The sequence below is a fragment of the Lepidochelys kempii genome, chromosome 19 (assembly GCF_965140265.1).
Source record: "Lepidochelys kempii isolate rLepKem1 chromosome 19, rLepKem1.hap2, whole genome shotgun sequence".
Taxonomy (NCBI): Eukaryota; Metazoa; Chordata; order Testudines; family Cheloniidae; genus Lepidochelys; species Lepidochelys kempii.
This window is the reverse complement of record NC_133274.1, coordinates 6,386,355-6,447,302: the sequence shown is the minus strand read 5'-3', so window position 1 is coordinate 6,447,302 and position 60,948 is coordinate 6,386,355. Positions and strand designations below refer to the sequence as shown.

Sequence of the window (60,948 nt, the reverse complement as noted above, 5' to 3'; positions counted from 1 at the left end):
TTAACCAGTACAAGGTGTCGTCAGAAAGTGAAGTCAGAGTATCTAGAGAGGGTTCATCATACTGCAGAAGCCCTTATGTCAGAGAAATAAAAGCAAAGGAAACAGATTTTAGAGAAAAGCTGATTGTGTCTGGTGGGCCTTCTGAAAGTCCTAAGCAAAATTGTGACAATGACAAGACGGGAAGCAGAACAATTCTAATTAAACCCTGTTCTGTAGTCTTGAAAGACCTCAGGGACGAGTTAAAAGAAAAATGTGAAGATTCTTTAATAAGCGTAGATATTGAAACAGAGTCACTAAAAATGCAAAATGAGAGGCAGGCCAGTTTTTCTGACCTTCTGGAAGTTCCTTTACATGATGTTTTAGATAACAACGATGTTAAAAACCAAAATAAAATCATAAAAATTCAAAACATTAATGCACTGTTGGAAAATGAGAAATTGAACAACACAGAAAAGAAAGAGATCAAAAGTCCTGAAGAAGTAGTCACTTCAAGAGGACCAAATAGTATGGATACAAAGATTCACCATAACTCTGAAGAAACCCAAGGAGAAGGGTCATTTACTCAAATGGACTCTCCAGATCTTTCAGATATGATTGAGGAGGGCATTTTCTCTAGGCTGTCTCTTGTGGAAAAAGAGTATAAGAGTTCTGCCATAAATCTCTTTAATGTGGAAGAGGAAGGCTCAAGGGCAAAGAGGTTACAGTCAGATTCTTGCCCTCTGTCCAACATGACTCCCGAGGTACAGAAGGAAAAAAATAGAGAGGTAATAACACCTGTTCCAAAGTTTAGGAAACTCTGGAACAATCCAGTTAAGCAATTAGAAAGGGAAGAAATATCTTATCGCTATTTAGTGATGAATCCAAATAGAAAAGGATTTAATTCTAGACTTTCAAGAAGACTTTTTACCAGTAATATTAGTCAGTCCAGCAGGATTATTCTGGCACCTGGGAACACTATGCCGACTGAGGATCTTCAAGGAATTCCAGTAGAAGGTACCTCCACATATTTGTCAGTCAACAAGACAGAAAATGTGTTTGGTGAAGGAAAGTCCCATAATAGATCTCTCCTGCCTGATGAGAGTGATAGTAGTGAACACATACACGTCACAATCTGTGAACCCAGCTGCATTTCACCACCTGTTGTGGAAAAGTTTGAGGCTAATCAGAAGGGTGAACTTCTTAGTGCAATGAAGAATCACGTGCCCAGAGTGGAAAGTTTGGTTCAGTATTTCTTAGACGAATCAGCTGAAGAAGTTTCCCAGGGACAGTTCAATGTGGAAGAACAGATATCCTTAAACCAAGGAAACTTCAAATCCAATAATGAAAGTGATGATAGTTCTTGGTTTCTGATGGAAATTGCAGAGGACTTAGATAATGTAGATGTTACGAATGTCCCTGATGGGCAAAATAAGGCTGTGCAAGAGGAGACTAGAGGAGAGGATTTGAATCCTAGTAAGGTCACCTTGCAGTCACAAAGCATGGAGGTTCCAGTGTCAGAGAGACACAAGGCAGAAAGTCATTCTCGCTCCGATGACATAAGCAAAATCAAGCACAATGGTATTAAAAAAAGCACAGCTCTTTGTTGTCTTGAATCAGACAGAGATGGACAAATTAGTTGTGTAGAAAAAAAAGTGGCTCTGGATTCAGCCAAAGAAACCTGTCTCACAGGGGTATGTACAAATACTGGTTTTAGGGATCAGGATCATGAATATATGCATACAAGAGAGCAAATTTCAGACTTGGCTTTAATTTAGGGTATGTCTTCACTGCAGAATTAGCCTGAATGACTGGCCCCCAGGTTGGCTTAGCCTGGGTCTGAACAGCCATACTGCAAAGCCAGACCCAAGTTACTGTGTCCTCGCTGGTTCTGCATGTGTGTTGCCAGGACTTCTGGGGCCATCCCATGCAGGGCCGACTCCAGGCACCAGCTTTCCAAGCAGGTGCTTGGGGTGGCATTTAAAGTGGGGCGGCAGTCCGTGTCCCGCAGTGGCAATTCAGCGGCAGCAATTCGGCAGCAACTGCTTGGGGCAGCAAAATTGGTAGAGCCGCCCCTGATCCCATGATTCTTTGTGCTGCAGTAAGCAGAGCCACTCTATGTGAATGGGAAGAGGGGTCCCTAGGGGCAACATCTGGGTAAGAGCCTGGGCTAACAGCAGTGAAAACCTATCCACCCTGGGACATCTTGCAAAGACCACGTGTCCTACTCTGTAATCCTGCATCATGATTGGAGCAGCTTTTTGCTCTGCTCTAGTTGAAGTATTGTGTGCTGGGACCTGAAGTCTGCATAGCTGCATCAGTTACAATAAAGATGAAAAGAAAAGGAGGACTTGTGGCACCTTAGAGACTAACCAATTTATTAGAGCATAAGCTTTTGTGAGCTACAGATGCATCTGATGAAGTGAGCTGTAGCTCACGAAAGCTTATGCTCTAATAAATTGGTTAGTCTCTAAGGTGCCACAAGTCCTCCTTTTCTTTTTGCGAATACAGACTAACACGGCTGTTACTCTGAAACCTGTCAATAAAGATGAAGGTAACCATGCTGTAGAACTCCAGAGGTCATGACTGGCTTACAGGCCTCAGTAGAAAATTTTCTCCAGGAAACAATACCAACACTAAAGAAAGAGGTGATCTGCATCCTTTGCTGATGGTAATTTCAAAGTCTAAATAGGCACTTCGAAATGTTAATATTATTGAAGTATGTCAGTTTAAAACCAGTCACTCAGCTAGAGTCAAGATATTTAAAAATATGGGTCCAAATTCACCTGTTACGTTACTCCATTTATATCAGGGGAATTACACCAAGGATGCATTTGTTGTTTCTCACATTTATGCAGGGACCTGCTAAAATGGTTGAGACAGGCGCTGCTGTCATCCTTAGCTGGTGTTGGTGTTAGTGATTCAGTGGGTGGCACTGTTCTTGTTGAATCAATACAGGACCAATGCACCAGCATAGTTAGGGGTAGTTTGGCTGGTAAAGGTGCCATCCTTTGATTGAAATACAAAATTAGTGTCCTGACTACTTGTGTTCTTAAGATATATATGGAAAGAATAGGTCTGTTAGCCCTGGTGTTTTCATATTCCAGTTAGGATAATTATATTTTGACTTCTTAAAATTTCCTCGTCAGTTTCATTTGGCTATAGTCTTCTTATTTTCTTATGTTAGACTGTTGTCCTGTGCCTAGGTAGACAGCTGCTGTGGTCCACCCCAGGAGGTGATGGCATTTCTGTGGCAGTTGATTTGAATCCTCTGTATATAGCTTGGATAGATCTTTAGGAGGAAATGTAAGGTATTTTTATGATGTTCTCACTGCTTGTTTTTCTGGGATGGACTCTGCCTGAATATTCTCCAAAGCAGATCTTTCTCAGATGGAATAAGATGGGGATTTTCATTCTTGTAATTCTTCCTGTTTATTTTCCAAGTGGTTGCAATTACAGCATGATTCTTTTATTTCTAGTCTATGGACACCTGGCTCTTTTGTTTGATTGCTGTTATCAAGCTGCTCAGCATAGCTTTACGTGCACCTTACTTCCATTGAAATCATCGGTCTTTTACAGACCAGAGTCAGGGAAAACTTATTCCAGAATTGACCTTGGGTCTTCTGTTTTCCTGCATTGTGCATATTCTGTGTGCTCATATTAATACAAATAATAAACGATACTATATTACTACGATAGATCTTCAGAGTTTCACATATGTTACACCATCATTTTCAAGCTGCAGAATAAGTTGAAAAGTGTTTCATTGTGTAAAGCTTGTGATGAAAAGTTAATCTGGTGAATTATGTGTTTATTTGGTGAAAGGAGAATTTGGCCCCAAGTACGTAGTGGTCCTGACAATATTCCTCTAAATTAAACCCCCCCTGCAATTTTAACCGTTTCCTACACAGTTTTCTCACGTTCTTGGAAGTGACTCATAAAACCTGATGCTCTGCATTTCTGATGTTCAGCTTGAGGGCCTAATCATACAAAGTGCTGAACATCTCCTTGGGAGGTGCTGAATCCCCTCAACGCTCGTTGATGATGTGGCTCAGCACCTCATAGGACGGTCCTCAGCATGCTGCAGAATTAGTTCCTGAGAGTTCTTGTCAACACTAGAATTTTTTACCTTGACTTCACTGATTGTTGGTTAACATGTTTGTAAAAGCTAGGCTGGACACTTCCTAAATATTTGTTCCAGGATACAAACGTTTGTGGTGTACTCTAGGCTGTGCCCTAGGGCAGTGTTTCTCAACTACTGATCTGTGGACTGGCGCTGGTCCCTGAGGTCTCCCTGACACAGTTTAGGAAGGCAGCCAGCCAGTCCCAGGTATGAAAAAGGTTGAGAAACACTACCCTAGGGTGCAGGTAGTTACTGGAAATTCAAAAAACATCCCAGCCAGGTTGACTGATGCTTGGGGTGGTGGAGTTTCTACAACAATGGAAAAATCCCTTCTGTCGCTGTAGTCTGTGTCTGCGCTATGGGGTTAGAGCGGCATAGCCACGGTGCTGTAGCTCTGCTGTTGTAGCTCGTGTAGTGTAGACGTGGCCTTAGTGCAGTGCAAGCAGAAAATGCTGCTTTGAGACCGCTTGCGCGGCCAGTCTGCAAATGTTATCGTAGCTTCAGCAGGATCAGAGACAGCTTCATGGCACTTTGCACCAGTCTGGGGGGAAATGAACTTCATTCAGGGTTTGGATTAATAAAAAGTCTGATAAGAAGTCTTGCCTCCCCAAAACAACCCATTCCTATAGCAGCCAGTGTGACATGCCAGTGTACAGGGATAAGTGTGCAAGCACCAACATGAATGGGACTATTTCAGTGTGCATGGTAGGATTAAATAGGGGTCTGGCAAGGTTAAGAAGTTATAAGCAAGGGGCATGTTTATGGCTCTCAGTCATGCTGGGACATGTTCGGGGGTTAGCAGAGGAAAGAGGTCCAGGGAATACTAATTTAGATTAAAGGCAGAAATGCTCTCCTGGAGCAAGACAAAGGTGATTGGGCCAACAGTGTAGCAGTAGATTGGTTCTTCCTACCCCAGTAGGTGTCAGTGCGCTTGAAATACAGTGGGTTCCATATTGTTGAAAAACTGCACGCAGCTTTGATGAAACGTTTTATACTGTAATGGCACATATAGAAAAAAATGACACCTCAATCTCGTTGCTGAAAGATAAATCTTAGTGAACCGGTTTCAGGATTGCTTTTGCTATAATCTAGAATATCCTTTACTACCCACAGCACCTCTCATCTGAGCTGGGCTGTGTGATTTTATGTCTAGAGTTGTATCCTGAAATATTATTTAAGTATTCAGCAAGAGATTGGTTTATAGGATGAAACAACTAACAACAAATTAGAGTATATTAAAATACCGATTATAATCTCTCTGTTCTCTTTCTGTCCAAGGAGGAAGAGGGCCCTTTGGTTCATCAGTCACATGGTGTGCAAATTGTGTATTACGTATGTTTTATGTTTTCCTTTCTTCTGTTGTTTTTTTCTCCTTTGTGTTATGTTCCTCAGGCATAGAAGACAATGGTGAAGAGTGAATCTTTAGGCCTAGTTTCAAATGGGAATTTGGACTTCCCAGATTCTTCTTTGTCCCCCATTGTCCTCAGGTTGCAGTTCCATAGCCATCACCTTAGCTTGGTGGATGCAGTTGGGAATGAATAGAAATCACCAGCAGGCAATCTGTGGGAGGTGAATCCCTCTACCTTCCCCTTTTGAAGATGAGGGGAATAGTGGAATGAGGGGAATAGTTCTTCTCAATCTGCAGAAACTTTTGCTGATCAGTCGAGGAATAAATAGATACAGCAGCAACTAACCCGTTGTTCCCACTTCTCTTGTTTATGCTGCTATTGGGTTAGTCAATGGTCATTTCTTGCTTCGGCAGGATTAAGGAAGACCTGATCAAGAGTGTATCTGTGGGGAAATAGAACAATGCAACTTCATCTGGGCAAAGGATAGGGCAGTTTTCTTTCCTGCATTGCAATTCTCTATCCAGTGATCTAAGTGTGTAGAAAGTATCAGGAGAGGATATGACTGTGGAGAAGGGAAGACAGTGTAGACTAGTTATCATTGCTCATTTCCTTTGTTCGGTTGGGTTAAAAAGGTGCCCTTCAACTGGCTTAGTACCTAGCTGTGTGTGAACTATACTGATGTTTGGGAGACTTGTTGCTTACACCCTTGCACTGTCAGGAGCTGGGAGTGTTGTGGATGCATCATGCTCAGGTCCTGAAGAGATCAAGGTATTCTTTCTGTTCAACAACGACCACTCTGGCCAGTTCAAAAGCTGCTTTGTCAGGGAATCCTGTCCAACACTTGTTGGCTAAAAGGATAGTGACAATCCAGGAGTATGTCAATGTTGAAAAACTGGATGGATGCCTTGAGGTTCCAGAAGGAACGTAGAGGTCCTATTGTGGCAGAAGGAAGGTTCTCTCAAGGACTTATTTTACAGCTATTTTTTCTGTTTTAAAATGTTTTGCTTTCTCCTCCAGAAAATGTCTGGGCCAGTAGTTGGACTCCTTGGAGTCCCCAGCAAGGCCTGTAAGCCAAGGAGACTGCAGAGACTGGTAGAATTGGAGGATTCTTCAGATGATGAGACATGTGTTTGTTGCCAGCCCCCTAAGGTATTTTACCTCACTCCCCCTCCCCCCCGAAAAAGTAGCCCAATGAAATGGAGAGCAGCAATTAGGCAAGATTGTGATTTTTTTAGAAGGAAACTTGAACGTGAAGTATAGATGGCAAAAGGAATCATAGTAGATTAGTGTTGGAAGAGACCTCAGGAGGTCATCTAGTCCAACCCCTTGCTCAAAGCAGGACCAGCCTCAACTAAATTGACCCAGCCAGGGCTTTGAATTCCGACCAGGTTGTTAGTGACCAGAAGTCATTAATTTCCTGAGTGTTTATTGACTTGTGTGGCAAAAGTTGATGGTAATTATCCATTTCCTAGCAGACAGAAGTCCACATGACAAAAATTGACACCACATTGGTACCCTTGCAGATAATCTCAGGAGACAAAGAGTCTGGAGTCAATTTGTAATCTCCAGTATGTGCTAGGAAAAAGTTTTTCCAGAGAGGAATAGCAGTAGTTAATTTTCTCGTGCATAAGCAGCCTCTTGCCAAAGAGTCACTAGGGAGAGCAGGTGGTCACTCCCCCCCCCCAGTGAGAGACTGATGTTGGGAAGCCACTGTTGAAGTGAGGATGAAGGAAAGAGACTGATTATCAGTTAAGATTGGCTGAACAAGAAGCAGGACTGAGTGGACTTGTAGCCTCTGAAGTTTTACGTTGTTTTGGTTTTGAGTGCAGTTATGTAACAACAACAAAAATTTACATTTGTAATTTGCACTTTCACAACAAAGAGATTGCACTACAGTACTTGTATGAGGTGAACTGAAAAATGCTATTTCTTTTGTTTATCATTTTACTGTGCAAATATTTGTAATAAAAAATAATATACACTTTGATTTCAGTTACAACACAGAATACAATATATATGAAAATGTAGAAAAACATCCAAAATATTTAATACATTTCAATTGGTATTCTGTTGTTTAACAGTGCAATTAAAACTGCAATTTATTGCGATAAATTTTTTTAAATCGCGATTAATTTTTTTGAGTTAATCGTGTGAATTAACTGTGATTAATCAACAGCCCTAATTTAAACTATGATGCATGAGGTTTATTCCCCTAGCCAAATTCTTTTGTTGCATTAACTGTTATAACCCTGGGTATTTTTATTATCCATACAAACATCTAGTCTCCTCTTCAATCTTACTAATTTCTTGATCTCAACAGTATCCTGTGGCAATGAGTCCACAGTCTAATTACATGCTGAGTGAAAAAGTGTGCCTAAGGGCTAGCAATTTGTGCCCTGAGTTATTATATGGGACACCTGGGCAGTTCCCAGCCCCTGCTGCTCTCAGTGCTGGGCCACCAATGTGCCTAGATTCTGAAGGGAGAGAAGCCTCGTACTGTTTAGCAGTTGTTCCTCTAGCCTAAAGACTAGTGATCACAATTCAGTGAAGTAACAATGGAGTAGGAAAATTGGATAGATCCTTGTGGTTGCAACAGGGGCGTGGAGGACTAGGAAATGGAGAATGTTTCTATTACTTCAATTTAAAGCAGACACTCTGTTTTGAAAATGTCTTTATTACTGGCAATGTTTTCCTCCTTCAGAAAATGTCTAGGCCAGTCCTGGGAGTCTCCAGCAGCAAGGCTTGTAAGCCATGTAAGATGCGGAGAGTGGAGGAATTGGAGGATTTATCAGATGATGTATATGCTGATTTCCAGGTTACTCAGGTATTTCATCTCTCCATGTGCCATCCTTACATAACACAGTGGAGAAGAAAATGTGGAGCAGCAAGAAGGGTGGGATTACTGTGCTTTTCAAGAGGGAAATTTAAAATAAAGCATGGGTAGAGGACTGGTAATGGGCTATAGGCCTTTTACAGCAAGATCATGAGTCTGAATCTGCCCTAGTAAACCAAAACTGTTACCACTTCTTGGATGTTCAGTGGGCTGTGTGAAATGAGGTGATTTTGGTCCAGTTTCTGGTGGACTGTGGAATTTCCCCTATTTGCAGCCTCAGGAGCAGATGGACAAGGGAGGAGATGATTTTACATTGACTCTCGGGTCTTATTGCCAGGGAACCCAACTGAATTGCTACACGTGCAATTGCAGGTCTGCTTGAACTGGTCTTGATAGTGGACAGGTGTCTATAAAATGAGGATATTAGTCCACTGTTCAGATATTTGAAAGGTATTAATGGGAAGTAGAAATTATTTTCAGTAGCAGAGAAGCAGTAAAACAAGCAGTAATAGCCTGAAACTAAACACAAGCTCTCAAGATATTATAAGCAAAGGTCTGAGCAGTGTAAGACTTGAAAGCAGTAACTAATTCCATTCCCAAAGCTATCTGCAGGTGGGTATTTAGTATATGGTGTCACTGAATTTTGTGCTAGCAAGGTTGGTTGTCTGCATGAGTTCTTCCATATTCCATTCTCTTTTCATCCAATTTTTCCTCCCTCTTCCTTTAATCTTTATTATGATTGATGCACCACCAGGAAATTAAAGACAGCGATTACCATCCAACACTATATAAAAAAGAAATGAAGCAGCTCCTGAAACCATATGCAGCACATGTGCTTTGGCAAAAGCCTTTGAACTCACGTAAGTTGTTAAACACTGAAACCAAGGACAGGTGGCCTAGAAACTGAGTCATCTTATTCTCACTATTGTTAGCTGTGTATGTTCATGTTCTTCATTGTATTATGTGCTGTGTCAGATCACCCTAAGCTTTCTGCAGTGGAAATTTGCCTAGAGGAGTTTCTTTCATATGACAGTTCCCTCTTCACAAGGACAGCTGATGCAGAAAGGATCTAGTGGTGTAACCTCTCTTATAGAGGCAAGGTAATACAGATGGTGAAGCATTAGCTTTTCTCAGGGGTTGAATTGGGCCAGTTTATGGCATCTTGACTCACCATTACTTTTTCTTGGAAGCTGGCCTTCACAAAATTCAAGTAATTAAGAAAGTAATTAAGTCTCTAGCCCTTGTGGTTGAAAAGTGAACCTTTAGAATGTGAACTGAATGTAAATCAATTCAGTGGTATCGTTCTATGAGTGTACAGACATCACGAAACAATAGATCTGAGAGATGAGAACTGCCCCTAATCTTCTCAAGGAGGTATTGAACCTGAAGCATTATAATGATATTCTAAATGTCAAGATTCTTGACTAGTTCACATTGATCAGCACATCCAAGAAATAAGAGGGCAGATCAGTTTATTAAGATCTGCGCAATCTACATATGGGCATTATACTGGGACAGAACTCGGGTTATGGATGGAGTTTGGAAGAGTACCACACTTTATTTGGTTCCAGTTCAGCCCTTGTCTTTTCCCTCCTAGGGATTTAAATCCTGGTGTAGGCCAAGTGAAAATGAATTTGGTGGGCATTTGTTCACAGCCCTTAGCGTCTAAACAGTTCGGCATGATACAGTCTATGCTAAAAAGATGCCTAGTATTTGAACAGCAGATCTTATTACAGGTCATGGCTAAGGTGCATCAACCAAAGTTATATAGAGAAACTTGCAAAGCCCATGCTCACATGGTGACTGGCTTTGCTGGTACAGTGACTCCCAGACTGAGACTTGTGTCTAGAGCTGTTATGTAACTACTGCAGCTAACACACTGGTATGTTGTTCAAGCAGCCTTCTGCCCCTTCAGTCCTGCTACCCCTCTAAGTTAACAGGAATCTGTTAGCAGTGTTCCTGGGGAAGGAACTTCAAGAGGAATTAAAACACCGCCTCCTGAAGGGCAAGATCTTTATAGTGTGAACTGATCACTCTACTTCTAGCAGTATGGTAATGCTGAGAAAGGTCATCAAATGTTATGAAACTGTTCAAGTGGCATTATGCACGAAAAATGACTGTCAGGTCACCCTGAGGGCTTTTCTTCTCAGTCTCACAGTTCCAAAGCAAATGTGCTCAGTTTACAAGTTAAGAGATGATTTTTCTAATGGATGGACTCTCAACTTAGAGTCTGAAAACCAGCTGGGTTCCTTCTGCCTCTCAGTTTCCCTCCAATATTAAAGATTCTGCAATCAAAATTGATCGTGTTGATGATACTCGAGGTGGCCGAGAACCCAGCTTGCTCTCCGGCTGCATGGGCTGTTCAGAGGAAATGTGAATAAAAATGGGTTTGGGGTCTAGTTGTGCAGCCCTTACTCACAATGAGAAGTACTCAGGCCAGAAGTCCCACTGAGCTCGGTGTGACTACTGGGTTATAAGGACTATGTAAAGTGAGTGGGATTTGCAGAACCAGGCCCTTTGTGAATAAAGGCAGCAGACTTGACTCAGACACTTGCTGTCTTATCAGCATGCAGCACAAAAATAAAGTTTCAGAGTAACAGCCGTGTTAGTCTGTATTCGCAAAAAGAAAAGGAGTACTTGTGGCACCTTAGAGACTAACCAATTTATTTGAGCATGAGCTTTCGTGAGCAGCTCACGAAAGCTCATGCTCAAATAAATTGGTTAGTCTCTAAGGTGCCAAAAATAAAGTTGTTCCCTTTGTTGGATCTTCAGTAGGAAAGCAGTTACCACAGGGAGATATGGTGTCCCTGTAATGTCCCACCTTTGTTGGTAGCATTTCTGCCATTAGCAGGAAGGACCTTGCTTTTACACTGACTGATGTGTAGGTGATCATTGTTTTATTTATAAATATGGCCCAGGCAGCAGATGAGCATCAGTGTTGTCCTAGCACACACAGCCTTGGCTCGCTATAAATAGATTAGACCTTAATCCTAAAAAGATAAAGCCGTGCTGCTACTTGGTCAGATTAAATAATGTCGTGGAGGATTTTCCAATGTATACAAAGGACAGAACGAAGCAGGGAAGATGTAACTTAATTCCAGTGGCCAAAGCTTTGCAGTAATCTGTCAATTCAGTTGTCACGCAAATAGGGTAAATTCTTCACTCCAGACACATGGCCTTCACCCCTTGCATTTTGATTTGTTAGTGTATTTATGACACACAAAGTATTGTGGCAGTGCAGAATATTTCTAACAGTGCAAAGGTACCCTATTACAAGATATATTTGTTGCTGGGTTTAATAAGTTACAAAAATCTGCCCCGGTTGTAGTGATTTGTATGATAAGTAGATTGGCTTTTCTTAAAGGGCTGGAGGAATATTAAAGGGTCTGTATTCAGCTGTAAATCCATTCTGTGTTTTGGCACAACCCTCTTTGAACTAAATGGGTGTAATGTGGGAATTCCTTTTTGGATGGAATTTTAGTTTAGCATCATTATAATTTAGGAATGTGAATATTTTCTGCCTCTCACCAAGCCCTCTTCTCCTTTGAGTGAAAGTCATTAGTTTAAACAGTAAACCAAATTAACCACTTCACCTCTGGTACCTGTGCCTTTACTTGCCAGACACATCAAGAGAAAAATATCTCCAGAGCAGTGGTTCTCAACCTGTTTACCATTGTTGGCTGCATCCAATATTACCTGTATGGCCCTGTGGATGTCACATGGGCTGCAGCTGTGTGCTGATTGGGCTGCAAGTGGCCAACGGGCCGCAGGTTGAGAACCACTGCTCCAGGGTAACCCCATTCTGTTCTGATTTTAATATCTCATCAGTAGGCTTTGGAAGCCAAGTTGCAGGAGTGGAGATGGGCTATGGAAGCCAAGATGCAAGAAGTGAAACAGTTAAAACAATAATTTAGTATAAATAGCAATTAGAAGAAAAATTAACAAGTAATATGGTTTAATTATACAAGTGATGATGCTAAATCCTTTTATGTTTGTGGAAAATGCATATACTAAATAGCTTTCATACTCAATGCCAAAATATCTTCTTACATTAGATTATGTGCTGCTAGCTAGAAGGCAGTATTGTTTGCATTGGCATTATTTAGCAATTTGAAATTCAGAGCCACCACATTCATGGAAGTGGTTTCAGACAAAAACCTGGAATTCTGCCATTGTGTTCGATAGATACAATTTAAAAAAAAAAAGAATTGGACTTTTTATTGGCTGCTGAAATTCAAAAAATTGCTTCACAAATCTGTCAAAACAAATGCTTAACCCCCTACTCTCCACCCAAAGGGGGTTCAGCATTAATCTTTATGGATTCTCCTGTCTGAGATTTTAGGACTTCTCTTTTGTTTTAAGATTACAGTAATGAAAAGAGGAGGAGGGGTAGGAGACCAACCTCTAAAGAAGCTTCAGCTTCTGTTCATAGTTTGCAGCTGTCCGAAGAACAAAGTCGAATTAAGGTCGTTGACTCATTGCGTGGGATGCTACAGAAAAGGTAAAGTGGATTATGAATGATAGTGGCGGGGAAAAGGCTGGGGATATCTTATATGAAAGTCACATGGAATTATTGAGTAAAGTCTTGTGTCTGATGCTGTTTCTCATAAATGCCAGGGCAGTGGAAACTTCCTTGTAGATTTGATTATTGTTATGCAGTAGCAGAACATCTCTTAAACATGCAGCTCTGAGATGTAATAGTCTTGTTTCCGGTAGGGAATGGATCCATTTTAAAAGGAGGGCCACAGCTTTCTCAGCTTAAACTCCTATGGAGCCCTGCATCACAGCCACCATTCTGCTCTGTGGAAAAATGGGTGGAACTCCCTTCAGAGTCCATCTGTGCAATTCCTTAATCAGTCAGAGGGGCGGCTGTGGAGTTATGTGAAAGTCTTCCTATCACCTGTGGTGAATGCTACTTCTATAGCACAACCAGCCCTTGCGGATTTTAGGAGCAAGGGAGCTAGTTTTTAAAAGGTTTCAACTTATTGTTTACCTAGAACATTCCATGTCATGTATGATATCGACAGTCATTTGCAGACCAGAATTATTTATTGCAATAGATTGCTCCATTTGTTATCTCACTCTTTGCTACTGTTTGTGTTTAATTCATTTGGCAGGCTTAGCCCTTTGTCAGGTAATCATGTAAGAAGGTTTTTCTAGTACATAGAAAATTGGATCAAGGTGGTGAGGTTAATTCAGTACAGTTCAACAACTGGAGAGCCAGCTTCAAATCCTTATTAGGTCAGAAGTGGAAATGAAACTGTAGGGTTTCATCCTAGGGCCCAATTCTCCACTGTCTTGCGTAGTCACTTGCAGTCACTTTGCCTAGATGTAAAGGCCTACATAAGGTGAAGGCACTGGAGACTCAGGCCCTTCGTCCTTATTTCTCCACATTACAAAACGATCACATGATTCTCAGCCTTTGTTAAGTGGTTTGGTCCAAAACTCATTGAAGTCAATGGAAAGTCTCCCATTGAGTTTAGCAGGCTTTGTCTGAGGTCCAAGAATTCTAGGTCTGGAATAGCAGGCAGTACTGCTGGTATGAAGACAGGGGTACACTGGCAGAGTGACAGGTATATGCCAGCCAGAGGAAGAGAATAGCAGGGATGCTGCACAGGAGAATTGCAGAGCTGTGTAGGGGAAGCTTGCACGGTGTACCTGCTCTAGGCACTGCTATTTATCCTTCTCTTTTATGAGCACTATATTTATCCATGAAGTTTAAAGCCAGAATATGATCTAGTAAATGCCTGATGTTTTACCCGCCTGTTACTTAGGTTAGATGCAATCATGCTGGAATTCAAGTTATAATGATGTATTTGAAGAAGTGAGAAGCTCAGCTAAGTGTACAGAAGTTAGGAAGGGCCCCAAGTTTAAATGCAATTTACTGTATGGGGACAGGGAAGCATTCCCTTAGGATGTGGGCTGGAGCACATCTCTGTGTCTCTCCCCCCCTGCCCCACTTCTGGCAACTCCTCTGAAGGTGATGTGAGCATAAACAAGACATGCTACAGGCTTTCTGACATAGCAGCACAGTTGGAACAAGCTATTTCACAATACAAGGGGTTTCTCTTTGAGATCCTGGGAAGGTTAAGTTTCTAAAAGACTCTGGTTTCTGACTGCTTCCTGTTTGGTGGAGGATTCTCAGGCTCATTTATTTGGGATTTTAATTGAAAAGAGCTTGTACATTTATAAATTGGCTCCCGTTTAGCAGGCAGATCTGACACATCCATCTGTGGTTCTTGCTTGCTATGTTCCAGGTTGGAGGAGTCTCCTCATCTGGATGTCCATGAAGATATGATACTGAGATTAGCAAACAATGTGGAGAAGGAAATATTCAACCTCTTTCTTTGTGTTGACCAACGATACAAAAACAAGTACCGCAGTCTCCTCTTTAACCTGAAAGCTCCAAAAAATAAGGTGAGACTGAGAAAATCTGCCTAACTTTCTCCATTAGCTTGGTAAGAGGGTATCTCTTTAAACTTGTGGCTATATAGAGAACCAGCATAGAAAGAGACTGTCCAATGTTACAGTCTCATTCTGTTCACTGATGGAGGAAGCCTATGCAATTGCACATCCAGGCATCCCCTTCTTTGGCCACACGTGATCATTTGGGGTCTTATCCAGGGTTCTAATACACTACTTAAGCTTTCATTACTGGTGGCACTTGCCATGCCTACCATTCATCACCTGTCATCCTTTGTAAGTGTGCAGAGACATTTGGTCAGCGCCAAACACCTGAGTATCTTTATCTTCTTTGTAGCACATAACATCAGGCCTGCATTGGTACACATATCTGGCCTGTGAACCTGATGGATGGATGGAGATGTCCAAATTCCCACATAAATGTTGTTGCAAAACCTAGGCTCTCCAGGCATGGCACAAGCAATCCAGTCCAGACCTGCTGAGAGTTAACATTAATTGTCTGAGTACTGTGATAAAGTCTTTGAAATATACATTTAGTAGGAGAAGGAAAGAGAGAGATCTTTGGAAGCAGACTGGCTATGCATGTCCCTTGTGGTCATTGTTCTTCCAAGGGCTGCTTATCCTTCTTTTGTTCTTTCAGCTCCTCTTCCACCAGGTGGTTCTTGGAGAGGTTTCCCCGCAGTGTCTTGTTCAAATGAATTCACTGGAGATGGCACCCAAGGAGTTGGCAGAGTGGAGAGCTAAGGAGAGCAAACATGTAAGTCATCCCAGTGCAGCTGAGAGAGGGATAAATGCAGTGTCATCCCCTTTTCCCAACGGCCTCTTTGTGATGCCTTTGCTGTACCTTGTTCTTCTGTTGGTGATCTAAACCAAAGTAATTACAGTATGAAAATGGCACCCTTTATTGCTTAAGGGGTCTGAGTATGATTTAGATTTTTTAAAAATAGGGAGAAGGATAGCTAACAGGCTTGGTGCTTTAATTGCACTTTTGCTTTGCCTCGTCTTGATTGGTTTATATTTTGGAGTCTTCTAAAGCTTTTATAAAACAAAACTTAGAAAAGGGTGCAACGCTCTTTCCTTACCAATACAATAGAAAGGAGAGGCAATAGGCTTCCTTGCTTCCCTCTTTCTATGACACTCTGGGGCTTATGTTTACAAAGCAATGATTTTCCCCTCTTAATAGAGGAGGAGTAGTTAACAGTGTCACGCTTTTGCGTTTCCTGATGCAGATTAGATGGATGACTGTATTGAGAATGGGATGGCCCAGGGGATAGGCAATGGGGCCCAGAGCTTTTTGCCTCTATGTCACTAGTTCAAATGCAGCTCAGGCTGGTATTGATTGAAAGTTGTTAAATCAGACAGCTGGTTGGTTACCTGCAGGAGATGAATCTGATGGTCTCTGTCCTGTTCCTAATGGGAAGGGGACCACATCACAAAAACTAGCACCCTTATTGATACTAAATAGCAGCCTTGTTGACCAGTCTTTTCATGGAAGCCAAGATCTGAACTGTCCATGGATACTGAGTTTCCTTCTCAGCCTTGGGATGGTCTCCAAGTCAGGTTTGATACACATTATTGGTGGAGGCATGTACTGCTGCTGTATTTATCTTGTGGATAGCTAGAATTCCTTGCTGTTGTTTCACTAAGAGAAGGACTTTATCTTTAAAACCCCTTCTCTTTAAATCCACGGTTTGCTTTTCCATTTTGGCTTTTGCCTGTGTTGATTCCTTATGATGTTTGTTTTCTTGAGCAAGTCCTTGTCCAAGAGATGTCTGCTTGGGTCTCTGTGTACTACAATGTGATTTTTTCCAGGTGCTGGAGATGATAGAGAAACAGGAGCGAGAACCACCAAGGCGTTGCCCCACAAAACTGACCCACAAAGGAGAAATAGAGATACACAGAGAGGTGGATGAGGACTTTACTTTGGAAGACCTATATGTGAGTAGGTGTCCATGTTTGACCAAACAGACTCAACAAGGGTCTTTTATGTGAAGGTATGAGGAAAGATTCAAGGGAAATATGTAGGTGCTTAAAACCAGCTGGTGTCTGAATCTTAGTGCAGATGAGTTTCTGAGGAGTGGGTTGATGGGAGTGGTGGGCCAGCTGGTGTAGTGGATTAATGTCAGGCTTCCATCTCTGCAGTGTTCAGTTCAACTCTTGATAAAGTCACAATGAAAACAAGTTTGATGATTTTGTTCTAGGCCATAGTGGACATTTTCCTGCTGAAAATGTACTGTGCAGTCTATGGGGAGGGATCAAGAGAAGCTCTGGAGTAGAATACAGGGGGCCTTCAGGTCATTGCTGAGATAAGGAAATTTGCATACTGCTTTTCTGCACTATGATGTGTTCTGGTGTAGTATTATAATTATTATTTGTATTATTGTAGTGCCTAGGAGCCCTAGTCATGAACCCCATTGTGCTAGGCACTGTACAAACATAGAACAAAAAGAAGGGTCCCTGATATCAGTCCTTCATTAGTATAAGGGTAAGAATTCATCAAAAGTTTGGCTTTTCTAGAGGGTTTCAATAGCTCTATGAGCCATCTTGAGATCAGAGGCTCTTTTTGTATTAGTGTGTTGTGCTGTTCTGGTTTATTATAAAGGCGATGGATGTTGTGTGTTGACACTGTGTCTCCATCACTTCAGCAAGAGGTTATGGTTAACTGATAGTTGACTACTAACAGAAGGGGGAGCCACCCCCGATTGCTGTTTGATGACCATAGGCCTCTTTGAAAGATGGAATCTGGAAAACAGCATTTACCTGGGGGAGAGTGGGAACTCCCCCATGTCTTTCTTCTAGGGAGCGTGGGTGACACCAGCAGGTGAATGAGGAGGGTGTGAATAGATACTCAGCCACCACTTCCTATAAGGCTGATTCGGGAGCGCAGGTTGCCTCCGTGTGAATGAAGTTCAACGTGTATGCTACTAACTGTCATACATTCCATGTAGGGATCAGTTCTATGTATGGACAAGAAACGTATTTCCCAGCCCGCTGCAGAGTCCAAAAGAGACACCACAGACCAGCACAGGAGTCACTTACTGGACCTAGACTGCCTTATCTGTACAGGTAAGTAAGCTGGGAGAAGGGATTTGGTTGGTTAGCCTTAGACATATGAGTTCAAATTCTGTCCCACATAACCTTTCTCCATGTCACAAATCCATCATACAACTTGATAGAATTGTTCAAGAGGCCCAGGACCGAATTAGCAATTGTTGAGGAATGAGGTGTATTGGTGGTTTGTACATTACCAGCCTCAGATGATGCCTGGTTCAAGCTAGTGTTATTAATCTGTCACTCTCATGATCCATAAATTGTAAAAATGTTGATATACACAGGCAAAGAAAGTGGGGAGAGCTTGAGAGAAGTCAGCAGGACTCATGCTTGGGCTGGAGACCAAGGAAAGAGCTTTATTCCTCACGGCTAGTCCCAGCCCTTTTCAAGCCAGATCTAGGCAGCATGGATGAGTTTATGGTATGTAAACAAGGGCAGTATAGCTAGGACCTGATACTTGCTGGCAGCCGGGTCAAATGTTATCTTTGGCCATAACACAGTGAAAAGTGTCAATTCTGAGATTATTTCTGTTTTTATATTTCAGAACTTCTCATAGAAATGGAAATCCACCTTGTATTAGAGCAGTGTTCTTTCTTTGTGATCAGAATGTACAGAAACATCAGTGTTTTTTCTGACTTTACAGGAAGGATGGCTCCTGATGGTGAGAGAGGTTTTAACCCACTGCAGAGCAAATCAACCTCAAAGAAGAAGGCAGAAGACAGCTCCAGAAGATTACATTCAAGCAGTGTCTATTCAGACAAAGAGAGAAAACATTTGGAGAAAGACAGGTCTTTGTGGGAATGTATTTTATCTTACTGTTGTGCTTTTTGTTTTAACATGTGGCCTGTATATTCTCCACTGTCCACACATGGTTTTTAAAAAGGACTGAGAACTTCTGTAATTCTGCAGTCTAAGAGGAGTCGAAACCAAAGCTCCTTGGCATAAACTGGCGAGTTGCATTACAGGAGTGGGGTGATTTGGTGGACAGATCCCCACCTCAGTCATAGAAGAGGGTAAAGAGCTCCTCTGGGCATAATCAGACCCAACTAGAAGACTTGTCAAGCCTATGGATGGGTGGTTTCTTAAAAGGGAGGATCCCAGCTCAGTTTGGGAGTTCATTTTGAAGGAATAGGGCTGGAACTCAGAGTTCAGCCAGGGTTACTGACTGGGGAAACTGCTTGAGAGCCTTGGGTGCCCAGGTCCTCTCAGAAGGGAGACAGGCTGGTTCTTCTCTCTCTTTCCCCTTCTCCTCCCCTCTCCCTTTTGCTTTCTGAAGGCCCTGGACTCTGCCTTTTGTGGGCTGTGGAAGTTTACTGCCTTTTTTGTTTGGACTACCTTAAATCCTCCCCCGCCCACACACACACACAAGCCCCCAATAATGGCACAGATGCCCTGAGCAGCACAGCTGGGGGGCTGTGCTCCAGACCTCAGGACAACCCCACAGCAAAACTATAGTCCAGGAAGGGAGCTCTGAGACAAGACTGGTGCCCAGCCTCACCCCAGGGAGATACAACATACTACAGGTGGGGTTTATCTTACTTAGAAGCCCCAGGTATTGATCTGTGCCAGAAGCAGGATGCTGGACTAGATGGACCAGTTGTCTGATCTAGTACAGCAAATGTTATGCCCCTACATGACTGTTTTGCATCATGTGGTGATGGAAAGGGGTGGGGGGGAGAGAGGTCTGGAAAATGGAATTAATATCTGTTACCCATCCTCACTGTTATCCCCAAGTCCTGCCCTTTGGGTTTCCATGTGTGGCCCCTTCTAAAAGGAGATGGGCTGGAGCAGGAGCCATTGTCAATCCCTTATACAGGGAGGAGAGATGGATGTTCTGTACCCCCGGCTTACATGTTACAAGGTACAACAAAGGTAACAAATCAGACCAGGTGGCAACCTCCTTTCCCCTCCTTTAAAGTGCAAAATGTGCAGGAAAAGAGGTGGAGTTACTCAAGAAATAAAAGAATGGCACAATCAAAGCATATGGAATATCCAGACCTATAGGAATGACTCCACTATATAATACTTATTATGTTTTAGGCCTGCCTCAACTGGCGTCCTCAAGAAGAATCTAAGGCTACAGAAGCAAGTCAAGGACACTGTGCTGTGGGAAGGATTCATTCAGATGTTCAGCATTAAACAGTTTGTGGCAAAAGCATATCCTGTTTCAGGCTATGGCACTTACCTCATTCAAGTATGACCCTTGTTTTCTTTTACATTACAGGAGGGACTGTCTATATCAACAAGACTGTGTATTTAATAAAACACCACACGTTTCATGTGGTATTCCACAGACAAGGCATCAAAGCTCAGATTCTTACATCAAGTTATATCATGTGTTTTCATATGATAGACCCAAGTCCTGTGGCCCTTATGAAGTTACTACTCATTTGTTCCTCATACCAACTCTCACTGAAACCAATTGGAATTTGCCTGAGTAAGAACTGATTAATAAGGACCTCAGCATTTGGCCTGTGGATGGGACAATAGGAAAGGGGAAACATTTCTGAGATGTCATAGGATTAGCTAGGTGCCTAGAGGACTTACAGTGATTTGTGGGTTTTTATGCTCAACTCCAGTTGAACTCCCATGGATATGAGACTATGGACTTTGAACTGAGTTTTCACATGTACAAGCAGGAACTGCTATAGAATGGCAGAATCATAGGAACTAAAAGTGGAGAAGACCAGCTATAGCAACTAGTCCATTGCTCAGGGCACCAGTGCAGGACTGTTCCTTATATTTTCTGAGATTAAAAGGAATCTCTCAGAAAGCACAAATTGGGTTAAAACGGTTCACTTTCCGTTATTTGTTTCTGTTCTAAACCATGCAAAGTGTGCCCAGATACTTGGGTGATGGCCTTTATAAAGGTGAAAAAGATTACTACTAACAAATAATGATCTCAGTAGGGGATTGCCTGAGTAGGTCTTAAGTAAGTCTGTAGAATATTAAATAATAAGTAATAATTCTTCTTTGAGTGCTTGCTCATGTCAATTCCATTCTAGGTGTGTGCGCACCCATGTGCACAGTCATCGGAGACTTTTGCCGTAGCGGTATCCGTAGGGTCGGCTGTAGCACCCTCTGGAGTGCCACGCTTATGTGTTGGTATATCAGGCGGCACCATCCCTACGCCCTCTCAGTTCCTTCTTGCTGCTCGTGGTGGTCAGTTGGAGTGCCTCTCTCCCTTGCTTCGCAAATGGTCAGCAGCAGAATCTTCTCATCTCACCATGAGAGGTCTCTCCACCCTGAGATGGTGGACAATATCTTCCAGAAGTGGGGATCTCCCCAGGTGGATCTGTTCACGACTCACCAGAACAGGAAGTGCCACCATTTCTGCTTGTTCTAGGGGTTCGACAGGGACTCCCTGTTGGACGCCTTTCTGCTTCCATGGTCGGAGGCTCTGATCATAGAATCATAGAATATCAGGGTTCGAAGGGACCTCAGGAGGTCATCAAGTCCAACCCCCTGCTCAAAGCAGGGCCAATCCCCAATTAAATCATCCCAGCCAGGGCTTTGTCAAGCCTGACCTTAAAAACTTCTAAGGAAGGAGATTCCACCACCTCCCTAGGTAACGCATTCCAGTATTTCACCACCCTCCTAGTGAAAAAGTTTTTCCTAATATCCAACCTAAATCTCCCCCACTGCAACTTGAGTCCATTACTCCTTGTTCTGTCATCTGCTACCACTGAGAACAGTCTAGAGCCATCCTCTTTGGAACCCCCTTTCAGGTATTTGAAAGCAGCTATCAAATCCCCGCTCATTCTTCTCTTCTGTAGATTAAACATCCCCAGTTCCCTCAGCCTCTCCTCATAACTCATGTGTTCCAGTCCCCTAATCATTTCTGTTGCCCTCCGCTGGACTCTTTCTAATTTTTCCACATCCTTCTTGTAGTGTGGGGCCCAAAACTGGACACAGTACTCCAGATGAGGCCTCACCAGTGTTGAATAGAGGGGAACGATCACGTCCCTCGATCTGCTGGCAGTGCCCCTACTTATACATCCCAAAATGCCTTTGGCCTTCTTGGCAACAAGGGCACACTGTTGACTCATATCCAGCTTCTCGTCCACTGTAACCCCTAGGTCCTTTTCTGCAGAACTGCTGCCGAGCCATTCGGTCCCTAGTCTGTAGTGGTGCATTGGATTCTTCCATCCTAAGTGCAGGACTCTGCACTTGTCCTTGTTGAACCTCATCAGATTTCTTTTGGCCCAATCCTCCAATTTGTCTAGGTCCCTCTGTATCCTATCCCTACCCTCCAGTGTATCTACCTCTCCTCCCAGTTTAGTGTCATCTGCAAACTTGCTGAGGGTGCAATCCACACCATCTTCCAGATCACTTATGAAGATATTGAACAAAACTGGCCCCAGGACCGACCCTTGGGGCACTCCACTTGATACCGGCTGCCAACTAGACATGGAGCCATTGATCACTACCCGTTGAGCCCGACAATCTAGCCAGCTTTCTGTCCACCTTATAGTCTATTCATCCAGCCCATACTTCTTTAACTTGCTGGCAAGAATACTGTGGGAGACAGTGTCAAAAGCTTTGCTAAAGTCAAGGAACAACACGTCCACTGCTTTCCCTTCATCCACAGAACCAGTTATCTTGTCATAGAAGGCAATTAGATTAGTCAGGCATGACATGCCCTTGGTGAATCCATGCTGACTGTTCCTGATCACTTTCCTCTCTAAGTGCTTCAGAATTGATTCCTTGAGGACCTGCTCCATGATTTTTCCAGGGACTGAGGTGAGGCTCACTGGCCTGTAGTTCCCCGGATCCTCCTTCTTCCCTTTTTTAAAGATGGGCACTACATTAGCCTTTTTCCAGTCGTCCGGGACTTCCCCCGATCGCCATGAGTTTTCAAAGATAATGGCCAATGGCTCTGCAATCACACTGATGTACGCTTTCCCCCCAGTTGCTCCACAGGGTCCTCATAAAGGTCAGGCAGGACAGGGCCGAGGTCATACTAAATGTCCCGGGTTGGCCTCGCCAGCATTGGTTCAGCGTGCTCCTGGACGTGTTGGCCCCGATGCTGCTGCCCCACTGGCCGGATCTCCTGTCACAGAATCACAGCAGGCTCTTGCACCTGAACCTGGCAGCGCTGCACCTGGCAGCGCTGCACCTGACAGCTTGGTTGCTCCATGACTGAGTTCTGTGGAGCAGGAGTGCTCGGCCCAAGTCCAGCAGGTCCTGCTGGGAAGCAGGAAGCCCTTCAGTAGGGCCACCTATCTGGTCGAATGGAAACATTTTAAGTGCGGCCTTCAACCTGCGGGGTTAGGCCTGTGCAGGCCTCACTGCAGCTGATCCTGGACTACCTCTAGCATCTTACACTTCAGGGGTTGTCCCTTTCATCTGTTAAGGTCCACTTGACCACTATATCAGCCTTTCACCCTCAGTTCCAGGGCAGGTCAGTCTTCGTGCATGGCATGACGGGCCAGTTCCTGAAGGGTCTGGAACAACTCTACCCTTAAGCCCGGGATCCTGTCCCTCCATGGGACCTTAACTTGGTGCTTACGTAGCTCATGGAAACCCCCTTCGAGCCCTTGGCGTCCTGCTCTCTTCTTCTTCTCTCCTGAAAGGTATCGTTCTTGGTGGCAATAACTTCTGCATGGAGGGTTTCCGAGATTAGGGTGCTCATCTTGGAACCACCATATACCATATTCTTCAAGGACAAGGTCCAGCTGTGGCCACACCTGGCCTTTGGCTCATGTGTAATTGGGAAACCACCTGGGCAGGGACATATTCTTGCCAGTCTTCTGTCCAAAACCTCATAAGTCTGAGGAGGAGCATAGGTTGCACTTCCTGGACATCAGGAGAGCACTAGCCTTCTACATCGAGAGGACCAAGCCATTTCACAAGTCGATGCAGTTGTTTGTCGCAGTGGCAGGTAGGATGAAAGGTTGTCCGGTGTCAGCCCAGAGAATTTCGCCTTGGATCACATCTTGCATCCATTTCTGCTATGATCAGGCGAAGGTGCCAGTGATTATCACGGCTCACTTAACTAGAGCGTAAGCCTCGGCAGCAGCCTTCCTAGCCCAAGTACCCATTCAGGATATCTGCAAGGCCACTACCTGGTCATGTCTCACTATGCGCTTACCCAACAAGCTCGAGATGACGCTGGCTTTGGTAGAGCAGTGCTGCAAGCTTCATGACTGTGAACTCTGATCCCACCTCCAGGGATATTGCTTGTGAGTCACCTAGAATGGGATTGACATGAGCAAGCACCCGAAGAAGAAAAAACGGTTACTCACCTTTTCGTAACTCTTGTTCTTCGAGATGTATTGCTCATGTCCATTCCATTACCGGCCCTCCTGCCCCTCTGACGGAGTTGCTGGCAAGAAGGAACTGAGAGGGCATAGGGCCGGCAGGGCCTGATATACCGACGCATGAGCGCTGCACTCCAGAGGGTGCCACAGCCAACCTTATGGGTTCCGCTAAGGCAAAAGTCTCTGCCGACTGTGCAGGTGGGTGAGCGCACACCTAGAATGGAATGCACACGAGCAACACATCTCGAAGAACACCAGTTATGAAAAGGTGGGTAATCTATATTTTTGTCCTTCTGGTTTGTACAGGTGTTACCGGAGCTGATTCAGTCGAGGGGCTGTATTCTCCCGGAGGACGTCTGGGATTATTTAGAGAGCATATGGCCAGCTGAAGCCAAGGTAGCCTTTCAAAAGGTTCTTGTTTTCAAGCGCTGAGGATGATTTGTCATGTACTAAGCTGACTTTTAAGCATATCCTAGTTCCTTCAGCCTGTGGTCCAAGATGTCAGAAGAACTGAGTTAGTGCAATAATAACCCTTAAACCTTTTATCACAGGAGAACTCAGCTGCTGGACACCAGAAGCAGCCTGCATTCATGCAGCTAAAATGGCTGTCACCTTTACATGTTTGAAAGCATGCCAACAAAGGGTTGCACTTTCCCACATAGTTATGATACCAGCAGGGACAATTTTAATGGTTGCATAGAATGATATTTTGGATCAACTGAAACATTCTGTCCTTTTAAGTGGCAAGTAAAAGTGAATAGTATGTAGGCCCTAATCTTGAGAGGTTCAGTGGACTGGCAACAACCACTGGGTTCAAGGATTGTGGCTATGCATAAATGTGTGACATGGATGGAAGACTTCTAAAGGCTTACTCCAGAGTCCATTGAAGTGATTGGAAGTCTTTCCACTGACTTCATTGAGCTTTGGATCAGGCCCAATGGTGTCAACTGACCTGATACAGTTCAGGGACGTACCATGTGCAGGTAAAAATTGTCTTTACCATATTGTAGGCAAGATCTCTGTCTGTGTTTTTCTCTCTCTCTCTCTCTCCTGAATTTGTTCATACTCTTGTGATCTCCATATAGAATGTAGAGTCCACCAGATTGTTTACGTGCACCAAAGTGTGTTTGTAGGTTGTGTGTGAGGTGAACGCTCTTCATCTTGCCAAAATGCAGTGAGTGAAGCACATAAAGAATGGGAGCGCCCCCTCCCCACAATTGGGATTAAGCTTGAGCCCTTCTGACATGCAAACAAGTTCCTAGATGCCTTCCGTTTTTCAGTACTTCTTTCCGGTTAGGTGAACATTGTTAGCAGCACTGTGTTTTCAGACAATCCACACAGTCTCCTTCTCCCTGTGTTTGTTTAGGAGATGAGCATGATACAATTCTGCCCTGCCATGACCAAAGACTTCAGAATTTACAACATGCTGTATTCGTATTTGAACAACAAACAGAGATACGGCATTGTGGACAGCAACCAGATGGAAATGTTCATGGTACCGCTGCCAGCCTTCCAGCCAGTACCTGCCAAATTCCATCCACTTGGTGGCCCAGGTATGGATTTTAAACAAGCTGGCTTCCTTTTCTGGTGTGTACCCCAGAGAGGCTCAGTGAAATAACTTGCTGCCTTCAGATTGAGGATCACAGGTTCCAGTGCTATAAATAATTCAGTATAATATAATCCACAGCTTTACCGGGTGTCAGAAAGCAAGGGGCTCTATTTATTTCTCAGTGAAAGGCAGATTTGAAAAATAGGGTTGGGCACTCGCATGCCCTTTACTAAAAGGCACTTAAAATATGGGTAGTTGCATCTTGTGATGCATGGACATCTATAACCCTCTGTTACCACAGATGAAACGGCAGAGAGCCAGTGGATCTGCTTCTCCTTGTGACAGTGTAAATCGGGAGTAACTCCTTTGAGGTAAATGGATTGACAGCAGTATAAAATGAGAGTAAATGAAAGGCAAATCAAGCCCAGTAATCCCACATTGTCCTAATTCCTACGACATTTTCTTTCCCTGCCCAGCTTCGTGTCACATGACCTGAAGTAACTGCCACATATAACTAATGAAATGGCTGGTGCTTGCCTGCAGCACATCAGGATGTAAACTCATGTAACCCCTTGTCACATAATAGTGTGTTCCCACCCAGCTACTCATCATGTGAAATGTCATTTGTCAGAGCTGCAGCTAATCCCTGTCCTACCTCCATCACATGATGTAACATCACATCATCTCCATATCAGGTAATTGCACTCAGTGCACACTTGAACCCAGCCTGGAAGCTGATTACATTTTCCAGTAATCATTGGCAGAATCACCTCTGAGATGCAGCACAATCCATCGGTGATTGACCTGGCATCTGTCTCACCTCCCAGACAAGTGGATACTCAGTCATCACGGGGAAGCAGATAGTTTTAATTATAAATCGTGTTATCTTTGTGTTCCTAATCTGGGACAGTCCAGAGCTCTGCCATCAAGATAGGACAAGACCAAGAGACTGTAATGTCTCCTGGGCCATTTGAAACGGGCTGTACCTTTTTCAGCCATCGCACAATGCAGGGAGAATCAGATACCCAGCTACAAACCATGATGGTTGAAAATTGCAGGTCATCCTTAGTAAAATTGCCTTGGTGTTTAGCTGTGGTCAGTCACCCGTCACAGAATGGTCAGACTGACTTATTTGCAAACAGAACTGAAGTATACCCACTGATTTCAAGTGCGTTTATGTGATTCGTGTCAGTGTGTCGTTTGAGAAAGAAATATATAATTCACCTTTGAGAGCAATATATATTTTAAACTCTTTTAATTCTCCTTTCAACCTAGATGGGCAAAAAAATAAGGGCAGATTTTTCTACAGCGGTCTCTAAAGTTGGGCCTGCAGCTTTGTGCACAAAAGTGTTTGCACATGCGTGTTATTGTGTGCGTGCAAAAACTTGGATTTGCATTGCTCGACTGCAGATTGTGAACTACGTGATCTGGGCATGTAACTGTAGTGCCGCATGCACAAATCCACTCTGTTGCAGGCCCGAGACGTTAGTGTGAAAAATCTGTGTGTAAAAACAAGCCTGCCCAAAATTGCAGGCACAATTTCAGAGGCCAAGTTAACGTCCCTTTTAAAATTTGGCTCTAACCCTTGAATACAATTGCTGAGCTGTGGGTGAAGAATAAAAATTAAATCTCAGTGTAATGCAGAAAATGTGAATGGGGTTAAAAAAATTACATGAAAACCTGTGATCCTTATTTATTTTTTTACTCAGTCCTTACTCAGGGAAATCTTCCATAGGAACATAAGAACGGCCAGACTGGATCAGACCAATGGTCCATCTAGCCCTGTATCCTGTCTTTCGGCAGTGGCAAATGACTATCAGAGGAAGAAATTTAGGATTTGTCTCAGGGAGAGTTTTGCCTCAATAAGTATTCAATAAAGAGTGAGACAGTACCGAAGGATTTGGCCCAAAGTTAGGAAGATTCCAGCATAAATTGTGGAAAAATCTTCCTTTAACACCACCTTTTTTGTTTGTTTTAATAGGTCTTGATGCAAATCACTCTTGCTTGTTGCTGGGACTGATTCTCCCAAAGAAAGTCTCAGGCGATCCCTCTACAAGTAGCACGGGGCCCAGCCTCTTAAGGGAAACAAAAAGAAAGACAGTGACTTTTAAAAATAACCTTGTGACCAAATGCTTTTCCCCTCCTTTGGACAGTTCTGGGAGCACCAAACTGGCTGAACCATTTCAACAGGTACCGTCCAGGGCATTCACAGGTAAGCGGCTGTCTAGGAACGAGTATCCTCCAGCAGTTTCTCACAGCCAGGAACCCCTTACAAACAATAATATGTTCGCTCTCAATACGGCAGTGGGTGAAGTCGTAAATGGAGGGATATGCCATGCAGTATCTTCTTCACACTGCCAAAACAGAAAGGAGGAAACTGACCAATCTATGCAGGATTGTGCTTTCCATTCACTTAGCAACTTCCCCTGGATGGTAGGGCAGTCCTACAGCATGGCTCAGGAATCATTGGGAAGGCAGCACAATATGACTGGGGGACATACGGAGACATACCTCGCTGATGCAGGACCAGCCGCATCACAGAACTGGAATCACGGACCATTGTCTTCATGCTCCTTATGCTCCCATGAATGTGGTGGCAATGTGGCCCTCGATGCCAACATGTTAGGTATTCAGCAGTTATCAGGTATATTTTATCCTGGAGTTACATCTTCTGGTGGAGTTTCTCAGGTGCCATCTGTGCCCCATCTTGTTTCCCATGAACCTTCTGCTACCTCTGACCTCCAAAATCATGCTGCAACTGGAGACTCCAGTCCAGCTGTTCCTGTGGAGGAAACATTGTCTCTGATCCAGCATCTGGAGGCACTGGTGCAGTTGAATTCACAAATTCAGAACCAGACTCTATTTTCACTTTCTTCGTTAGATCTTTCTGCAGTCCTACAGGCAGCCGCACCCGGGGAAACTCAGATTGTTGGAGGATCCGCATTTCCACCCGTCCAGCAGGAAAGTGGTGTGTATCCCCAGTCTCAGTTGACCCTTCCTCCCTTTGGTGGACCAGTATATCCCCCTTCTGATTGTTAATTACTCCATGCCCTCTAGGGAGCTCCACAGAGAATCATTTGTACAGTTGTCTACTCCCAACATGAAAGCAGAATAATCATAAAGAGTTTGCAACTCATCTTAAAAGCATCAACCTCTGGAATTTAAAAGGGCCTCCCACTAACTTTTGAGAGTTGTGGATAGGTTGAAACATGCCCATATGGAAAGAAGGCTTACAGAATTATTTCACGTACACTGGGAACAGATGGAATAATGAGCAGTGCTCTAAATACGTCAGCAGCCACATGCAGACGCCAGATATTGATCAGAATGGGAGAAGTAGGGCAAGTGTTACAATGACTCAATGTAAACTGTTTTCTGGTCACTCTGCTTTGTGTGGCCTTTGAAAAGGAACTTTTGGCCATTTCCCTGTGCACTTGGGGCTGGGGGGGAGGAGGGGGAGCGACAAGGAAGTACTGTGCGCAAGGAAAGGTGTGTGTGTGTGAGGGGGCAGATCTGAGGCTCACTGAGAAATAACGTGCTACTGAAAGAAGTTGGGTTTTTTTTTTTAATTCCACCCAGTCCTGGTGGTGCTTGGAGCTTTTCCGTGTTCTAAAGGTTTTAAGGTGACTGTTTTACAATTACACCGAGCATAAGTAGTTTCTCCCACTGGTGGAAAGGGAGCTGCTGTTGAGGTGTTACTGGTGTTACCTTCACCAGAAATGGCAAAAAATGTTTTGTCTATTTACAATACTTATGGTATTTTTAGAAAAGTTTGGTGCATGATGTAAGAATCCAGATTTTCCAAAAAAATGGGTGCTGGTTGTGAGAGGCACGTGTGATGTAGGTGCTGTTATTTTACACCACACCATGACAGGTTTTTTAAAATATTGTATTTGTTCTTTGACCAGGAACCAGCACTCAACAGTAACACTTGAGACTTGAGTTCAAATGGAGGCTGGATGCATGTGTGACTTGCAATCTGAAGCGTAGCAACCATGGTCGGTTGTTCTATTTTTATGTTATGGAACTTGCACTGTTTAAAAATGTTCAGAGTAAGAAAAATAAATATTCTTTAGCAGTTACTTTTTAAAAGAGTTGCAGAGCACTGTCATTGAGAGGTTCTGGGCAAATTCGGAGCAGAGCTGGTTACAACTAGGTTTGAAAACAATTGTCAGGATGGATTTCTGACAGATGGCCGTTTCCCAGCACAGTTTGTAGATAGCATTGTTTTAGCATGGTTTTATTGTCCCATATAGACAAAGATTTTTGTTTAGATAACTGTGCTAACAGAAACAGATGAAGCCCAGGGTTAGACAGAAGAATAAAGAGCTTTGCATGTCAGTGCAGGGTGCTAGCACCTGATCCAGGGTCAGAAAGCAGGACTCAGCAGCTATCCTCATGCCTGACATTGTTCTTTGCAGTCATATTGGTCCCATTATATTAGAGAGACAAGGTGGGTGAAAGCTTGTCACTTTCTCCAGCAGAAGTTGGTCCAGTAAAAGATATTACCTCACCCACCTCGTCTCTCCCATACCTGGCACACTCTTACTGTTTGACTTGAAGCATGGGCGGCAGGTATCACAGGCCAGGGGAGGCTAAGCCTCCCCTAACCCAGGCCATGGCTCCGCCCCAAGGCCCTGCCCTCACTCCCCCTCTTGCCTGAAGCCGGCAGGCGCTCAGCTCCAGCCAGCGGCCTAGGGCTCAGGCCAGCTGGTGGCCCAGGTGTCGGGCTGGCGGCCAGGGGCTGGGACGGCCAGGGGTAGCTCGGGCTGGCCGGCGCGGCTGGGGCCTGGCAGCTCAGGGCAGCTGGGCTGGGGCTCCTCTGCCTGTGGAGGGGAGGGGCTCAGGGCTCCGGCCACAGGGCAGCAGGGGGGAGTCTGGCCATGCGGGGCTGGGAGGGCGGACTTGCCTCTCTGAAGTGAGGGGGGAGGTTTCACCCCGTCCATGACTTGGAGGAATTTTTCCCCTGATATTTAGCCTCAGTTTATCCTCCTTTTTCTTCCCAGTCATCCTCCTCCATTCCATATTAACTAACCTCTTGCCCTGTGGTGTTTAGACTCTCAAACACTTGTAGACTGTTATCACCTCTCCCCTTAGTCATTGTGCAGACAAGCTACTCAGTTCTTTTTTTAGTCTTTCCTAAACCCCTCTGATAATGTCTCCAGGCCTTTGTCACTGCTATTCCCTCTCTCTGTTTGCTTCTGAATCATCTCCATGACATCAAGGTCGGATATTAAGATAAAAAAACAAAAGAACAAGCAACAGCTGTAAACAGAACAACACAACTGCTGTTGGGATAGTTGCAGGCAGCAGGTCCCAATAGAAAGCTCCGCCGTGAACACTGGGTCTGGGCTGAGAATTCAGCTGTTAGTAATTGCCCCAGCTGGATAGCATAAGCACCTACAGTCAGCAGTGGGTCCAGGTTAGCTTTGTTGTTTCTATGGCATTAGTACCCCGTAGTCACACTTGCATTGTGTGGGCCTAATGCAAAGCTCATTTTGGTGAATGGAAAGACTCTCATTGGCTTAAGTAGGCTTTGAATCAGGCCCTCTTCCACCCTGGGCCCCACAGTTCCCTGAAGCACTGGAGTATGCATGGATTTGAAGGGTCTTCTGGGACCCCACCTTTCCCTGCAGTGTTGGAAACCAAAACGTAAGTGCATGGTGGTAGTGGATGAGAAATTGACAAGAAACTGCTCTGGTTGCTTTTACTCTTCCAGTTCAGTGAGACAAATAAAGAGAAATACATTCCCATGTTTTAAATCCCCCCCCACCCCTTTTCCCAATCCCTGTTAGTTACAAAAGGGGGAGGCAGAAGCTATGTACTGTATGATTTCTAACCTGGCAAGGTCGGTTCAGTCCCAAAATGTGGAAGCATGTGCCTTTAACTGCTGTCATTAAAACTAGTCAAACTATCCCCAGTTATAAATTTGATAATGAACAACATCCCTAATATACCGTTTAAAGGGGTTAGACAATTGCTCTTTAAAATGAAGCTAGTTTGTGTTATGGCTTTTAAATCAAGTTTTCATTTTGTTTTACTTATGTGGGGCCAGAGCCTCTATTGTGTAAATTGGCATAACTGGGGGTTACGACAGCTTATGGGATTATGCCAGTGGAGGATTTGGCCTTTTAAGATGGCTCATCCCAGATGTAACTCCAATGGGACAAATTCTGCCTTAATAATGGTGTAATTCCTGAAGTAATTTCATTGTCATCACTGGGGTTACCCCACGCCTACTGGTGTAACTGAAAACAGAATTGGACCCAGTGCTTTTAAGAACCTTCTCTTGCCTTATGTCTCTGTTACTTAGCCCTCTCCTAGATTGCGAATCAAATTCTAGTCCCGTTGAAATTCATGGCAAAACTCTCAAAATGTCACCTACGGCTCCCCCTCAGCTGGTGTGACTCTACACACCTCTCTGGGCCTGGCCGTAGAGCCACAATAAAGCCTTGTCCCATGTCTAGATGTGTACACATGCGCAGCGTTTTACTGCCCTTCCAACACAAACATGGTCTCCTTGCTTCTGCACCCTTAGACCGGAAGGCACATGCAGCATGGCTGTTTTTTATGCATTGATACTCTTACCCATCGTTTCCTCGTCACATTTTAATTTTGTCTGCATCAGATCTTCAGTCCCGCTTCCTTCAAACCCCATCTGCCTCCCACTAATATTTGCCTGCTCTTGCTTTCTCATTTTGCAGCTTTGCAGAGCTGGACTGATCAGCCAGTATTTTTTTTGCCAACAGAGGTTGACTTTGGATTTGTTTACAAGATGTTTCCTGTAATTGACTTAAGGATTTTGCTGCTGAGTTTAGAACCAGGCAGTACCCAGAAGATATGCAGAAGCTCCTTGCTTACAGAAGGAGGTGGTGTGTAGACATGTTAAAAGTGAACTCCCTCTTGAAATGAGCCAGCAAGGACGCGGTATCTTTGCTGAGAACTCCCAACTGCTTCAGAATGCGTTAGAGAAATTCTGCTCTCCTCCCTGCGTACAAACTTATCTCACTTCCTTGTACAGTATCCAGATGGCACTGAGCTCTGTGTCATGAGATAGTAAACAAAGCAGGCTGCCCTGCTGATACCAGGAAATGCTCCGATTAAGCAGTAAGTGTTTCTCAGCCCAAATGTCTGGGGTCAATTCCTGCCTGCTCCACCTCCTACTTGCTAGAGCAAAGGCTACCTGAGAGAAGCAAAACAATCTGACTCTCAGGCTTGCTGTCATAAGATGGGAATCGCACTGTGGCTGAGCCAATGGGCCCCTCAGGAGAGAGATCACACTCCATGAACAGTAATACTCAGTATTTATTACATAGTACCTTTCACCCAAGAATCTCCAGGCATTTTATGGAGTGGGTGAGGTTGCTAGGCCCGTTTACAGAGAGAAGAAGTGTGGCATTTTAAGGGCCACATTTCCAAATGTGGCCTTCGGTTTTGGTTTCCCATTTTCAGCCAGCCGTGGGCCCTATTTTCAGAGGTGCGGAGCATCGAGTTCAGTAGGAATCGTGGTGTTATAGGCCAGTTCTGAAAGTATGAGGCTGTGGCAGAGCAGGGATTAGAATGCAGGAGTCCTGAGCCCTAGACCCCTGCTCTGACGACCACCCCACAAACTGCTCCTCTGGTTGTTATGTTTCAAACTAAGAGCCTGGTTTTAAACTTGTGCACACAAATTATGCATGTAACTTTGATTGGGAGTTGTCCGGCATGCACGTGCAATTGCAGTATTGCCTTGCAAAAGAGGAGTGCAACTGTGTGTGCAGTGTTAAAAAACCTGGCTGCCCTACGGAGATCTTGGCTGCCCTACGGAGATCCGGGGTGGTGGTGGTGGGGACCAGCCTGCAACTAAGCCTCATCTAATCTCCTGCCTAGAGCAGCTTCAGGGGCTGCTGGCGGGAGCCACCTCTAGCCCTTCTCTGCTGAAAGGAGAGGCACTTTGACACAAGCGAGGCCCAAGGATGAAGGAGAAGGAAGAGGGGGGATGGGGGCAATCACAAAGGGCACCCTTCCAAGGTACACTTCACGGGTCGCTGTTAGGTCTGGGGTCAGCTTTGTCTTGGTGTCGCCAAGCCTTTGAAAATGCAGCACTTTGCTGCCCTCCCGTGGAAGCAGAGAGCCTAGCTGTCAGGGTTCTGCACTGCCAAAAAGCCATGGTATTGCAGAGTCTGGCCACAACAGGAACACCATTCGCTTTTGCAGTGCAGCTGGAGCTCAACCGTGTTCTAACCACATTCTCTAACCATGCCTTGCACTTTGCAGGGTTCTGGTGCAATTCAGTGAGCAGTTTGTTCCCGTTGACTCTGCAAGACTGAGCTGTGTTCTAACCATGCTGGGCCGGGTCCCGGCCCATGACCCGACAGTCTGGGTGAGATGTCTCTATCCCGCTGGTCTGAAGGGTGGGTACAGTATTTGCATTGCAGTGCTGGTAGAACAGGCCCCTGCCCCTTTGCCAGCATGCGCTCACCATGCAACTCTCACCACCTGCACTGACAAGCAGTGCATCTCCAGTGCCTGGCACCAGAGATGGGACCGGCTGTTTACTTGGGCCTCTGTGTGTGAAGTGAACGATTGCCAGCCTAGGAGACTGACGGCCTCTGTCCCTGGCACAGGGGCAGCATGGGCAGCATCTGAACCCCCTGCCAAAGGGCCTCATGCCTGGCTGGAAAGACCATCTGCAGAGGTGAAAAGAGAGTTCTCACTCCATGTCCTGCCCAGTCCTCGGGCTTTTGGAAGATGCTGCCAACTCCTGCAATTTGGGGTGGTCTTGGTGATGTGGACAGGGCGGTTGCCTAAGACCCACCAATTCACTTCATGTAACCCCTGCCCAGCCGTCTCCTCGTAACAGCTCTTGGCACCTTTGGCTTCAAACCAGCCCACGGAAGTGAAAGAGTCTCTATCCCTGAGCCACCCAACCCCCCGACATACTCATTTAAATGTAAAACCAAAAACACTCCACCCCAATTCATTTATTACAATGTACCCGCCAGAAGAACCCCCCAACCCTCCCCCCTCTTGCCCCCAGAGACATCCCATCTCATTTCTGATGGAGTCCAAGGGAGCTCAGGCAGATGTTGCTGCATGTAAACAAAACAAATTAATTAAAAGAAAATCAAAACTAGGCACATTCATAATTAGATAATCCACAAGCCCCTAATATAATTAAGTATGTTAATACAGCCGGCTTCCACCAGAAAACAAAATCTATTCCGCTGACAAATGCCAGAGCAAGGCTTTTGTACACAAGTAGGACAGGAAATGCAAGGAGCGGCATAGCTTAGAACAGCTCCTGGTGGGGCAGTGGAAGAGAAAGATCGCTGCGGCCCACCTGTTCAGAGAACGCAAGTGTCCTAGCTGGAGTCACAGCGGCAGCCGTGCACCTCCTCCTCTGCCCAGCCAGTTAACAGCTGTGCCAAACTTGCCCCTTGGTTGCCACCAATTGAAGGCCACAAAAAGCACTAACTTCCCTAAGCGTCTAGAAGTGAGAGCGCAAAGGCCTGTCAGTTTAGCCCATGCCCTCATCCAAAGGAAGATTGTTCCCTACCTTTGTGCTTCAGGGCCTTGTCTGATCCACTTTTAAATGGACACAGTTAATGTTCATTTATCTCCTGTGGGAGACTGTTCCGCAGCCTAGTAGATGTTGTCAGTAAGGGTTTTCCCCCCCCCCCCATTATATTTGAGCCTCAATCTTCCTTCACTCAGTTTTGTCCCATTGTTCTTAGTTATAACACCTGGGATCCCCTAAACACTTCTGCCCTCTCCTTAGCTTTTATACTCCTCCAATGCTTGTAGACAGCTGTCACATCCCAAACTGAGGCACTATTGAACCAAGCTCTCTGGGTTCGCTTCCTCTAATCTTTCCTCATCAATCAGCCCCCTCAGTCATCTCAGTTCTCCTCTGAATTCCCTTTGGTGCATTACTGTTGAGGTGCCCAGAGCTGCATGTGGTCTCAACCATCGTATAGAACTCAAACATCTACCATGGCTTTTGCACAGCTGATTGCGGCTGGAGGAATGTCCCAGCCAGTCGGGGCTCTGGGTGTGCAAATGAATATTTAGCAGGCTCTTTTCTAGAGCCCTGGGCTTTTCATAGAATATCCTCTCTGGGATCTGAAATGAATCTGCCATGTAGGAAGTGCCACTTCTAGAAGCATTTAATGGAGGGAAGATGCCAGCGCAAACCATAGGGGCCGGGAGAGCAGGCTGTAACGTGCTGGACAGAGAAAGGAGAGTAGGACTGCGTGTTTCTCTGCAATGACCAGCAGAGGGTAGCAGAGCACTTGACAATAGTATGGCTGTTTCAGTATTCATATCCTGGGGGGTGGGTGGGGAGGGGGCACAAAATAAACATTGTAAGGAGTGCCAGGTTGCTTGATTTCAAAGCCCAGTGTTTAAAGCAACGTGGCGGGGACTAGTAGTTAGTGAATAATTTGGATGAAAGAGCTAAGCACTTCAGGACTGCATCCAGAACAAGAAAAAGAGCCCCCCCCATATCCCCCCCCTTTTTAAAATCAGTCTAGCTTCTGCTCTGTCAGAGATAAACCGGTCACAGCTGCTGCTGGGAGCATTGCCGGGGCATGGCAGTGCGGTACGAGCGTAGCTCTTCCTCAGTGGTAGCTTCATGCCAGGTGTGCGGCAGGTCAGTAGCTGCAAGCGCTGTGCAGGCATGTGTGGCAGGGTGCACCCCTGCACGGCGGAAGCCTTCAAGCAGCAGGAAGTGATATTTGTGCAGACTGTGTGCAAATAAGGAAAGTCATTATCCGGCTGTACATCCAGGGAGCGTGGGGGTGGAGGGAAGGGCAGAAAGAGCAGGGGCACAAAAGATTTAGCTAGAAGCCTGGGAAGATAAAGCCCCAGTATGTAATACTCTGCCTGACTCTAGTATCTCTCATCTGAGGATCTCAACGCGCTTTACACATATGAATGACCGTAGCCTCATAACTCCCCTTAAGGAGGTAGCGAAGTAGCATTATTCCCATTCAACACATAGGGAAACTGAGGCACCAAGCAGGGAAATGACTTTCCCAGGGTCTCACAGCATGTTAGTGGCAGAGGTAGGAATGGAACTCAGTTTTCGTGAATCCCAGTGCGGTGCTTCAACTCCTAGGCTATGCTGTCTCCCTCTGTGTCCCTGTGCCTGTCCGTAGCTGGGCATGTACATGGGAGTGGTTGCATTCATCTCTGAATCCCCGCATGCAAGCACCTGTGTGTATATGTCTGCATGTAAATGGTTTTTCTCATGTGTTCGTATCTGCATGTCCGTCTCTGTCCTGTAGCAGCAAATACATGGCTAAGGGATGGTACATGGGCTTCTGTGTGTTTATGTGTGGGTCCGGAAAAGTGTGTATTACTCATGTCATTGGCCTCGAGGGCAGGGGGGAACTTTGTGCCCATCTGCAATGGTCTGTGGCTGCAGCCTTAAGGAAGAGAAGCATCGGATCTGGGTTTCTGTCACTGTCTGGCCTGGACTCTGACCAAGCTCCCTGTGTGGACAGCAGGAGGTGCCAAAGTTGCGAGAGGCTGAGTCCCTTCAGAGCTCCTTGGCTTTCTGCTGGTCCAGCATCTTTGGAGCAGGCCCTGTGCCCTCTTTGTCTCCTAAAGGCCACAGGTTGCCAGAAATGGCACCCAAGGAAGGCCCAGATCCTTACTGGTATTTAGGTGCCTAATTCCCATTGATATCCGTGGGAATCAGAGACCTGAATCCCTTTAAGGAGCTGGGCCTAAGTGACTCACTGAACCAGACAAAGGAAATGACCAGCCTCTCTCAGCAGCCTCAGGGAGAGCAGGGTATCGTCCCCCTGCAGGAGGAGCCATGGGACTCTTTCAATTAGGTGGATGCAGAAGAAACGGGGAGCTCGGGGGTCAATGTTTAGAGCACCAGTCCCCTCCCAAGGGCGTTGAGGGAGGCGCAGAGATATCCCCCTCCTAAGGTGGGGCAGGGTAGCTCTTGCATTAGAGCTATGGAGTGAACTCTTGCTATGGGAGCAAGGGACCCTTAAGGGTGAGGGGTAGGAGACAGCCTGTGGGATAGAGAAGCCCTGGGGGACAGCGTGATGGGGACAGCACCCCCTAGTGCTGAGGTGAGGTAGGTGATGGGGTTCCAGATGTGTTGGAGATGCCATGATGTTTGAAGCTGGGGCTGTGACGGGCTGGCTGGAAAGGCCCATTCAAGACACTGAATTACCAGCCAGTTTAAGTTTTCTCTGTTTCTGTCTCTCTCTTTCCCTGCGTGAAGCTGTAAGGAAACTCTGCTCAGACTGTGATGGAGAAGCGGCTGGTCAATAAATCTCCCCCCTGCACCGACGTGCCTGGAATAATCTGAGTCCAGGCCAGAGTGCAGACAGCAAAGCAGACAAACACTTCAATCTCCCCAGCGCTGTTCATTTAAACCTCGGCTCTCCCGCTGAGTGACCCTAATCTCTGCGTGTGGATTAGAGCCATGGATTCTCTTTGTCCCCACTGATTGCTCATTCCCTGCCTGTCCCTCTGCTTTGTCTTTGCTTTCAGAAGCCAGCCCCACTAGGTCAACTTTACTGATGGAAAATAAACTCCTTTCTGCTTGAGATCTCCTCTCCAGAGCCCTGTATAAACCACAGTCTCAGGCCATCTCCTCATGCCCCTGCACTGCTGGCTGATCAAGTGTTAGCAGTTGCTCAGGGGTTAGAGAGGGCTGGCAACCCGGCAAAGGGAAGGCAGGTTCTGCTGCGGACAGGACGTTATGAAACATGATGCTTGTCAGTGCCAGGATGGGGTGCGTTAGTGTTGGACACGCTAGCAATGGGCAGAGCAGAGCTATTCTGCTGACTCTCACTGCCAGCCAGGCCAGGTCAGTCTCATGAGCGCCAGTTGAGGAGTACCAAAGGCAGAGAGTCTCTCTGAGGCAGGAGAGAGCCAGAGGAAGGGGCAGGAAGTCCTGCAGGGAGAGCACCTAGGAACAACCAGGTCACGAGGGAGCTCAGGTTGAGTACGGTTCTGCTCAGGGTTCTGTTAGTTAAGGACAAAGGACAAAGCCAGAGCCTCAGGAAGGGCTTCCGTGCAGGAACCCAAAGCCCTGCCCCCCATTCCCTTTGCTGGCAGCTTGTTCTTCTGCGGATGGTGAAGAAAGATCCCTGCCTCTCTGCCTCACAATGATAATGTAACCAGGCCTCCCACCCAAGCCTTTCCACGTGTCGTGGGGCTGCATGACACAGCTGTTTGGGTATTCACTGTAACCATGGTGGTAGATTTCAGAGCCTCCTTTTCCAAGAGCACAGGTCCCTAGCATTTGGGTAAAGGAGCAGACACTGTACTGGGCCTCTGACACACAGCTGCGGAGCTGTGATTCCATCCAGCAGAGGGCAGAGGTGTGCAGACACGCTAGCTGGTTCATTACAGTACTAATCCCCATCCCATGCTCCGCCATTTCCGTGACAGGCTCTCAAAGAGAGTCCTTCTTTACGCCTCACTACATTCCTCAAAGGCGGTAGGGATTGTGCCCTTCTTGTTCACAGAGAGGTGAAATCACTTGCCCCCAGTGAGTCAGCACAAGAGCCAGAAATGGAACCCAGGAGACCTGCCTCCTCCTAGGCCTTTGCTGTAAACCATTAGCACATCCCCTCCCGAAAACATCTAGCCCGAGGGCTGCATCCGAGCTCACCACTGTTCACTCCATCCGAAACCACACCTGCTCTGATTCAGCGCACTCTAGCGAAGGCGGCCTCCCTGCGGAGTTCATTTTACACAGCTTTGCTATTGGGATGCTTCCACTCCGCTGGGTGCCTGCGTGCCAGTTGCTGGTTATCGCCCGCAAAGTAAACATTTAAAAAAAACAAACAGATAAATCAATAGGCTCTTTGCCATGGTGACTCTCACAGAGACAGATAAGGGGGGTCAGGCTCCGATCTCACTGACACTCGAGCCGCTTGTACGGAAATCGATGGCGCTCACAACTGGCGCAGCTGAGGTCAGCATATACGTGCCCGGCTGGAAAGTGCTTGGAGGGAAGGTGCTCATAGAAATGCAGATTGAACGGTGGGAAGGTTACTCCAAGGTGACATCTTGAGTTGCATGGCCCTCTGAGCTAGACGGTCAGGTGCCACCCCGGCACCGAAAGAGGTCAGTGCCCCGGGAAGATCCTTGGCTCCTGGCAACGGAGCTCAGGAGTAGATGTAAACTGTAATTACCAGCTTGAACAGCTGCTGAGCAGTGGAGGGTTATTGAACTCCAATCAATGGCTGGCGGGGGATCCCGGGGATAATTAGAGAGTGGAGCAGGTTGTATGTCAATAGAGCACATGCTAATTCTCCTATCTACTGGCCGCAGAGTTCAGAGGGAGGGAGAGCTACTTGTTGTTCCAAAGAGAACAGAAGAAGAGATCAAAACAGCAATGGCCCTTTAGAAACCCCCTGCTCACAATTAGCATGAGTCCGTTAGCAAACCAAACGCACCAAACTTAGCTCGGCACTGCAAGGAAAGGCAATCTATTACTGCGACCACAATTTCACATCCGGGGCAGAACAGAGTCTGTACCTCTATCTATTACAGTAGCACCAGCTGAGAGCACCATAGAATCATAGAAATGCAGGGCTGGAAGGGACCTCGAGAAGTCCTGAAGTCCAGCCCCCTGCACTGGGGCAGAATTAAGTATTATCTAGATCATCCCTGACAGGCGGTTGTCCAGCCTGTTCTTAAAAACCAACAATGACGAAGATTCCACAACCTCTCTAGGTAATTTATTCCAGTGCTTAACTGCCGTTACGCTTAGGAAGTTTTTCCTAATGTCTAACTTAAATCTCCCTTGCGGCAGTTTAAGCCCCTCACTTCTTGTCCTGCTCTCGGTGGATAAGAAGAACAATTTATCATCTTCCTCTCTATAACAACATTTTATGACTGTTATCATGCCCCCCCACCATAGTCTTCTCTTCTCCAGACTAAACCCATATTTTTCATTCTTCCCCCATAGGTCATGCTTTCTAGACCTTTCATCATTTTTGTTGCTTTCCTCTGGGCTTTCTCCAGTTTGTCCACATCTTTCCCAAAGGGCCTTGCCCCAAAGAGCTTACGCTGTAAACAGACAGCAACTGGGAGGAAGGTCTGTTATCGCCCTAAGGCATGGAGGCACCCAAGGTCACAGTGGCAGAGCCAGGATTAGAATCCCAGTCTCCGAGGCCAGTGCCCTACTACACCATGCTGCCTCTCTAACTTGTCTGGATCCTGAGGATAATGGGAGTAAAACAGGGCACCCAAACCTTGTCTCAATCCTGGGGCCACATCAGCAATTTGCCACCAGGCTGAGGGAATGTCACAAATCTGCCTCAGATAGAGCAGAGCTCAGCAGTTCTCCTGTCTAGAGGAGACCTGGGCAGGATAATAATTCAGCGTCTGCCCTTTTGTGCTGCACAAAGAGACCTGAAAAGAATTGTCTTCCTGTCTGTTTTTATACATTAGGGCTTGTGGAGCCTGCAAGCCTCTAGGGACCAGCTGAGAAATGGAGGAGCTTTCCCAGTGAAAGCTAATGGGCCGGGAAGGGACAGGCAGCTAGGGCTGGCTGATTGAAAGGTCTTGTTCTCATTAACATCTCTTTAAAACCAGCACTTGGGAAGAAGATTGTCCTAGTCAAAGATATAGCACCCCCGCCCCTTCAGTTGAGGGTCTGTCCTCCTCTCTGAGTCATCCAAGGAGTTCTCCTGCAGAAACCAGGGAGACAAGATGACATTCCTAATAGGGTTTTTTTAGCTGCCTTAAAGAAGCAAAAAGGGGCACGTCTGCTTTCCCTTTTCAGGCCATTTATAGAAAGGAGCACCCCAAAGATAATACTGACCTTAGCTGCTGCTCCGGGTCAATCCAAACAGGTTTGGCTCGGATCAACACGCAGCAATGCCTGCTGGGACATGGATGCTCCGCAGACCACCCTATGTGTCAAATATGGGGGTGACTGCAGGTCATGTGGGAAAACACCTTGGGCGGCCTGCAGGACACCCCTTCATTAAAATGTTTCAGTTCCCCGACACATAGAAGTGTAGCTCAGAATGGAGAGCTCACTGCACATGTGGGCTCACAAGAGGACCGTGCTACGAAGAACAGGTGTCAGAGCAGCTGTTGTCACTGGACCAGTCTCTTTAGCTTTTTCCCCAGGCAAAAAGCTAAGATATTTTTAACCTGAGCATGAAAATTACAGGAAGGTGGGGGAAGGGGAGAGCATGGATTGCAATGAGGTGGCTGTGAAATTAATAGACTGTTAACGATCTTGCAGGGGATGGGGGGGGAGGGAAGGGGGAGGAATGGAGAGAGAATTTTTGTCAGGCAAATGGTGCCAGCCACATTGAAAGAGATCAGAAGCACTCTTCTGGAAATGAAATTCATGAAATAACACCCTATTGCACAGAGGAGTTTTAATGAGCCGTGGGTCTAAGTGGGGAAAATGGAGCCTATTACAAAGTAGATGAATGGAGTTGTTTCCGCAAGTGCCGTGAATCCACTTGTTAAATGGACACTGCTAGCTTAGATTAGGCCCGACATTTAGATTCAGGGTGGGAGCAGGAGGCAGTCGTTAGGAAACTGCATAATATTGAAGATATTTAACTGAAGGAGTTTTCTTTAATGTTGTAACAAATCCATTGCCACATAAGAAGCTCCTTTTGTTACCCATGCTGCGTGGCATAGCACTCAGATCCTGCTATGCTCAGAACACAGGCAAGCTGCCACTTGAGACTCTCCATCGGCTGTTAGCAGTACTGGGCTTAGGACACACAGCTGAGGAGTCCCAAGTCCATCCTGCTGAGAGCAGTGGGACACCCTTATGCACACACACACAACGAACTGGTTCATTGCAGTGATACTCCTGTTCACATGTATAGCACCGTTTGTGGCAGGAGTTCAAGGTGAGATATAATTAATTGCATTATCTATATTGGGTACTTCTATAGCCCCCGTCACCGCAGTATCGGAGCTCCTCGCAATCTGTAATGCATTTATCACACACCGGGACGTGCTGTTATCCCCATGTTACAGATGGGGAGCTGAGGCCCAGATCCTCAAAGGGCTTTGGGAACCTAACTCCCATTGGAATGAATAGCTCATCCGTAGGTCTCACAGCACTTTACAGAGGTGGTCACCCTCGCTCCGCCTCTTCCTGCCTCACCCTTCCCCCGAGACCCCACCCTGCTGCACCTCTTCCTGTCCTGCCCTTCCCCCGAGACCCCACCCTGTCCCGCCTCTTCCTGCCCCGCCCTTCCCCCGAGACCTCACCCTGTCCCGCCTCTTCCTGCCCCGCCCTTCCCCCGAGACCCCACCCTGCTGCGCCTCTTCCTGTCCTGCCCTTCCCCCAAGACCCCACCCTGCTGCGCCTCTTCCTGTCCTGCCCTTCCCCCGAGACCCCACCCTGTCCCGCCTCTTCCTGCCCCGCCCTTCCCATGAGACCCCACCCTGCTGCGCCTCTTCCTGCCCCGCCCTTCCCCCGAGACCTCACCCTGTCCTGCCTCTTCCTGTCCTGCCCTTCCCCCGAGACCTCACCCTGTCCCGCCTCTTCCTGCCCCGCCCTTCCCCCGAGACCTCACCCTGTCCTGCCTCTTCCTGCCCCGCCCTTCCCCTGCGACCACACCCAGCTCCACCTCTTCCTGCCTCACCCTTCCCCCGAGACCTCACCCTGTCCCGCCTCTTCCTGTCCTGCCCTTCCCCCGAGACCCCACCCTGTCCCGCCTCTTCCTGCCCCGCCCTTCCCCCGAGACCTCACCCTGTCCTGCGTCTTCCTGCCCCGCCCTTCCCCTGAGACCTCACCCTGTCCTGCCTCTTCCTGCCCCACCCTTCCCCCGAGACCCCACCCTGCTGCGCCTCTTCCTGCCCCGCCCTTCCCCCGAGACCTCACCCTGTCCCGCCTCTTCCTGCCCCACCCTTCCCCCGAGACCCCACCCTGCTGCGCCTCTTCCTGTCCTGCCCTTCCCCCGAGACCTCACCCTGCTCTTCCTCTTCCTGCCCCGCCCTTCCCCCGAGACCCCACCCTCCCCCGCCTCTTCCTGCCCCGCCCTTCCTCTGAGACCCGACCCTGCTCCACCTCTTCCTGCCCCGCCCTTCCCCCGAGACCTCTCCCCCCTCTTCCCACTCCTGCTCTACCCCATCCCTCCAGCACCTCCCATCTGCCACCAAACAGCTGATCGGCGGGTGACTGATGGGTGCTGAGCACCCACTATTTTTTTCCCTGGGTGCTCCAGCCCCGGAGCACCCACAGAGTCGGTGCCTGTGGCTAACGCTGCGGCAGCCTCCTCGGAACCAGCCAGCCTTCCCGGCTCCTTTCTCAGAGCAGCAGGCTGATGGGGGGCAGCGTCTGGAGGACGGGCTGAGTTTCTGGGGTGAGGAGCCCAGCTGGAAATCTCTGGGCGATGAGTTCACCAACAGCAACATCCCGCTAGTCTTGGCGATAAATAGGGCCCTACCAAATTCACGGTCCATTCTGGTCGAATTCACAGCCATGGGATTTAAAAAATCGTAGATTTCAGCTATTTAAATCTGAAATGTCATGGTGTTGTCATTGTAGGGGCCCTGACCCAAAAAGGAGTTGTGGGGGGGGGGTCACAAGGTTATTGTCGGGGGGGTTGCGAAACCTCTACCCTTACTTCTGCGCTGCTGCTGGCGACGGCCCTGCCTTCAGAGCTGGGCGCCCGGCCAATAGCCGCCACTCTCCAGCTGCCCTGTTCTGAAGGCAGCCCAGGAGTAAGGGTGGCAGGACTGGGACCCGTCTAAAATAACCTTGTGACCCCCCTTGCAACTCCCGTTTGGGTCAGGACCCCCAATTGGAGAAACCCTGGTCTCCCCCCCGGTGAAATCTGGTCTTTTGTGGGCTTTTACCCTATACTATACAGATTTCACCGGGGGGAGACCAGATTTCACCGTCCGTGGCACGTTTTTCATGGCCATGAATTTGGTAGGGCCCTAGTGATAAATAACAGAAGAGGCAGCTCCAGGTCATCAACTTAAATTACCCCTAAAGAGTCAGAGGAGCTGGGCTGGAGGCAGTGCTCAGAAATGAAGTATTATGTCAGAAGATCTTATCTAGGGGTGCTCTCTATGGGGGGAATACCCCCCTGAGCCATGGGCCAGCTTAAGGGCTGTGCTCCACTTCCAAAAGAGGGCAGGCGTGGTGCAAAGGGGAAGTTCCACCCTGCACGCGGGGCGGGAGCAATATGGAGGAGGCCCAGCCGCAGAGGGGCCGGAGTGGGGTGCTGCAGGGCGTGCAGGGGGAGTGGGGAGGAACAGCAGGCCCTGCGGCACTGGGATCTGGCACAGGCAGGCATCTTGCACTGGGCTCAGGGGCATAGTTCCACACCCGTGTGCAGAGTGAGGCTGGGTGCATTGCAGGCTTCGCTGCCGAGCCCATCGACTCTCTCCCTGGGGAGAAAGAAATGCCGGGGTCGTGACTGAGATGCCGGGATCCCTTAGAGGAGCAAATTCCTTCCCCTCGCAGGCTCATGGGGTGTATAAACCCCACCCTGGCAGTGATGGGGTTAAAGGGGAGCCAGCAAGCCCAATCAGCCCATTCTGCTGCACCTGGAGGGGAGACTGGTGATCAAGGATTAGACCCAGCTGGGGGGAACCCGGCGGGGTGGTTCCTATCAAGGAAGGACTGTAGGGGCCCTAGGGGAGGACAGCAGCAGTAGGGTTTGAGTAGAGGCCAGGCCAGCGTAGGCCCTGGAAGGAGTGGGTAGCCAGGGAAAGGACAAAGGTAGCAACAACCTGGGAAAAGCTGAAGCTCCAGGGAGGATGGGCGAGCGCAGCTCCGTGACAGACACCTGCTGCGGGGCCAGGTAGGAATCAGCAAGGGATTGTACAAAACAGACCCTAGCTGCTTATCACAAGGGCCTGGGCTGGGGGCTGGAGGGGAGGGGAGGGGAGGGGAGAAGGGCTGGTGTCAGCCTCAGGGGTGAGGGCTAAAGGCCTGGTACAGGGTCACTAAGACGCTCGGTTTTCGTTTTGACTTTTTGTCACCCCAGAAGCGGGAAGGCTCTAAGCCTTCGGGCTGACGGCTGAATCCCGAGAAGGGACAGATGCCGAGGGGCCGTGCCCTGCGCCGCCCCGCCACGAGGGTGCGCACTAGCCAGCCCCAGAACTTCTGGGTGCGTGGCCAGGCTCGTCTGTCTACGCAGCGCTGCTTTCTCTCTGGGAACGGGGTCCGCGTGCAGGTGCTAATAAATCGCCCTCTGCCAAGGGCCGTGCTCGCTGGCTACCCGCGCCTCCAGTGAGCTAATCTGGAACGAACCCGAACGTTAAAAATTTGTTTAGCCTAATGGAAACATCAGATCAATTCCTGGAGCTAATAGGTGCCATTAAATCGATAGCACGTGCAGCCTATTAGTGTAGCATCTGACAGGAGCGCTGGGGAGGTGCGTGAGCAGGCGTTAAATCATCCTGCCCGGGCACCTGCTGGGCCGTGACTACCCCCAGCCAGGCTGCTGAGAGCCCCTATTAGCTCTCCCAGGTCTTGTCTTAGCCTATGGGCCCCCTCCCAGGCCCGCTCTGCTGGGATAGCTGATGGGGTGCCGCATGGGACTCAGTTTGAGCAAGCCAACCCCGCCGCAGGTCAGATGGCAGCCTGGATGGGATTAGATGCTCAACCCATGGTGAGCTGTATGTGAATTTCGAGCCTGGAAGGAATTCCGTCCCTGGGGCACCTCGGCAGGTGTCTCGTGGGTTTTGCTTTCTCTGGATCATTGAATGGGGCTCATCTCTCAAAATCAGGGTTTAGGCTTAAATGGACCTTCTTTCTCTTGGTCTGAGTGCAGAGTCGGGCTGAGGTGGCGGAAAAGGCAGGCGGTCTCTCTGCAAGTGGGCTCTGGGGAGGTGCCCATTGCTAGTGGGAAGCAATGCGGGGCTAAAGCCGGGGCAGGGGTTGCACCTGAGGGGTTAACAAGCAGTATGGTCTAGAGGCTAGTGCGCTGCACTGGACTAACTTCCATTCCTGGCTCTGCCACTGACCTGCCGTGACCTTGGGCAAATCACTCCTCCTCCCTGGCCCTCTGCTTCCCATCCTACCCTCTGTCTGCATGATCTATTAACACAGCAGCACTTCATGGTCTCCCACTAGGTATCTGTACAGCACCTGGCGCAAGGGGGCCTTGATCTTGGCTGAGGCCTCTGGGTGTTTGTGTAACACACATAATTAATAAGCTCTGGTTTGATGGCTTTATGTGGGGCAATGGCCTGTGCTCGCTCCTCTGCACTCCACAAGCAGATTACTGGAATTGGGGTACATGGTGAGGAGCCCCATGGCCAACAGATCCTCCAGCAGGGGTCTTTCCTGCATCCCCTCTCCTGCTGTGAGTGTGTGCGTAAGGAGTCCCCTTATCACTTGGTGGTTTGGAGGGGTGGGGCAATTCCTCCACAGGGCTCTTGATCCCCATGGGACGTCTATCTTTCCATCCTGTCCTTGTGGGTGTCTCCTAGCTGCTTGGCTGGGGCCTGTCAGCTGTTCTTCTGAGCATTCTGGCTTGGAAACACCACGGCAAGAAGGTGAAGGGGTAAATTTTTTGCATTTTGGGCCATAGATTCCAAGGGATCCAGAAGGGATCACTGCGCTTATGTTGTCTGAGTCACGGAATTGCTAGAAAAACAGGAGGTGTAAATTGGCCTAGTGCCCCTGGCTTTAAAGGAGCAACACTGCTTTCCACCAGCATGGGATCTGGCCCATTAGGTCCCATTTAGCCCTCCCCTCACCCAGTTCAGGATTGTTCCCGGTCAGTTATTTTTCTAATGATGTTTATATTTTCCCAGCCCAGGGAGTCAGGGGACCTAGCTCTGTTCTCATCTCTGCCACTGGTTCGTTGTGTGACCTTGGGCAAATCACCTCCTGGCTGGGTGCCTCAGTTTCCCCCTCTGGGGTATAAACACCGGGAGGCAGGTCTAAAACGGCAAAGGGAATTCACGTCTCATGAAAATGCAAAAGCGAATCTTGAATGAGCAGAAGGTTCTTTTTCGCTCTCTCTTTAAAATGTAAATGTCAGAGTCATTACTGGCAGTGGAGCACAGCCAAGAATGAGCCAGGGACCTGGGTGGAATAGGTCATAATGATGAACTGTCTATGAAAGGTTGGTGAGGAACTGGAGCCTTGTTTAGGATTGCTGCTCCCAGCCCCGGGGGCTGGCCCCCCTGTGCAACCGGCCTAATGCTACAGTGACCTCGGGTGCAGGTTTCACTCCGGTTTCAGTGTCGGTGCTAACTCTCCAGTCACAGAACTGCACCCCGCACTGCTCACCTTCTCCATAACCTTCCCACATACCTCACCACAGCTCAATGGCCCCTTTGTTACCTGTCCCCAACCTCCTGTCCCACAGCCTCATCCCACTAGGGACTTGACTTCATCAGATCTCATGTCTAAACCAAGCTCAGGTCTGCTCAGTGCTTGGATGGGAGACCCCCGCTCCTCCTGACAGGAAGGGAAGCGGTGTCGGTGGTCCAGTATGTGGCACTGTGCCCTGTGAGTCGGCACTGGGTCAACCTTTTACCACGGTGCTCGGAGGTGTTGTGCTTGCTGGAGGCGCTGCCTTTCAGTGGAGATCCAAAACTGAGCTCCTGAGCCCTCGTGTCTGTTAAAGATCCTTTGGTGCGTCTCACGAAGGTGGGGTTGACCTGGCCAAATCTCAGCGTGAGTAATTGTTATACGCTGTGGAGCTAAATTTCTCCTGCGCTTTCTGTGGAATGTGCGTTTCTCTTTCTCTGCCTGTCCTGGATCATCACATGCTGTTGCTCTGCACTGTTAAACAGCAGCAGTGTTCCACTCCAGAGGCGGCTGCATATCAGTGGCAGGAGAAGTAGATTCCTCTCTGACTTTGGGATGAAAGGAGAGATTCCCCTCATTAAATATCTTTAAGAATAGGAGGGGGAGCTTGGGGGATGGAATCTTTTTCTGCAGTCTTGGTGATGATGATTTTTGTGCATGAAGATGTATTGATGAAGCCAGATCCAAAGCCCTTTGTAAGTAATGGAGGGACCCTCATTGACCTCAGAGGGCTTTGGCTCAGAGTCTAGATTAGAGCAGTCTCTGGGCTATTCTGATACCAAATGGCTAGACAATGCATTGCCCAGGTCCAAAATAGGGTGGGGGTCTGCTTCATCCTATAGGAGGTGAACCCAGCCAGCAAGGGAGCTGGGGATGTTCCCCCAATACAGGGTAAAGCCACCATGAGTGGCCATATGCTGCCCTGTGATGAGCTCCAGTGCCAGGGAATCTCAGCCAGGCAGGACAAAATGTTTGGAAAGCTCCCATTGGGCCCCCGGTCCAGGACCAAGGATTGGGCCCCTGGTCTACAGCCTCAAACCCCTGAGGAACGGAAAGGCTGAGTTTAACATAAGGTGGCATTAGCATGCGTAAATCCCCCCCTCCTCCCCCCCGGCTCTTCAGATTAGCCTGAAGTAATTAGAGAGAGAAAAATGAACCCTCAGGATCCTATAAATTAAGGCTGGAATTGTTCCATATTTCCCAGAATAACTTTAAATAATAATAATAAAAAAAAAGACTAACAACACACAAGCCTTTTGTATAAGGCTGCCAAAAGCTTTCGGCAAGAGGACTTTATAGTACCAAACACAGTCAAGCGTAGTCCAAATTACCGTACGCTCATTTAAAACAATTATGCTTTTTATCTTCGGTTATTAAAAAAGATTGTTCGTGGTGGGTTTCTTTTAAAAAGTGAGCGTTTTTTTTTTGGTAATTCAGTTTTTATAGACCTCAGGGAGCACTGATGCTGGGCTACGCAGCCCTCCGGCTGGCTTGAGATGGGCGGAGAGGGGCTCGGGGAAACCCCTTGGAGCCTGGATTGCACAGCACTCTGGGGAGGCTACTTTGAGGCTTCAAGTGTGAATTTGCTATATCAAATAAAAGGCAATGACAGGCAAACCCAGCATGAGCAGCCCAGGCTGGGATTGTAATTTGGAGCACAGATCCCAGTGATGTATGTGGGTTTGTCCACACAAGGAATCTAATTCAGATTAAAGGAGTATGTGACTTTAAAGTGGAATAGCTGCACTTGATTAACTCCCTGTGTGGAGGCTCTTAATCCATTTCCACAGTGGATTAAGTTCATTTGGAACAAGGCACTGTTGTTCTGGATAAGCACATCAAAACAGGAAGTTAATCAGGAATAACTCCTGGTGTAGAGAAGCCCTTAGTCGAGGCCTGGGCTAAGCACACAAAAGTTGTGTAGCTGTAAACTGTAAAGCTGTAGTGGTAAACAGGAGTACTTGTGGCACCTTAGAGACTAACAAATTTATCTGAGCATGAGCTTTTGTGAGCTGCAGCTCACTTCATCGGATGCATGCAGTGGAAAATACAGTAGGAAGATTTTATATACACAGAGAACATGAAACAATGGGTGTTACCATACACACTGTAACAAGTCCTCCTGTTCTTTTTGCGGATACAGACTAACACGGCTGCTACTCTGAAGCCTGTTACAGTGGTAAAGTGAAGCAGTACAACCCCTAGTGTAGTGGCAGTTGTCCCAGTACAAAGGTGTACACACTGTTACACGGGTACAACTTATTCTCCATCCCATGGTAGAACTAGATTGGTAACAAATCGACTTCGTGATACACCCCTACAAAAGCTGCTGCATCTGCAAACCCCATTCTAAGGCTGGGTGTGAGGTTGCCTACAGGTTAGATGACAGGATTCTTGGGTTCAATTCTCAGCTCTGCCAGTGATATGTAGTGTGCCACGGACAAGTTACTTCACCTCTTTGTGCCTCCGGTTATCCCCGTTTCATAGGGGATAACACTTCTCCCCCATGTCCCAGGGTTGTTCTGAGGGGCAGAGGTGCCAGCTGACCTCTGGGAGCAGTGCAAGGAGGGGGTCCATATTCTTTAATGCTTTGGCCTCCCTGCTGAACCTGCTGGCTTGTCAGTTGTGTGGTGACCTGGGCCAAGTTCAGACCTGGTGTAACATCATTCTCTTCAGTAGCGTTCTTCCCAGGATGAATTCTAGGTCTAGTGGGTAAGGAGGAGCCCAGCCCCAGAGGATGTTCTAGCCTGAGGTTTTTCCTATTTGCGGGTGTGTTTATTCCTCCAAAATCCCCCCAGTGAGACCACAACGGAAGCCCTCCCTCTGTCCCCATTGCACAGAGGCAACTGAGCCTCACCCAAGAGAGGAAATGGGGGAGTCAGGCCTACATGTGGTGTGAGGGGGCCTGGATTTCCCACCTGCATCCCAAGTGTTGCCACCCAAACTTGTCTGCTGGCCTTGAGAAGCTCCTCCGTGCATCCCGCCCCGCTCCCCCTTCCCATTCCCAGACAGCTGCTGTCCTGCTGCTGTTCTAATCCTGAGTAATTGGATTTACAGGGAGTGCTGTATCCAATTACAGAATCCTAATTAAAGGACCAAAGTTACAAGTGCAATGTGTCTTGCTTTCAGCAATTATGATTAATTTTGCCAGAATACACACATGCAGACGTTGATTACAGGACTGCGGGCAAACAGGAATTGAATGCTGATAATTGAGCTGTCAGTGACAAGAAATTTCAGAGCTCCTTGGGGGGCAAGCTGCATGTGATTTCTGTCCAGGGTGGAGGGGATTTTCCATGCTTCCACTGGGCTGGAGAGAGCCCTGTACAGGGGTGGTGGGTGCACTGATCTTTCAGATATCACGCTTCCTCCCTTTCCCCCTATCTCAGCCCTGTGATCCCTTAAGGCCCATCGTCCTAGTGACAAGATCATATAAGAGGGGAATGACCTCCATCCCCGTGGATGTCCGTGGGAGTCGAGCATGCATAGATCCTCCCAGGAGTCGGGACCTGCCTTGCTGTTTCAGCTGCATGCTGTCTGTCCTCAACCTTAGCCCTGAGTTTTAAACAGCCACCCTTCTCCACCTTGGAGGCTGCATTTCAGTGGTGTCTCAAGTGATTCCAGTGTCTATCAGCTTGAGGGAAAACCTTTGCATCCTTCTGGATGAAAAGCTCTACAGGTATGTAAAGGGATGAGCAGAAATGATGGTGCAAGCCTCACAGGAATTGCATTATACATCCCTGGTGCTCCATCCTGCACAAATGTATCGTGAGTAAGTCTCTGCCCCAAACAGCTTGCAATGTAAGTGGAGCAGACAGACACAGGCAGGAGTATTAATCCCTTTTTAGAGACGGGGCTGTGAAGCCTGGAGAAATTGAATGACTTGGCCCCGGTCGTGCAGGGAGATCCTGGCACTAAAGCCGGCTCTCTGTGTCCTGGTTCAGTGCTTGACCTGGCAAAACCATCCTTCCTCTTAAAGAGAAAGAAAAGACCTAGTGGATGATTGTGTCCATTTTCCTCCCTCCTCTTCCCGTTTCATGAGTAGGGTGACTCCCCTCTTTCCCCTATGGGCTCCGCACAAACGGGACCTGGTACTGAAGCCGTTGTTTTTAAAAGACATGCTGTAGCTCAGACAGTGGTTATGGGCTTAATGGAGAGATTCTCTGGCCCAGATTAGAGTGGAGCCCTAGATGATCAGGATGGTCCCTTGTGGCCTTCCATCTACGAAAGATGTAGACTAGCTGACCTTGTGGTCCCGTCGAACCCTATGATTCTAAGAAGCTTTAAATGGAGCCTCCGTGGAATTAAGGACCCCCCCCCCCGCACACTGCAGGTGCTTGGAGGCCTCCTGTGCTTATAAATAATGAGACTGCATGCACCTTCCACCCCTACAGCCTCCTCTTTTAAGAAGCAGACCGGAGTGCTGTGTGATCCCGGCAGAAGATTACAAATGAAGTGGGTTAGCCAGGGACTTCTGTAGCAATTTGGAGTGCAGGAGGAACAAAGGGGGTATGGAGGCTGCCTTGATGAATTTGTTTAGAGGAGTGGAAAGAATAGCATAGATTGTTCTCCAGCTTCTCAATAATGGAGGGTGGGGGGGAATAAGGGGGAGAGCCATTCCCTTTTTGCTTTTCAGAGTGACAAGTTGATGGAAATAAAGCAGGTGTCTGAGCATTGCAAGCAGCCAAGGGAGCTCTCGGAGGCAGGCAGATAATTACAGCCCTTGCCTGGACTGATTTGGGTAAAAGGTGGCTATCAAAGCAGGAAAACACTAGAAAAGTGCCTTTTGTAATCTGTAGCATGTCAGGGGCCAGCAGGAGGTGCCGCGGAAGCAAGGGAAAAAACAAACCCAAAACCAAACCAATCTCTCAGCCTTTCTAAATCACACATACACACACAAAAATCAGAGCTGGGCCTTGAACAAGGCAAAGGGAAAGCAAACCCGCCCCAGAGGGATGGGAAGGATCTGGCTGGAGATGAAGGGAGAGCATAATCAGCAGTCTAACTGGCTCCGAAAGCAAAACAAGGAAGTGGGGGAGTTCTTCAATGGGGCAACCTGGTGTAATATGAAAGAGATGCTGATGGCTACAACGCCTTCCGAAGGAGAGAGAATCAAACAACTGCTTCTTAAACACTGAATGAGGAACTAACAATCACAGAGGAAGCCGTACGCAGTGTTGTTGTAGCCCTGTTGGTCCCAGGATATTAGTAAGACAAGGTGGGGGAGATACCGTCTTTTATTGGACCAGCTTCAGTTGGTGAGAGAGACGAGCTTTCGAACTCCATAGAACTCTTCTTATGGCTGCTAAGGAAGCCGACAGTTTGATGTAGTGAGAGGGAGAAGGCTCCTCCTCTCACTAATATCTGTTCTGTGCCAGTGAGATCTGAGTTAGGCTCAGGAAGCATGGCCTAGTGGTTAGTGAGCTAGCCTGGCCTTTGGCAGACCTGGGTTCAGGTCCTTGTGTGACCTTGGCCAAGTCACTTAGTTTCGCTGCCTTTAGAACAGGGGTCAGAGTATTTCCGTGTGCAGGAGATGGAGCTGCCCACGGAGTCTGTGGCAAAGCTAGGAACTGAGCCCAGGTCTGCTGAGTCCCAGCCTGGCAGCCAGCTCAACCCTCCTCCCTAGAACGAGGAGCCGCAAAAAAGAGCGGACTTCAGTCCAGGGCTTGAAGCTGCCTCCTTTGGGCTTGGGCGCAGCTGTAGCAGGCTCCCCTCCTATGCCCCGAATGGGGCTCCCTTCCTACAGGCTTTCTGTGTGACGAGCGGTCGGGCTGGTCTGTTAAATGGATGAATCATTTGCCAGCTGAGCTTGGGGAAAACCTGCTGGTTCCCAGTTCTTCCCTCACAAGTAAAAAAAAAATCCAACCCCAACCCTGCAAAGCTTTGCAAATTCTGGGCCTGATCTGGACCCGGGCTGAGCATCCACATCTCCCACTCAGAATCAGGCTTTCTGTTATCTGCCTGCTCCCAGCACAGCTGAATTCAACCTATCCTCCCCTCCTTTCCCTGTTTGTAGCACAGTCTTAGACCATGGTTCATAGAGTCAGGGGCCCTGGAACCATTTGTACAGTGCAGGTGCTGAGAGCCACTGAACCAAACTGTAAACCCTCTATGTGACGGAAACCACTTCAAGCCAGGGGGTGCGAGAGCACCCCTAGTTCCAGCACCTCGGAGCAGACTCCTGTCCACATCAGGCAGAGAAACCCTACACACCCCTGCTGTGACTCACTTGGCTGTAATCAAGTTACACCGGGGGGAATATTCCCCATCCTGGTAAAATGTGTTGCTCCCCTGGTCACAGCTGCAGTGTGGACAAAACCTCAATGCTTGATTGTTTTTTTTTCAGCCTGGCCTCAGCTGAGTCTCTCTCTTTGCATCGCTGCAGGGCCTCCACCAGCGGAGCGTGCAGCGTCCAAACGGTGCTCACCCCGGTCACAAATTGTGCTCCTGCAGTTAGCTGTGCTCAGAATTGGAGGGGGTCAAAAGGGACGTCGCTGTTTCTCTCTCTGGGGCCAGCTGGTGTAAATCAGCGGAGCGCTGTGGAAGTTGGTGGAGATACACCAGTTTACACCAACAGAGGATCTGGTCCCAGCATCTCTCCATGATAGATTCTGGCTTTGTCTTCACTGACCCACAGGGTTTTTTACAGCAGGATAGCTCCTGCGTGATCGCTGGTGAAGTGAGGTAGCTTGCGAGGCCAGCACTACGGGGGGAGGCATAGCTCAGTGGTTTGAGCATTGGCCTGCTAAACCCAGGGTCATGAGTTCAATCCTTGAGGGGGTCATTTAGAGATCAGGGCAAATATTGGGGATTAGTCCTGCTTTGAGCAGGGGGTTGGACTAGATGACCTCCTGAGGTCCCTTCCAACCCTGATATTCTATGATTCACTGTAACCTGCCCATGGCTGACCTTGCGATACGGCTACAGTGCTTTGATTGAGTATCTGGGTGATGCTCAGCTCTGGTGCGTGCGGCTTAGTGGAGGGGCCATGCTTAGTATTCACTCCAAGTGGGCACAGAATGGTGGGATTCCCCAGGGACTGTCCCCTCCTGGGGAGACATGTCAGCTGTCAAAGTGTGCGGCGGAGGTTTTGTGCAAGGCAAGGGCTCTCTGGGGGGCAGGAGACAAGCTGTGGCGGGAAGGGTTGGGAACAGGCAGTGAGGGCTGCTGGAGGTGGGTGGGAGCTGGCTGACAGCTCCCTGCAAAGTGGTGAGTTTTGAGATGCTTTCAGAGTGGCAGGGTGGACTGATGGCCGAAGTGAGAAGACTGGGGGGCGAGGTGGGGGCTGAGAGGAGGCCAGAATAGGTGGCGGGAGGGGCCCAGGCCGAAAAGGGAGCATGCAGGACAGCGCTCTGACATGGCAGAGCTGAGAGATCGAGTGAGGGGGCTCGGAGGGAGAGAGGTGGTCCCGGGGGCAGGATACAGCGGAGTGTGCAGGGAGGAGTGTGTGTGTGTGGGTGGGGGGGGGGGATTGTACAGCGAGCTGGGCAGAGCGGCGAGAGGGAAGGCGCGTGGGGACAGGGGAGATCGTGTTGGCAGTGGGGGACTGGGCTGCGAACAGCTTTGCCCAGGAGCAGAGCAGTGTCGTAGCAGATACAGCAGCGGCTGGGTCTCCTGGAAAGGCCCGTTGTGTCGGTCGCACAAACAGCTAGCCATGCTGCGAGCACAGCTCTGCCTTCCTCCGGGAGCGCTGGGCACGGCCTGCGGCAGCTGGGTGAGCTTCCCTTTGGGCTTTCCTCAGGCTTCCCTTTGGGCTTTCCTCAGGCTCTTTGAGGCTGCCTGGGGGCAGGCAGGCAGCTGGAGAGGCAACCCCATCACGGCGTCTCGGGACCAGCTCCCGGGAACGGCAGATCCTCCTCCGGGGGCAGCCGCTGGCAAAACCAAGTGATGAGAACTGGCGTTGGGTGACAGGTGGAGAACAATCCTGCACCGGGATGCAGGGCATGTTGGGTAATGCTGTTCCAATCCGCATCCAAGCAGCAAGCCTGGTCAGCTGGGGAAAGTGAGCAGGGACACAACAGCAGAACAACAAGGGAGAGTTCCACTCATTCCCAGCTTCGTGCGGCGCTTCGGGTCCTGTAGAAGGGGGAGCGGTAAATGCAAAGTACAGCCTCTCTCTTTCCACGGGGGCCGAACCAGAATCGCAGAGCCACGCACTCTGAACGAGGGTGGCTTGCTGTTGCCTTGCAATTCACAGCTGAATTTCGGAGGCTTTTTTTTCCCTCTATAATTGGCCAGATAGATCTGAAGAGCCTCATCTTTGGTAGAAAAGGGGCGCAAGAGAAGGTTAAAAATGTCGCTTTGGGGGTGATGTCGTGGCACTGCCCTAAGTTGCCGAGGAAGCGTGAGAGCTGGAGTTTTCAAAGGCAGTTTTGCGATTGATGGAGACTTGGCTCCTTGGCCATTAAGTGAAGAATTGGGTTGTTTGTTTTTTTGCCTTCCCCTGACAAGCCTCCTGCAATTTATTTATTTTTTAATTTAGTCTTTCATAATTGGCTCGGCCCACTCTTCCCAGAGCTAACCAGTCAGGCTGATTATTCTGCCAGGCAGACGGGTGAGCGAGAGCAAAAGACCGGGGTGAGGAGCGAGAAAGCAGAGGCTGACATGGAAAGAGACCGTGTTCTTGGACCCGGCAGTCCCACTTCCACAAATAACGTCCCCAGAATTAAGAGAGATTCTCCCTTTGAGTTTGACCTTTTGCTCTCGTCCGCTAATTAGCCCCGGGCCTGACTGCGCCTGGCAGGGAATGTCCTCTTCTGGTCTTCTGCAATGAATGAGCCACGTGACAAGCAGCGATCAAGCCCTCTGACTGAGCCAGATGGATGGTCGGAGCCAGCCGGCTCTGAGCCGCTCAAATTGCTCACAATGCCTAAAGGAAGTGGACGGCACCCGCTAGATAGCAAGTGGCTGCTTGGATCCTGCGATCCCAGGAGAGGAGTAGGTGGTGACAAGGAACCTCTGGGGGGAGACTGGGACTGGCTTGGCAAGGAGACTGGGATGGGAGGAGGTGAAATAGACATTGTGGGGGAAGGTCCAAAGTGGGGGAGGGGGAGGCTGAGGTCAAAGGAGGAGCCGGGGGTGCAGGAGACTGGGATTGGTAGCCACGGGGGGAATGGGTTGGGGAGAGTGCTGGGAGCCAACAGAGGCAGGGAATGAATGAGATCTGATGAAGACTGAACGTGTGGAGGCTGGAGAGGACGGGGATACGAACGCTGAGGGAGAGATGGGGATGGAATGAAAGACTGTCTCCTCACACGTACGCACAGAGAGGCCAAGTTAAGGTGGCACAGGCCATATGTGCCAACAGCCCACTTTCCCCCAGGGGTGCTTGACCCCCGCTCTGCCCCAGGCCCTGCCCCCACTCCACCTCTTTCCCCCCCCAAGGCCCCGCCCTGCCTCTTCCCACCCCCTCCCCTGAGTGTGCCCTGCCCTCACTCCTCCCCTTCCCCCCAGCGCCTCCTGCACGCCGCTGAACAGCTGATCGCTGCAGGTGGAAGGGAGGGGGAGGTGCTGATTGGTGAAGCCGCCAGCGGGCAGGAGGTGCTGGGGGGGCGGGGGAGGAGCTGATCCGCAGGGCTGCTGGTGGGCGCTGAGCATTCCCTAATTTTTTTTCCGTGGGTGGTCCAGCCCCAGAGCACCCACCGAGTTGGTGCCTATGGCACGGGCAATCTTAATTCCAGCACTTCCTACCTTCTGGCTGCTTGACTTTGCACCTTTAATATTCTTTTAACATTGTTTTTTTTTGTGTGTAAGTCAGTTTACGTTCAGTCAGGGGGCTGCACAGTGGTGGGTGCTGAGAGCCATCGAACCAAACTGTAAACCCTGGATATTTTCCTGATATCTGCTGGGAGAGCAATACAGCGGTGCATAAACAATCCAGGAAGTTTTTGGAAAGCATAGGGGACAATTTCCTGGTGCAAGTGCTGGAGGAGCCAACTATGGGGGGAGCTTTTCTTGACCTGCTGCTCACAAACCGGGAAGAATTAGTAGGGGAAGCTAAAGTGGATGGGAATCTGGGAGGCAGTGACCATGAGTTGGTGGAGTTCAGGATCCTGACACGGAAGAAAGGTAAGCAGCAGGATACGGACCCTGGACTTCAGGAAAGCAGACTTCGATTCCCTCAGGGAACAGATGGGTAGGATCCCCTGGGGGACTAACATGAAGGGGAAAGGAGTCCAGGAGAGCTGGCTGTATTTCAAGGAATCCCTGTTGAGGTTACAGGGACAAACCATCCCGATGAGTCGAAAGAATAGTAAATATGGCAGGCGACCAGCTTGGCTTAACGGTGAAATCCTAGCAGATCTTAAACATAAAAAAGAAGCTTACAAGAAGTGGAAGGTTGGACATATGACCAGGGAAGAGTATAAAAATATTGCTCGGGCATGTAGGAATGATATCAGGAGGGCCAAATCGCACCTGGAGCTGCAGCTAGCAAGAGATGTCAAGAGTAACAAGAAGGGTTTCTTCAGGTATGTTGGCAACGAGAAGAAAGCCAAGGAAAGTGTGGGCCCCTTACTGAATGAGGGAGGCAACCTAGTGACAGAGGATGTGGAAAAAGCTAATGTACTCAATGCTTTTTTTGCCTCTGTCTTCACTAACAAGGTCAGCTCCCAGACTGCTGCGCTGGGCATCACAACATGGGGAGTAGATGGCCAGCCCTCTGTGGAGATAGAGGTGGTTCGGGACTATTTAGAAAAGCTGGACGTGCACAAGTCCATGGGGCCGGACGAGTTGCATCCGACAGCGCTAAAGGAATTGGCGGCTGTGATTGCAGAGCCACTGGCCATTATCTTTGAAAACTCGTGGCGAAAGGGGAAGTCCCAGATGAGTGGAAAAAGGCTAATGTAGTGCCAATGTTTAAAAAAGGGAAGAAGGAGGATCCTGGGAACTACAGGCCAGTCAGCCTCACCTCAGTCCCCGGAAAAATCATGGAGCAGGTCCTCAAAGAATCAATCCTGAAGCACTTACATGAGAGGAAAGTGATCAGGAACAGCCAGCATGGATTCACCAAGGGAAGGTCATGCCTGACTAATCTAATCGCCTTCTATGATGAGATTACTGGTTCTGTGGATGAAGGGAAAGCAGTGGATGTATTGTTTCTTGACTTTAGCAAAGCTTTTGACACGGTCTCCCACAGTATTCTTGTCAGCAAGTTAAAGAAGTATGGGCTGGATGAATGCACTATAAGGTGGGTAGAAAGTTGGCTAGATTGTCGGGCTCAACGGATAGTGATCAATGGCTCCATGTCTAGTTGGCAGCCAGTGTCAAGTGGAGTGCCCCAGGGGTCGGTCCTGGGGCCAGTTTTGTTCAATATCTTCATAAATGATCTGGAGGATGGTGTGGATTGCACTCTCAGCAAATTTGCGGATGATAGTAAACTGGGAGGAGTGGTAGATACGCTGGAGGGCAGGGATAGGATACAGAGGGACCTAGACAAATTGGAGGATTGGGCCAAAAGAAATCTGATGAGGTTCAATAAGGACAAGTGCAGAGTCCTGCACTTAGGACGGAAGAACCCAATGCACCGCTACAGACTAGGGACCGAATGGCTAGGCAGCAGTTCTGTGGAAAAGGACCTAGGGGTGACAGTGGACGAGAAGCTGGATATGAGTCAGCAGTGTGCCCTTGTTGCCAAGAAGGCCAATGGCATTTTGGGATGTATAAGTAGGGGCATAGCGAGCAGATCAAGGGACGTGATCGTTCCCCTCTATCTGACATTGGTGAGGCCTCATCTGGAGTACTGTGTCCAGTTTTGGGCCCCACACTACAAGAAGGATGTGGATAAATTGGAAAGAGTCCAGCGAAGGGCAACAAAAATGATTAGGGGTCTGGAACACATGACTTATGAGGAGAGGCTGAGGGAACTGGGATTGTTTAGTCTGCAGAAGAGAAGAATGAGGGGGGATTTGATAGCTGCTTTCAACTACCTGAGAGGTGGTTCCAGAGAGGATGGTTCTAGACTATTCTCAGTGGTAGAAGAGGACAGGACAAGGCGTAATGGTCTCAAGTTGCAGTGGGGGAGGTTTAGGTTGGATATTAGGAAAAACTTTTTCACTATAAGGGTGGTGAAACACTGGAATGCGTTACCTAGGGAGGTGGTAGAATCTCCTTCCTTAGAAGTTTTTAAGGTCAGGCTTGACAAAGCCCTGGCTGGGATGATTTAATTGGGGATTGGTCCTGCTTTGAGCAGGGGGTTGGACTAGATGACCTCCTGAGGTCCCTTCCAACCCTGAGATTCTATGATTCTATGATATGATGGAAACCCCTTCAAGCCAGGGAGTGCAGCAGCCCCCCAAGAACCTCTAGTTCCAGCACCTTTGTGTTCAGTACATGAAAAGGAGACCATTCGACTGGGCAGGCCAGGAATGTTACCACCTGTGTCCTTATCTCTGCAAAAGCCACATCTGAAAAAATATCTTTCCTCCCCCTAAATCCTCAGTAGTGATTTTTCATATATAAAATAAACAACAAACTCTCAAGACTGTCTTGAGTGACCCTATAATAACAAACCAGCGTGTGCAGCCAGGCAATCAATGGGAATTGTAAAGCAGCCACGTGCATCCCAACACAAGCAACCCTACAATAACAAAGTGTGTGCAGTCCATGAATCAGCAGAAACTGCAGGGTCTGCAGCCCACCACTCATAAGCAACCCTACAATAAACCACCTGTTTGCAAAGCCCAGCACTCCCTAGAGACCTTATGATAAAATAACAAACTGGGATGCACAGCCCAGGTCTCGTAAGCAACCCGATGATAACAAACCAGGGCGCATGCAATGGGGGCAATGTTTATTGCAATGAATTTCTTGTTTGTTACAGGCCCTTTCAGAGATAAGAGGAGATTTGAGCTCAGCACTTTTCCCTACAAAACTGGAGCCAGATTAACACGAAGCAAGCTCTGTCCCGCAAATAATTCATCCTTATCTGCTCTCTGAAATCCTGCCTGCCTTAGCAGAGTCTGTATTATTCAAATTAGCACCCGAGTCAAGGGAGAGTGCTTCTCCGTGGCTGTGCACGGCTTTATCTCAGAACTTGCTCTCTCCCATTATCTGGTTCCAAGGCAATTGAGAGTTCCGGGCTCAGCGAATTAATCCAGTGTGAGCAAGAGGTTTATTCGAGTATGAAATCTTCCTTGGTGTGTTT

At 47.9% G+C, this 60,948-nt stretch overlaps 1 protein-coding gene across 1 annotated transcript; it reads left to right on the top strand.

Moving 5' to 3' along the window:
• Nucleotides 1–5,391: 5,391 nt before the first annotated feature.
• On the top strand, nucleotides 5,392–29,611 carry SPOCD1 (SPOC domain containing 1). The gene is made up of 15 exons (XM_073317630.1): nucleotides 5,392–5,411; nucleotides 6,466–6,597; nucleotides 8,150–8,272; nucleotides 9,036–9,141; nucleotides 12,644–12,782; nucleotides 14,539–14,698; nucleotides 15,345–15,461; nucleotides 16,517–16,642; nucleotides 17,653–17,770; nucleotides 18,399–18,543; nucleotides 19,796–19,949; nucleotides 24,325–24,414; nucleotides 25,385–25,571; nucleotides 27,549–27,779; nucleotides 27,873–29,611. The coding sequence occupies exons 1-15, from the start codon at nucleotides 5,409–5,411 to the stop codon at nucleotides 28,604–28,606; spliced, it is 2,565 nt and encodes an 854-aa protein (XP_073173731.1). The 5' UTR covers nucleotides 5,392–5,408; the 3' UTR covers nucleotides 28,607–29,611.
• The last annotated feature ends 31,337 nt before the right edge of the window (nucleotides 29,612–60,948 follow it).

What these genes read in the sequence shown, in the direction of transcription:
- SPOCD1 (XM_073317630.1), top strand. An exon ending in CGTGGGATGCTACAGAAAAG is followed by an intron (nt 12,783 to 14,538) that starts GTAAAGTGGATT and finishes GCTATGTTCCAG; the next exon opens with GTTGGAGGAGTCTCCTCATC. An exon ending in TGAAAGCTCCAAAAAATAAG is followed by an intron (nt 14,699 to 15,344) that starts GTGAGACTGAGA and finishes TTGTTCTTTCAG; the next exon opens with CTCCTCTTCCACCAGGTGGT.